This window comes from Bos indicus, chromosome 7 (genome assembly GCF_029378745.1).
Source record: "Bos indicus isolate NIAB-ARS_2022 breed Sahiwal x Tharparkar chromosome 7, NIAB-ARS_B.indTharparkar_mat_pri_1.0, whole genome shotgun sequence".
Classification (NCBI taxonomy): Eukaryota; Metazoa; Chordata; class Mammalia; order Artiodactyla; family Bovidae; genus Bos; species Bos indicus.
In genome coordinates this window covers 9,297,507-9,369,595 of record NC_091766.1, presented here as the reverse complement: position 1 = coordinate 9,369,595, position 72,089 = coordinate 9,297,507, and the positions used below count along the sequence as shown (strand labels likewise).

The 72,089-nt window shown below is 38.7% G+C and overlaps 4 protein-coding genes and 1 pseudogene across 4 annotated transcripts; all 5 read right to left on the bottom strand.

Moving 5' to 3' along the window:
* Nucleotides 1-5,940: 5,940 nt before the first annotated feature.
* Nucleotides 5,941-6,825, bottom strand: LOC139183890 (olfactory receptor 7A17-like). The gene has a single exon (XM_070792192.1). It carries the CDS (start codon nt 6,823-6,825, stop codon nt 5,941-5,943), a length of 885 nt encoding a protein of 294 aa, XP_070648293.1.
* Nucleotides 6,826-13,942: 7,117 nt separating this feature from the next.
* LOC139183963 (olfactory receptor 7A10-like) lies at nt 13,943-14,911 on the bottom strand. Its single transcript, XM_070792259.1, has one exon. The coding sequence runs from the start codon at nt 14,909-14,911 to the stop codon at nt 13,943-13,945; it is 969 nt and encodes a 322-aa protein (XP_070648360.1).
* A 15,585-nt stretch (nt 14,912-30,496) lies between these two features.
* Nucleotides 30,497-46,747, bottom strand: LOC139183962 (olfactory receptor 7A17-like; annotated as a pseudogene).
* A 918-nt stretch (nt 46,748-47,665) lies between these two features.
* On the bottom strand, nt 47,666-48,637 carry LOC139183961 (olfactory receptor 7A17-like). The gene has a single exon (XM_070792258.1). It carries the CDS (start codon nt 48,635-48,637, stop codon nt 47,666-47,668), a length of 972 nt encoding a protein of 323 aa, XP_070648359.1.
* A 16,451-nt stretch (nt 48,638-65,088) lies between these two features.
* Nucleotides 65,089-66,087, bottom strand: LOC139183960 (olfactory receptor 7A10-like). The gene has a single exon (XM_070792257.1). The coding sequence runs from the start codon at nt 66,085-66,087 to the stop codon at nt 65,089-65,091; it is 999 nt and encodes a 332-aa protein (XP_070648358.1).
* Nucleotides 66,088-72,089: the final 6,002 nt, after the last annotated feature.

Sequence of the window (72,089 nt, the reverse complement as noted above, 5' to 3'; positions counted from 1 at the left end):
TTATAAATGTTTTATATATGTTTAATATTTATAAATGTTTTATCTATGAGGAAGTACATTAAGAATTCCATTATCAACTGCAGAAAGGAGGCTTGGAGGGGTTTAGTGATCTGGCCAAAGTTAATATCTGAGTATGTGATATGCCTTGACTATAAACATGTCAGGATGCTTCTATCTTTCAAACTCTAGGCTAGTGGTTCTTAACCAGAAAGGACTGTCCCCCTAGGATATACGATGATGTCTGAAATGATGCTGCTAAATATCTAAAATCCATGGGAAAGAACCCCTAGAATAGCATCATCCTGCCCCAAATATCAACAGTAAAAGGTTGAAACATTTACTCCAGAAAGCTCTTCTTTAACTTCAATTTATCTGGGAGTCAACAACAATCCTACTATAAATGCAGAATCTGACTCAGCAGGTCCTGGTGTGCCCAGAGACTCTGAATATCTAGCAAGCTCCTGGATGAGTTTGATGCTGGTGGTCCTGGTCTGTGGATCACCCTTTGAGTAGAAAGACTGTAAGCCTGTGATACAGTCAGTTGTAGACAGTTTTAGTTCTTCTGCACCAAAAACTGACTTCGCATGTAATTTTGAAGGAATAACTTATTCACTCATTCCAGAGGCTGTGGTAAATTCTGTTGGTTTCTTTTATATAAGGGTTCTTTTTTTTAATTTTATTTTATTTTTAAACTTTACATAATTGTATTAGTTTTGCCAAATATCAAAATGAATCCGCCACAGGTTCTTGAATGACACAAAATGATATGCCTTTGAAAAAGATTTTGTAGTAGGCAGAATAAGGACCTCCAAAATATTTCCACATCTCAATCCCAGTTAACTTTAAATATGATATTTTTGTCACAAGGGAAGATTCATATTTCAGATTTACCAGGGATGCTCAACAGTTAATTTAAGATAAAAGTTAGTTGTGATTGAGCTTCTCTGGTGGCTCAGAAGGTAAAGAATCTTTCTGCCGATGCAGGAGACCTGGATTTGATCCCTGGGTCAGGAGGATCCCCTGGAGACGGGAATGGCTACCCACTCCAGTATTCTTGCCTGGAGAATCCCATGGACAGAGCAGCTTGGCAGGCTACGGTCCATGGGGTGGCAAAGAGTAGGACACGATTGAGTGAGGATTTAGGACCCCTAAACACAGGCCACCTGTGGATAATGTCAGGTGTTCAAATGGCATCTCCTGTGTATAGTGTGTGTGCCAGCAGTGTGCAGTTGGACTGTAGGGGTGACTAGGTCTGGCAGAAACTCACCAGCTGTAGGTGGAGGGGCAGGAGTATACGGCAAGTTCAACTGAGGCAGGGTCATGGATGACCACGTGAGTGGGGCAAACTCTCTGGTTTCAGTGAGGCTCTCAAAGGAGCCTGGACCAAGGGAAGCCTTACCTATATCAGGGCCTAGGAAGATCATGGTGCAGGGCAAGACTTCTGGCTTTAGCAGGGCTGCAGGAGTGCCTGAAGCCAGGTTTAGCCCACTGGTTGCAGCAGGTATGTGGGTATCCATGGGCGAATGAGCCCTCCAAAGGCAGTGTGGCTGTGGGAGACACATGGGTGGGGCAAACCTGCTGACCATAGAATGGGTATGGGAGAGTGTTGGGACAAGCTCTCTGGTTTTAGTGTGGCAAAGAAAGTGCAAATTCCAGGAAAACCTGCTGGCTTCACAAGGTGAAGGAAAAACATGAAGATAGGGCATTCCATGGACACTAGCTAGTAAGGTAGAGGGAGTGCAATAGCGGCACCTGCCAGTGATGAGCTAGCATGGTGGATTGAGAGCGCACACATGATGTGTGCCAGTGCCTTTGTTCCCGGAGAACATTTCAAGCCCCTGCACCTCCAGCAGATGCTTTAATTAACTAATGAATCTCCTTTATACACCTTCTGGGTGCTTTTCAGGTGGTGCTAGTAAAGAATCCACCCGCCAGTGCAGGAGGCATAAGAGATTCAATCCCCAGTTCAGGAAGATCCCTTGGAGGAGGGCATGGCAACCCATTCCAGTATCGTTGCCTGGAGAATTCCAAGGACAAAGGAGTCTGGCGGGCTACAGTCCATAGGGTAGCAAAGAGTTGGACGCGACTGAAGCCACTTATCATGCATGCAGCAGGTGCTTTTCAAACTGCTGCTTTTGTGCTGGATCCTGGGATCAGTGAACGTGCAGAAGCTCTTTCAGAGGAGACTTTCCCTTCCCTACCGACTTTAGGGTCACCTGCACAGCAGCCCCATTGGTGTTTAGATCCTTGCACTTTGGCAACTTATCTCTCTGGTGTAGATCCCAAGGGCTCGTGTACATGATGGAAGGTACAAACCCATTTTCCTTAGTGAAAATGCGAGATCCTGCCCACTGGTGGATTACCAACACCAGAAGTTGGGTATTTGAAGAGACCGCATCTCTGCTTCTCCTGCCATTTTTATGTGATCTTATAAGTCTTTGCTATGGAGGAAATATTCACCTAGGTTTTGGGTCTTTTTCAGAAGAAATTGATCCACATACAGCTGTTGATTTGGTGTGTTCGTGGGTTGTGGTGAGTTTAGAATCTACCTATGCTACCATCTTGAACCATCTCCCCAAACATTTAATATTAGCCCAATAAGACTCATTTCAAGCTTCTGATATCTAGAATTGTAAGATTATGTATTTGTTTACTTTAAGCAACTAAAGTTGGAGTATTTTATAATAGCAGTAGGAACATAATATAGACTTTTTTAATATTGTAATGTAAGTTTCCATGTTACTTTTTCTATACATCTCACCCTCTGCTCCCCTTGCCCCATTTCCATAAGTCTATTCTCTATGTCTGTTTCTCCACTGCTGCCTTGTAAATAAATTCTTCAGTGCCATTTTCCTAGATTCTGTATATATGTGTTAGAATATAGTATTTATCTTTCTCTTTCTGACTCACTTCACTCTGCATAATAGGTTCTAGGTTCATCCAACTCATTAGAACTGACTCAAATATGTTCCTTTTTATGGCTGAGTAGTATTCTATTGTGTATATATACCAGAACTTCTTTATCCATTCATCTGTCGATGGACATCTAGATTGCTTCCATGTTCTGGCTATTGTAAATAGTGCTGCAGTGAGCAATGGGAAACATGTGTCTCTTTCAATTTTGGTTTCCTCAGGGTATATGTCAAGGAGTGGAATTGCTGGGTCATATGGTAGTTTTATTCCTGGATTTTTAAGGAATCTCCATACCATCTTCCATAGTGACTGTATCAATTTACATTCCCACCAACAGTGCAAGAGCGTTCCCTTTTCTCTACACCCTCTCCAGTATTTATTGTTTGTAGACTTTTTGATGAGGGCCATTCTGACCAGTGTGAGGTGATATCTCATTGTAGTTTTGATTTGCATTTTTTAAATAATGAGTGATGTTGAGCATCTTTTCATATGTTTGTTAGCCATCTGAATGTCTTCTTTGGAGAAATGTTTGTATGTATTTGTCCCACTTTTTGATTGGGTTGTTTGTTTTTCTGATATTGAGTTGTATGAGCTGCTTGTATACTTTTGAAATTAATCTTTCGTAAGTTGTTTCATTTGCTGTTATTTTCTCCCATTCTGAGGGTTTCCTTTTCACTTTGCTTATAGTTTCCTTTGCTGTGCAAAAGCTTTTAAGTTTAATTCCACTTGTTTACTTTTGTTTTTATTTCTGTTATTCTAAGAGGGGGGTCATAGAAGATCTTGCTTTGATTTATGTCATTGAGTGTTATGCCTATGTTTTCCTCTAAGGGTTTTATAGTTTCTTGTCTTAAATTTAGGTATGTAATCCATTTTGAGTTTATTTTTGTGTATGGTGTTAGGAGTTGTTCTAATTTCATTCTTTTACATGTAGCTGTCCAGTTTTTCCAGCACGATTTATTGAAGAGGCTGTCTTTGCCCCATTGTGTATTCTTGCCTCCTTTGTCAAAAATAAGGTACCCATAGATGCCTGGGTTTATTTCTGGGCTTTCTATCTTGTTACATTGGTCTATATTTCTTTTTTAAGCCAATACCACAGTGTCTTGATGACTGTAGCTTTGTAGAATAACCTGAAGTCAGGAAGCTTGATTCCTCCAGCTTCAATCTTCTTTCTCATAATATAGACATTTTTTTCAATAAAATTTGCTTGCTAGAATTAACTTTAAGCCTCTTCATTGGCTTACCTTGGGTAAGGGCATTTTATGTTGAAAATCCACATTAAGTAGAAAAAAAATTGAAATCAAATTAAATGTATTGGTGCTATTAGTGAATTCTTCATTGCATAAATATTAAATTTGCCTGACTATGATGTCTTCATAACTTTAAGATAGGATAAGCAATCTACTGTGAAAATGAAGTTACCCATTTGACTTTAAATTTTTGTGCTTATATTTCTACATCTTTATGCTTCTTGGTAATTCAGATATTCATTATTTTCATATCTATCCTTTCCAACATTCTGTCAAGTTTCCTATTACCATAAAAGATTGAATCCTAATTGTGTTTGTATGTGTACATATGTGTTTATGATTATGCCAGTTTCAAGGGAAACTGTGTGAAACACACTCATATAAACACAAAAATATTTTATTTGCACAAAATATGAACTTCCACACATTTTATTTATTTCTTACAGCATCCGTATGAAGTTGTATTTAGTATTCCACATTAACTTGAGAAATAAAGAAATTGAGCCCCAGGGAGTTTAAAGTTTTCACAATTACATGCAAAGCACTTAAATATATATGCACTGTATAATTATGTACAAATGGAAATACGCAGTACATTCTCTTAGTTTTTTTTTATAACTCTTATAATTCATCAAATTGTGTACTTTAAATCTGCAGTTATTTTGTCCCATCTCTCTGCAGTCTCCTTCCCTCACCCCATCCTACTCCTCTAGGTCATCACAGAGTGCCAGGCTGGACTCCCTATGTTATATAGCAACTTCTCATTAACTATCTATTTTACACACAATAGTGTGTATATGTTGATGCTGCTTTCTTGATTCGTCCCATACCTTCCCTCTTGCACTGTGTCCACAAGTCCACCGAAACAAGTCTTTGAGAAGAAATTATTTTTAAGAAATCAAAGTTGTCCCGTGTAAGATAATGGGAAATTTTCAAACATTTCTGATTTAAACTTGGGAAAAACTTTGGGCATGTGTGAATATGAACAAAGGGGAAAATGTCTATATAACATACAGAGTAGAAGCTTAATAAAGTGAATGACAAATTGTGTAGAGGAGTTGAATTCAAAGAAATGGGCATTCAAGTAAATAAATAGAAGGAGAAAGTTCTACTTCAACAATCAAAACAGTGAGCTACCACTTTACACTGACAAAATGGGCATCATTAAACAGTCTACCAATAAAAAGTACTGGAAAAAAATACTGGAGAGGGTGTGGACAAAAGGGGACCCTCCTGCACTGTTGATGGGCATGTAAATTATTGGAGTCACTATGGAAAACAGTATGGAGGGTCCTCAAAACAGTAAAAATAGAATTGACATATGATCCAGCAATTCTACTTCTATGCATATATTCAAGGAATAATGTAATTTGAAAAGATATATGCAACGCAACAGTCATTGCAGCACTGTTTACAATAGCCAAAACATGGAATATACGTACATACATATATATATATATATATATATATTTGATAACCTATGACAAAACCATGATGCAAAAGAATATGAAAAATAATGTGTGTGTGTATGTATATATGTGTGTGTATTTATATATATATATGTAAAACAATCATTTTGCTGTACAGTAGAAAAAATGATATTACATTGTAAATCAACTATACTTCACTCAAATAGATTAAAAAAAAAAAAAAAAAGAATAGCACTTTCTGCTTCTGAAGTTTTGAGCCCTACAATCACGAGTATTTCTTCAGCTCCAGGACAATTGGACTTTATATAACTGACATTCCAGTGATTCTTTTCAAAGCCCTCTTTATGTCTTTATTTCTGAGACTGTAGATGAAGGGGATTCAGCATGGGTGTGACCACTGTGTACATCACTGAGGCGATTGCACTTGAGTGTGAGCTGTAGGTACCTGTGGAGCTAAGGTACACTCCTAAGATAGTACAATAAAATAAGGAAACAATTGAGAGATGAGATGCACAGGTAGAAAATGCTTTATACTTCCCATGGGCTGATGACATTCCTCGTACGGAGGAAACTATCTTAGAGTATGAGTAAAGAATACCAGTGAGGGAAGCACCACCCAACATCCCAGCTGCAAAATACATCACCATGTCATTCAGAAATGTGTCAGAACAGGCAAGTCGAACCACTTGATTAATTTCACAGAAAAAATGGGGGATTTCCACGTCTGTACAGAAGGACAGCCACAACATCATTAAGCTTTGGCTTAAGGAATTCAGGGCACTCATCACCCAGGACACCAGCACCAGCAGTCCACAAAGCCGGGAATTCATGATGACCATGTAGTGGAGAGGCTGACAGATGGCCATGAAGCGGTCATAGGCCATCACAGTCAGGAGGAAGTTTTCCAGTGCAGCAAAGAATAGGAAGAAGTATATCTGGGTGATGCAGACTTCATAAGTTATAACTTTGCTCTGTGTCTGTATATTATTCAGCATCTTTGGGATGGTGGTGGAGATGAAACAGATGTCTACAAAGGACAGGTTGGAGAGGAAGAAGTACATGGGAGTGTGGAGATGGGGATCTAAGCTGACAGCCAGGATGATGAGCAGGTTTCCGAACACAGTGGTCAGGTACGTGGAAAGGAAAAGCCCATATATGAGAGGCTGCAGTTCTGGTTCATTTGATAATCCCAGAAGAAGAAATTCTGAAATTTGTGTATCATTTACTGGTTCCATGTGGTGGAGATGGCTACCAGGAAAAAAAAAAATTAACATGACTAAGTTTCTCAAAAATTGCGATTGGAAACCTAATTGAATTCTACAATATATACTTTGCATTAGAAGTCAGTATCCATAATTTGGTATGGAACTTTCCCCTTCAAGGCATGCTCTTGTGCCTTCTTATTGTGCATCCAGCCTTTTGTCCAGGTGGTCAGGTATTCTACACTTTTAATAAGAAGTTACTGTGACACATTTGAGGAATGTCAGTTGAGGTCTGACCAATATCTACGCAAAAAGTACAACTAGTCTCTACAGTTCTTCAATAATGGAGAAAAGAAATATAATGAAAAAAATCCTAGAAATTTTCAGATGGTGACAGATGAAATAAACAAAAAGAAATCAGGTATAACAGAATAGTTAAAGGTATATTATTTTTTACTCAGTCATTGAGTTAGACTGGAAAGTATTTGATTGGAGACCTCATGGAACAGAGGGTGGGAGACATGAGGTTATCTGGTTGAAGCGTGTACTGGTCAGAGTGAAAAGCCAGGGCAAAGGACCTGAAAAGCAGTTGTTTCAGAAAATCAAGGTTAAAAAGTAAGCCACTGTGTCCAGGGGGATGTGCAAGATGGAGAGTGATGCTAGTGTCAGAGAATTTGGAACGAGGTGTCCTTCTGCTACAGCTGAGACTTTAAGTCACAGGGAACTTAGTTCACCATATTTTTACCTGCATTTTATTAATTTTGTTTCCAAGAGATCCAGTGATTAGAAATGAATCCCTTCCTCATCATTGTATTTTCTTTTTTTATAATTTATTTTTATATATTGGTTTATATTATAAGGACCTCATACCAAAGATCCTTATACAGGGACTCGGGCTTCCCAAGTGGCGCCAGTGGTAAAGAATCCATCTGTCAATGGAGGAGACATAAGAGGCACGGGTTCAATCCCTGGATCAGGAAGATCCCCTGGAGAAGGGAATGGCAACCCACGCCAATACTCTTACCTGGAGAATGGACAGAGGAGCTTGGCAGGCTACAGCTCATAGGGTCGCAAAGAGTAGGACACGACTGAAGCAGCTTAGTACACACATATGCATACATGGGCTCAGGTATCCCTTTTCTGCCTTGGGAACTGTTCATGTTCCACAACATGCACGCTTGGACACTCACTCACACGCACACACACACACACACACACCTACTGGAGTGATGCTACTACTACTACTCTCAGCTGCAATAATTAGGAAAACAATGACACAGTGCAAACTGTCAATGTTTTGTCAATGTCAATGATTATCTTTCCTGCAAAACTGCAGCAACAGTACCTAAATTCCAGTTGCTAAGTCTCCCATGGACCTGTGAACATGGGTGGGCCTCCTTTTTAACGTGACCATTTTATGTCCAGTATTCAAAGAAAAAAATAAAATATCACTTTAAAAAAACTGAGAGGGGGAGAAAAGGACATGCAAGGGGAAAAAGTTCTAATAAACTTAGGTAATCTGTAGAGTTTGTGGTGAGTATAAAGCTTCCTTAGTTTTGGTGACATTCCAGCCCCTGTTCTATCCCCATGTTACCCAGAATAGCAAAGCAGCAAAAAGCATTTTATCTAAAAAAGAAAGAAGAGATGTATTTATGTTATCAAATATCTGACAGATTTCCCATCAGGAAAATGAGCAAAGCAAATAAACCCACAATTCACAAAGTGAAATAAAGTTCAACAAAAGTGGAGGATTTAAAGAATGATTTGGTAAAAGAATTCCTAAATGATATCAGCTGTAAAACTTTTGTAGTTTGAAAATCTAGATTTACATTTTGGATCTGCACATATTTGCTGTTTGAACATGGAGAGCCACTGGACCCTTCTAAATGTTAATATTATTACTCAAATTATTGGGATAGCTGTACTCACAATAAGATATTTGACAGACTTAGTCCATATATGCAAAACATCTAGAATAGTTCCTTCCTGGTAGTAAATGAGTGACTTACATCACCTCTGGTGATGAGATTCAGCTAATTTTTCTCTTTTTCCTCTCAAATGTTTCCATTGCTTTCCTACATCTTAGTCCCCAATCTCCAGCCTTATTTCAGTTTCCAGTCATCTTTCCTATCTATCACAGGCTGGTACAGGACCCTCTATCCAATATTCACATTAAGCTAAAGAAGTCTTTCTATATTACAAAGCTGACTGTCCAACTCCCTGACTTAACTCTCCCCAGTTACTCACTAATAAGGAAAGGACCCCAAATTCCATAACTTCAAACCCCAGCCTTGACTCTCCCTGAATGAACCACCAGCTTTTCACTCATGCTGCCCTTACTCACCTTCATCTCATAAATATTGAACTTGAGCCACAGATTCACCAGATGCCACAGGCTTGAGTCTCAGAGCATATATGCACCTGTTCTCTCTGCTTGGCCTATATGGAATTTTTTCACTTATATCCGTATTGAAAACTCCATCTCCTGTTTTAGAGATGGAGTTTTGGACATCTCCTACATGAACTTTAAAATTATTCCCACAGAAAAAGGACAGTTTATCTAGTGATAATTTAGATAAAAGGCTTATCATTGTGTGATTTTTATTAATTCAATATTTTCATCTAGACTGTGAGTGCCTTGAGGCATGTATCAATATCATAAATACTTGTCAACTCCCCAAACTTAGTTTAGTTGGGAAAATAGCTGAATAAATAAATTATATATTGCATAAAGCACTGGGATGACCCAGAGGGATGGTATGGGGAAGGAAGAGGGAGGGGGGTTCAGGATGGGGAACATGTGTATACCTGTGGCAGATTCATGTTGATACATGGCAAAAGCAGTACAATATTGTAAAGTAATTAACCTCCAATTAAAATAAATAAATTTATAAAAAAAGAATATGTTCTCTCAGAAACTGCAGATGATTAGGGAAGAAAAAGAAGCAGGTAAATGCTAATGTACGTATGGGAGGCATGCTGGAGGAATGTTTTCCATATTCTTAGATTCAGATTTATTAGAGTATCAGACTATAGTTTGTAAAAATAAAATAGGATATAACAAATTAAACACAGAAGAATAGAGTGCATTGTATTAATACATGTAAGGAGTTTATTCTTTTTGTCCAGCTGTTCTTGTGTGTGCATGTGCATACACATGGGTGCATGTGTGCTAAATCACTTCAGTTGTGTTTGACTCTTTGGGACCCTATGGACTGTAGCCCCCCAGGCTCCTCTGTGCATGGAATTCTCCAGGCAAGAATACTGGAGTGAGTTGCCATGCCCTCCTCCAGGGGATCTTTCTGACTCAGGGATCAAACATGTATCTCTTCTGTCTCCCGCACTGGCAGGCAGGTTCTTTACCACTAGTGCCACCTGGGAAGCCCCATGCACAGGTGTATTCCTTGGTTGCCTGTACACACAAGCTGGATCACATGTAAAAGGTGTGTTTTACTCCGGGACACATTCTGAAAAGCTTCTCATCCACTGCAGGTAATGCGAGAATACTTACAAGAGAGGCTAGTCCTTAAAAGTGTGAAAAGCAATATGAATAGAGCTCAAGGGAAGAGTTTGGTTGCAGAGAGAACAGGCAGCACCGTGGGTGCGGAAGTCAGACTCCAGGGACCACAGGCTGACTGCACTTTTATTCCTCCACTCGCCTCATTATGGCATTCACATTAGAACCTTGACTGAATTTTTATTTTGTACTTATTCCTGTGTATTTGGCTACACATATTTTCACACATTTCAAAGAATGAGGTAATAAGATAGTGGATGAGGATATCTCGTCTCTCAGTTTTCTTATGTGGTATCATTGTCATTCTTGGACTTTGAGTTTAGATCTCTTTTTGCTAAAACCATTGGTCACATTTCACTTCTGTTTCTGATTCTTGTCCCAAACACAAAGAGCTCCCCACAATATACTCTATAAAATCCTACCCATGCCACAAAACTTACTTACTCCTTTCTCATTTGATTTATACCTAAGGACATTTTTGTCGTACATGCATTTTTTACTATACTCTTCTGTCTCCATGTAAATATGAAATCCAAAGCAGAGATGTCACCTGCTTTGTTCACCCTAATGGTTTAATAATGGTGTGCATTTATACAGAAACAAATATTTTAGAAAATTAAATTTTCAAAATAAAAAGAACACCAAGGGAAACAAAACCAGATTAAATATATTGGATTCAAAACAAAGATATTAAGCAAAATAGAATGATATAATAAAATGAACTTCTGAAAGAAAAATATAAAGTAGTAATAGTCACATTAACACAAGTTTTAAATATAATAATATGGGTAAAAAATTAAAAGAGAATAGAAAATGCAATTCAAAAAATAGTGCAGGAAGTTGTATCTAAAATTTTAATTTCAACCTACACAAACATAAATGGATTAAAATATGCTTTTGAAAAACATAAGCAATCTTTAATTGTATGCAAAAGCACATATTCCACAAGAAGGCAGCAAATAATTGCTCTTTTTAAAATAGACTACTCACAAAAGGCAAAAGGTGGCAGAAACGAAAAACATGTGAGATTATATGGTAATGCGTATAACAGGTGGTTTATTACTTCTATGGACGCATAGAAGGACTGCAAGAAAATCAAACCAGTCAATCATAAATGAAATCAGTCCTGAATATTCATTGGAAGGACTGATGCTGAAGCTGAAGCTCCAATACTTTGGCCACCTGATGCAAAGAGCTGACTCATTGGAAAAGAACCTGATGCTGGGAAAGATTGAAGGCAAGAGGAGAAGGGGACAACAGAGGGTGAGATGGTTAGATAGCATCATTGATTCGATGGACATGAGTTTGAGCAAGCTCTGGGAGTTGGTGATGGACAGGGAAGCCTCACATGCTGCAGTCCATGGGATCACAAAGAGTTGGAGATGACTGAGTGACTAAACTGAACTGAACTGATGGATGCATAAGAACTTTTGATGTTTAAAAAATCAATACTGTAAAGTTAAAAAATAAAATAAAAAAATTAAAAAAAAATCAATGGGAGAGAGTATAAAATATGACCAATTGATAGATTTTAACATCCCAAACTTATAAGCTCTCATGCAACCCAACAACAGATATATTACATTTACATACATGATTTAAATTACAAAGAGTAAAAGTTTTTTTGAAAGAATTTGTAAATCTTTGTTTAAAGAAATGCAGTTAAAAGACCAAGAATAAACAGAGAATGGGGAAGTGGCTGGAGCTTAGAGCAGTTTGGGGTGAAATGGTACCTGAGACACCTACATGTGAGGGAAAGAGTGGGGAGAGAGAAGTTGCAGGTATCTATTTCAGCATAGAAGGCTTGTCAAGGTATTTAAAATACATCTCATTCTCCCCCTCATCCACATGTTGAAGTGTAATTCCAGGCCTTTTTTTTCAGAGCTGGAGGCGAAATATACTATAAAAGAAATGATACAGAAAAAAACCTGGAAAGAATGAAACAATCTGAATCCAGTGCATAAGGCAAAAAATATGCATAAACAGTTTGTGATAAAGCAAGTGGCTAATAAACCCCCAAATATATCCAGTATCCCAGGTAATAAACAGTTGCAAAGATAAGCTCTTTACCATCTGTCTGTTTGCATATTAAATTTAATTTTTTTTCAAGTGCATGCTCAATGTAAGAGAAAATTTTGTGAAATGTTTATCAAAAATTGTAGTTTCCAGGTAATAGCTATGCTGTTGATTTGAATCTTTGTGACTTCACGGACTGCAGCACACCAGCCTTCCCTGACTTTCACTATCACCCAGAATTTGCTCAAATTCATATGCCACCTTAAAAATTTTTTAAATTAAAACAATATCATTATTTCACTGCGAATTCCTCTTTATATAATAGTTTATTTTCCTACTCTAAATCTCCCTAGAAATGTTCAAATTTTACTGAGACCATTGTGCTTCCAACTTCTTCTTGAATTTCATCCAAGTATATTTTCATTCTTATCACTTAATTATAACTAATAATCTTGTACTGCTAAATCTGATAGGTGATTTTCTTTGAATATATTAAATAAATTGATTATAAGTCAGTTAATCAACCATGCATGTAAACAAGGAGATCTGTTGGCTCTGAGCCAGGTATTTGGGTTTCTAAGTGACTGCAGGTAAATGTTCTTGGATTTCATTCTCTGTGGCTTTCTCCTGAAGTGTCTACTAGGCTCTAAGACTCACTTGGATGGAAAGGTTGAGATGGAGGTCTCTGGGTAGAAGTCCAAAACTTCCCCAGGTGGTTGATGGTGGAGAATGAAGCTCTGTTCCCAGATAAGAAAGAAGTAAGAAGCGAAGTATGGGTCCCTGAGCCAGACTCAGGAATCCAAATGCACAAACCATGACTTCTCCAGCTCAAAGTGGAACATGCTTAGACCTAGCAGCAGTGGAGATATTTACAGCTCTGCATATCCACTGTATTTTCTCATTAGCACATTTTCCTCTGTAACTCCAACCCCAAGCACATTTTCCCCATGGGAACTTATCTGGACAGAATGGAAATTTTCTGGGCTGATTTGTTCCCAAGAGACCAGTTAGATGTCAAGGGTATCCAATGCTTATTACTACTCCATGAACTCTTCTGGATTCCAAAGTTATAACGCTGAACCTTTTTATAGTCTTGAGGCAAAGATTTCTCCAAAGCTAAGTCTGATTGTCCCATTTGTTCTTTAAAAAAGTCCATCCAATGAAGACCATACAATCAGAACCCTCATTCTAAATTTCAGAATTGTTGTTCAGAGGGGTTAGATAGATCATGTAGATACAGAAATCAATGAGGGGTAAGACTAAAATATCTTACACTAAAATCTGTACACTAAATACCTTACACTAAAACCTGGAATATATTGATGAGAAAAATTCAATAAGACAAATAGATGAAAAAATATTAGGTGTCCATGGCTTGGAAGACTTAATATTATTGAAATGCTGATGCTACCCAAAGCATTCTATAGATTCATGCACCCTCTATCAAAATTTCCAAAACTTTATTCATAATAAAGCTCAATAAATTGAGTTCCTTAAATTGTGTAGATGAGTTGAATTCAAATAAAAGGAAATTCCTAAAAATAAATGGACAAGTTCTCCTTACAAAATCTGGTTAAAACATAGCAATTTCTGGCTCCATTTATTTAAATCCTGCAATCATGGGTAGTTCTTCAGTCCCAGAACAGATAACAATTTTATAACTGCCTTCCTAATGATTCTTTCCAGAGCCCTCTTTATGTCTTTGTTCCGCAGACTATAGATGAAGGGGTTCAGCATGGGTGTGACCACAGTATACATCACTGAGGCGACTACACTTGAATGTGAGCTGTGGGTAGCAGCAGAGCTAAGATACACTCCTAAACATGTACAATAAAATAAAGAGACAACTGAGAGGTGAGATGCACAGGTGGAAAATGCCTTATACTCCCCCTGAGCTGATGAGATTCTTTGTATTGAAGAAACTATCTTGGAATATGAATAGAGAATCCCAGTGAAGGAACCACCACCCAATATTGCAGCTGCAAAATACATTACTATCTCATTAAGAAACATGTCAGAACAGGCAAGTTGAATCAACTGATTAATTTCACAGAAAAAGTGGGGGATTTCCATGTATGTACAGAAGGACAATCTCAACACCATTGCACTTTGTAACAAGGAATTCAGGGCACTCATCATCCAGGACACCAGAACCAGCAGACCACAGAGCTGGGGGTTCATGATGACCATGTAGTGCAGGGGGTGACAGATGGCTACAAATCGGTCATAGGCCATCACGGTCAGGAGAAACATGTCCAATACTGCAAAGAGTACGAAAAAATACATCTGGGTGATACAGCCTTCATAGGTTATAACTTTGCTCTGTGTCCTTATGTTCTGCAGCATCTTTGGGATGGTTGTGGAGGTGAAACAGATGTCTACAAAGGACAGGTTGGAGAGGAAGAAGTACATGGGGGTGTGGAGGTAGGAGTCTGAGCTGACAGCCAGGATAATGAGCAGATTTCCAAACACAGTGATCAGGTACATGAAGAGGAACAGACCAAATATGAGGGGCTGCAGTTCTGGTTCCTCTGAAAATCCCAGAAGAAGAAATTCCAAAATTTTTGTCTCATTCCCTGGTTCCATGTGGTGAATGTGACTATCAAGAAACAAAAATAACATGACTAGTTTTCTCAGAAATTAGTATTGTAAACATAGTTGAAATTCTACAATTCATATTTTACATTTAATATTAATATCTGTAATTTTCATATGAAAAATTTCCCTCAAGTGATCCCATGTGCAATCTCTGAATACTTCATCCCACATTCAGTCTTCTCCCCATAAAATCATTTATTCTAAACTTTGAAGAGAAATTATGTCATATATTTGGGAGTATAAATTGAAGACTGACTAACTTCTGGATAAAGAGTATACAGTGCTAATATACAATAGTTCATACAGTTCAATGATGGAGGAAGAATAGAAACAAATAAGAAATTATAAAAATTATCAGATAATGACAGTGCTGTAAAGCTAAAAAAATCAGGTATGAAAAAGAGACTTAAAGGGTGTGTTAATTTTTTGTGATAAAGATAAACTTTCTTGGTCCTGGAAACCATTCAATCCTGGATACCCAGAAGAGTAAAGAAGCAAAATGCATTTTACCAAAAAGAAAGGAATGGTATATTTATATGATCAATGTAGAACATCCTACTAGAAAAATTGACAAAAGGAATAAATTAAAAATTCACAAAGGAAAGTATTGAAACTACAACAAAAATGGAAGATTTTAAAAGTTATCTGTTAAAAATATTTTTCTAAATAAGATCAAGCACAAAACTTTTATAATTTGAAGCTCTTTCTAAGTGATATCAAATGGAAACCTTTTGTAATTTGAAACTCTGGTTTTGAGTTTTGGTTCTACACATATTTGCTGTTTGATTTTGGAAAGTCACTGGAAATATTCTAAATGTTAATATCCTCACCCAAACAATAGGAATAGCAGTATCTATCCTCTTGGAGTAGCTGACAGATTTAGTGGTGGTGGTTTAGTTGCTAAGTCACAGAAGCCTGGCAGATTTAATCAGTACACATAAAAAGCTTTGCATAGTTCCTTCCTGATGGTGGGCTTCTCTGGTGGCTCAGTGGTAAAGAATTAGCCTGCCAATGCAGGAGCCACAGGAGATGCAGATTTGATCTCTGGGTAGGGAAGATTCCCCTGGAGAAGAAAATGTCAACCCATTTTAGTATTCTTGCTGAAATAATCCCATGGATGGAGGAGACTGGTGAGCTATAGTCCATGGGGTCTCAAAGAGTCAGACACTACTGAGCAGGCACATGCACTAAACTACAACTACTTCCTGTTAGTAAGTGGTTACCTCTGGCAATGAGATTTGACTGGTTGTTGTTGTTGTTGTTGTTTTCCTTCTTCCTCTCAAATGTCTCCATTGCTTTCCTATTGAGGTTCCTAATACCACCTGTCTTTCACAGGCTGGTACCCCTGCAGCCAGTATTTACACTGACCCATAGAAACCTTTCTATATTACAATGCAGACTGCCCAACTTCCCGACTTAATCATCTCTCAGTGTCTCCCCACTGGAGGATGAACCCCAAATCCCATAATTTCAAACTCTAGGCTTGACTCTTATTATCTGAATCACCAAGTTCATCTCTTTGTGATACCCTCACCCACATCAATTTCATAAATATTGATCTTCAGTCACAGCATCACTGGATATCACAGGCTCAAGACTCAGAGTCTATGTGCATCTGTTTCCCTCTGCTTGGAGAGTCAACTGCTGGTCTATTTGGAACTTTTTATTCACCACTATCTTCAAAATGTCATCTTCTTTATTAGACTGCTGATGTAATCTCATTAATGAATCATTTAAAAATATTCCCACATATAAAGAAGTGTTTCTCTTGCAATAATTTGTAATTTTTGTTTAATTATATACCTACTATCCTCTCTAGACTCTGAGTGCCTTGAGGCATTTATTATTATCATGCATACTCCTCAACACCCCAGACTTAGTTTAGTTAGGAACAGTAGCTGAGTAAATATACATTACATAAAGGAATAAAAGAATATGTTCTCACAGAAGTTGCTGATGATGAAAGAAGAAAAAAAAGCCAAGAAATACTAACGTAGGTATGGAAACATGCTGGAGAATATTTTCCATATTCTGAGATCCAGGCCTATTAAAGGGTCAGACTATGTGATTCATAAGAATAAAATAGAATAGAATAAGTAAAACACAAAAGAAAATATCATAGTGCATTATACATAATAACGGTTTTTTGGTTCTCTTTGTTCAGATGTCCTGGAGAAGGAAATGGCAACCCACTCCAGTATTCTTGCCTGGAAAATTCTATGGACGGAGGAGCCTGGCAGGCTACAGTCCATGGAGCTGCAAAGAGTCAGACATGACTGAGCAACTAACACACTTGTTCAGATGTGTTTGTGTCTGTATGTGTGTGCATATATGCATATGTATCTATTTCTTGCTTGCCTGTGCACACATGCTAGATCACATGTTAAAAGCATGTAGACAGCTTGGACACTTCAAAGAAGTTTCTTATTCACTGAGATAAATGCAAAAATAGGGAAAGCAATCTTGTTGAGGGAAAGCAATACAAGTAAAGAGCTCAACAGAAGAGGCAGGTTACAGAGAGAACAGGCAGCAGCATGGGCACTGAAGTGATCTCAGACTCAAGGGATACCACACTGACCACACTTTTTTTCCTCTTTTTACAAAATCACAGAATCCACATGAAGCCCCTGATTGAATGTTTATTTCATATTTGTTCCTGTGTATTTGACTACATATATTTCTATATGGTTCAGTGGGCTTCTCTGGTAGCTCAGCTGGTAAAGAATCTGCCTGTAATGCGGGAGACCCTGGTCTGATTCCTGAGTCAGGAACAGCCCCTTGAGAAGGGATCAGCTACCCACTCCAGTATTCTTGGGCTTCCCTCATGGCTCAGATGGTAAAGAATCCACCTGCAATGTGGGAGACCTGGGTTCGATCCCTGGGTTGGGAAGATCCCATGGAGGAGGGCATGGCCACCCACTCCAGTATTCTTGCCTGGAGAGTCCCATGGACAGAGGAGGCTGGTAGGCTATAGTGCATGGGGTCGCAAAGAATCAAACATGACTAAGCAACTAAGCACATGTGGTTCAATAGTGGATGAAGCTGACTCTTCTGTTAATTTTCTTATGTGTCATTTTCTTTATTATTTTGGGGCTTTGTTTTTATTCTCTTTTTTTGGAAAAACCCATTGGTCACACTCTACTTCTTTTTTTTATACTTCACTTCTTTTACTTACTTAAATTTTTAAAAAATTATAAGGGAGTGTAGTTGATTTATAATGCTGTACTAGTTTCAGGCATACAACAAAATGATTAAGTCACACAGATATATATATATATATATATATATATATATATATATATATCCATTCTTTTTCAGGTTCTATTTCACTTTCTGATTCTTGTCCCAGAGGAGGAAGCCGCCTCACAGGGTGATTTATAAAATCCTATAATGCCACAAAATCTACCCTTTCTTTCATTTGGTTTATGCCTATGAGCATTCTGTAATACACACATTTATTTTATTGTAATCTTCTTTCTCCATGGGAAAAAAAAAAAAGGGAGATCCAAAAAGCATGGACCTCACCTGCTTTCCTTGCTCTTGTGGCTTCATAAAGGAGTGCATTTATATAAAATGGGTTTTTAGAAAATGGAATTTATGAAATAAATAGGATAGCATGCTAAGTATAGTGGATACAAAACAACTAAACAAAATTGAATAAGACAGTAAGATGAATTTTTGAAAGAAATAATATATAAAATAACAATAGTCAAATTTACACAAGTGAAATGAAATGAGCAAAAACCTAAAAAGAAAGAATAAGCATTATAATTTAAAAAATCATTACAGTAAGCAGTATGCAAAAATATAAATTCAATCTAAATACATATGTGAGTGAAAGTTGCTCAGTCGTGTCTGACTCTTGGCGACCCCATGTACTGTAGCCTGTCAGGCTTCTCTGTCCATGGAATTCTAGAGGCAAAAATACTGGCACTCTGGGCAGCCATCCCCTTCTCCAGGGTATCTTCCTGACCTAGAGATCAAACACAGGTCTTCCACATTGCAGGCACATTCTTAACCATCTGAGCCATCAGGGAAGCCCTAAATACATTTAAATGGATTCAAACATGTTTATGAAAAAGAAATAAGCAATAAATTAGTTGAGTGCAAAAGCATGTGTTCCACAAAAGGGCAACAAGTTATTGCCATTTTAAAAACAGATCTACTCATAAAATTCATAAGGTAGCCCTAAGTAAAAACATGTGGATAAGATGGCAATTCACATAAATGACAGTTTATTATTACTAAGAAGGCAGAAGAATTTCTATGCTTGAAAATCAGTGGAAGGGAGGCCAATATATGACCAACTGATAGTTTTGACCACTTCCAGTTTATGCACTCTCATACAACCCAACAAATGCAGTATACACACATACAAGAATTAAATGGTGCATAGCAAACTTCCTTTCAAAATGATAACCCTTTGTTTGAAAGAACGTAATAAAAACAAGAATAAAGAGAGACTCATATAGGGAATCTGGAGTAGGAGAAGCGGTTGCAGTTTAGAGCAACCATGAAATGGAGCCACGGAAATGGTGCCTGACACACTTGTGTTGGAAGGGGAAGAATAGGGACAGAGAAGCTGCCTGTATCTCTAGTTTTAGCAACAAGACTTGTCAAGGTATCTAAAATACATTTCATGCCCCCTTTCTTCCACCTGTTGCAGTGGGTTTCCTAGCCTTTTCTTAGCCAGAGGTGAAAGAAATTACAAAAGAAGGGGTGTAGAAAAAAAAAAAAAAAAAAGAATAGAACACTCAGAAGCCAGTATGTGAAACAATTTGCATGGACAGTTTACAGTAGAGAAAGTAAATAGCTAATAAGTCCCCAAATATATTCAGCCCATAGGTAGTGAACTAATTGCAAAGTTAACCCCTTTACCATATGCCTGTTTGTATGGTAAATGCAATTTTTAAACAAGTGAACACTCAAATCTGAGTGTTCAAAGACTCTGTGACATGTGTGTCTCAAGAACTGTATTTCCAGGTAGTTACTACAGCCATTGATTCGGATCTTCCTTATGAATGCTCCAATATATTACATCTTAAAAATTAAAAAGTAAATAAAATGTCACTTCACTACAAATCACTTCTAACCAAACAGTTTATTTCCTACTCCCATCAACTGCAAAAGTCCTTTGAAACATTCAAATTTTATTGATCACTATGCCTCCCATTTCTTCTTGAGTCTCTTCCAACTAGATTTGCATTCATATTACTTAATTATCAACTGTAATTCTTGTATTTCTCAATTCATAGGTACTTTCCTTTTAAGTTGTTAAATACATTTGTTATAAGTTAATCAAACAAACAAGCAAACATGGAGATCTCTTGGCTCTGGGTCAGTTGCTTAGGTTTTCAGGTGACCCTAGATAAATAGTGTTGAGTTTCATTCTCTGTGACTTTCTCCTTCAGTGGTTATTTCTTGCTTGGACTCACCTGAGTGGGAAGTCTGAGATGAAGGTCTCTGTGTGAAAGTCCAAATGCTCCCTGAATGGTTGATGATGTTGATTGAAGTTCTGTCTTTAAACAAGAGATGATTAGGAAGCATTGAAGCAAAACCAGACTTGGGAATCTAAATGAAAAACCATGCCTTCTCCAGCTCAAGATAGAATTGCTCAGACATTGCAGCAGAGGAGATATTTATAGTTCCTTATGTTTTCTGTATCTTCACATTATTTTCGGCACATTTTCCATTGTTACTCCAACCCTTGAATACATTATTTCCTCAGGGAAACTTGTCTGGACAGAATGGAAATTTTCCATGCTGATTTGCTATTCCCAGGTGAACAGGTTAGAAGTCAGGTGTATCTGATTCTTACTGTTACTCCATGAAGTCTCCTCTCTCCCAGAGGTCTGACATTGAAACTTTTTACAACACTCAAAGTTTTCTTTCATGTCTAAGTCTGAGGAACCTGTCTTGACTAGGTCACTTGGCCCTCTGAAGCACTGGCTTGTGATGGGAACACAACTCCTGATATCTCCAGAAAATTACTGCTTCTTCTTTGATAAGTGAGAGAAGTGTGTATCTTTGTTATAAAACCATCGGTAAAATAATCCTAGGCTTCATAATGCCTTGAACACATCAATAAGATTTACATGCTTTAAATGCATATGAAAAGTTGATATTTAGTCCTTTATTTATAAACCGTTTGATAATTATAAGATATCCACTTAGATCTTTTAATACACCATAGGCTGAGCTTAGAGTCTTACATATTATTTCATTTATGTTTTGCAATAATCCATCTTATGAGGATTGTACAATAATGAGCCTCCTAAATTTGCAGTGATTGCAATTTGGATAATTGGCCTAAAACTTACGAACTGAGTAAGGTGTGTGTTTTGATTAGAACATGAGATATTTCTAGTTCTCTCACTCCAGGCTAAGGCTTCTCAATCAGAGATAATTTCATCTTCTGAAGACACTTGGCAATATCTGGAGAAATTGTTGATTGTCATATCGGGGGAAGTGCTACTCACTGACAGTGGGTTCAGGCCAGGGATACAGTTTAACAGTCTGAAAAGTAAAAACTGACCACACCCTAGAGAATTATCCAGCATAATGTCTACAGTAGCGAAGTTCAGAAACACTATTCTGAGAAAGCACTTCTTCCAACATAGATGTGAACACGAATCACTAGGGTATTCTGTTTAAATGAAGATTCAAAATTGGCAGGACTTTTAAAGTGTTACACTCAATATGTCAGTAAATGGAAAACTCAGCAGTGGCCACAGGACTGGAAAATGTCAGTTTTCATTACAATCTCAAAGAAGGGCAATGCCAAGTTCTAACTACCATACTGCTGCTGCTGCTGCTGCTAAGTCACTTCAGTCATGTCTGACTCTGTGCGACCCCATAGACAGCAGCCCACCAGGCTCCACCATCCCTGGGATTCTCCAGGCAAGAACACAGGAATGGGTTGCCATTTCCTTCTCCAATGCATGAAAGTGAAAAGTGAAAGTGAAGTCGCTCAGTGACCCCATGGACTGCAGCCCACCAGGCTCCTCCGTCCATGGGATTTTCCAGGCAAGAGTACTGGAGTGGTGTGCCATTGCCTTCTACAGTTGTGTTCATTTCATATGCTAGTAAGATTATGCTCAAAATCATTCAAGCTAGGATTCAGCAGTTCATGACCTGAGAATTTCCAAATGTGCAAGCTGGGTTTCAAAGAAGTAGAGGAACCAGAGATCAAACTGTCAACATTCTTTGGATCATGGGGAAAGCAAGAGAGTTATAGAAAAAATCTAACCCTGCTTCATTGACTACAATTAAACCTTTGACTGTGTGTATAGCAAGAAACTGGAAAATTCTTAAAGGGATGGGATCACCTTACCTGTCTCCTGAGAAACCTGAATGTGGGTCAAGAAGCAACAGAACTGGATATGGAACAACTGACTGGTGCAAAATTGGAAAAAGAGTATGAAAAGGCTGTAGAATGTCACCTTGCTTATTTAACTTCTATGCAGAATATATCATGTGAAATGCAGGGCTGGATGGAGCACAATCTGCAATCAAGATTGTTGGAAGAAATATCAACAACCTCAGATATGCAGATGATATCACTTTAATGGAAGAAATTTAAGAGAAACTAAAAAGCCTCTTGAGGGTGAAAGAGGAGAGCGAAAAAGCTGGCTTGAAATTCAATATTTAAAAAACTAAGATCATGGCATCCAGTCCCATCACCTCATGGCAAATAAAAGGGAAAAAGTGGAAGCAGTGGTGGATTTTATTTTCTTGGGTTCCAAAATCATTGTGGATGGTGACTTGAGCCATAAAATTAAAAGATGGTTGCTCTTTGGAAGGAAAGCTATGTGAAACCTGGACAGCATATTAAAAAGCATAGACATCACTTTGCCAGCAAGGGTCCATGTAGTCAAAGCTATTGTCTTTCCAGTAGTCATGTATGGATACGAGAGTTGGACCATAAAGAAACCTGAGCACCAAAGAATTGATACTTTCAAGTTTTGGTGTTGGAGAAGACTCTTGAGAGTCCTTTGGACTACAAGGAGATCAAACCAGTTGATCCTAAAGAAAATCAACCCTGAATATTCATTGGAAGGACTGTTGCTGAAGCTCCACTACTTTAGCCCCTTAATGCGAAGGGCCAACTCATTGCAGAAGACCCTGATGATGGGAAAGGTTGAAGGCAACTGGAGAATGGGGCAGCAGAGGATGGGATGGCTAGATAGCATCATTAACTCAATGGACATGAATTTGAGCAAACTCCCATAGATAGTGGAGGACAGAGGAGCCTGGCATGCTACAGTCCATGAGGTTGCAAAGAGTAGTACATGACTTAGCAATTGAAAAACAACAACAGGGCTGCCCAGAGATCCTACATTTGTAATAAATTCCCAGATGTTGTTGATGTTGTAAGTCTTACCCTGTGGACCACACTCGGAATGTCAGCACTGTGGTCCAGAGTGAGGTGTAGGTCTTTTAGGTCTTCTCTATTAAGGATCTTCCTTTCCACCTTTGGTCTGATGTAAGGTGGTCAAATGTTGAACTCAGTCATTCTACTAGTGCATATACAATTTAACATGTGCCTCTTGTGTATTTCACTCTTGGTACGAAGTAATAATTTTGACCTGTGCATCCTTTTGTAAAAGTGGGTAGATTTCACCTAAGCAGTTATTGTCTAAGTTGATAATATTTTAGATATCACAGGAAATTACTTGGCACAGACAGATGCTCAATTAATTGCACCTATTATGACTATGTCTGAGTTCAGAATTGACTAAAATCATTGGGACTCCAGAGAATCTCTTAAAATAAGAAGGGAGTCCAGGAATACTCTGGTCGTGGGTTGAATTGTGATTATAAAGGCATATCTCCTCCCAGAATTTCACACAGGGAGGAGAGTGTTTGAGCGCCCACCATTCTGTGCCTTGTTCTACACAGGGACATAAACACTGACCCCCTCATGCTGGCTTCATATTATCTCAGGAAGAATTTTTAGACTCTCTCAAGCTATTTTACTGTTTCTATGGTCTACTCAGAATATGTGCAAAGCTTCCATTTATTGGTGAATCATCGTATTTCTCCCACTCTTTTTATTTTCCTTTGTTGCAAGTCTGTAGCATAAAATTCATAAGCAATTGATGTCAGTAGTAGTACGAAATACTTGTGTTTGCTTCTGCCTTGAGTAGCATTTTTATTTTTCAAAATTACTGCATTACTCCCTTATTCTCTTAAAAGGAATGTACCTCCCATCCATTACTTTGTGCCTTGAAGGTACAATTGGGAGGAGTACATGTCCCCACTTGTGAATTTTGACATGACATGCTCAGAGCCTAAGGAGAAGCTGTAAGAGGCTTTGGAAGAGGCCACCCTTTCTATTACTATTACTGTTCCCCTCTATCATGAGAATGGGCATTTTCCACCTAGGAGCTGGTCCACTGGTATGGCTCCCAGACATACAGGTAGCCTAGCACAATATGGCCAGAGCCATAGACACTTTGCAACATGCATTTAATATAATAATAGGTAAACAATTGTTATTCTAAGCCACCATGTTTAGGGATTGCTTGTTGCTGCAGCAAAATTGACTACTATACTACTTTGCATACATACTAAGTTGCTTCAGTCATGTCTGACTTTTTGCAACCCTAAGAATCATAGCCCACCAAGTTCCTCTGTCCATGGGATCCTACACACAAGAATACTAGAGTGAGTTGCCAAGCTCTCCTCTAAGGGATCTTCCTGTTCCAGGATTGAACCCGCATCTCTTGTGTCTGCTGAATTTGTAGGTGGGTTCTTTACCTCTAGTGCCACCTGGGAAGCCCCATGCCCCTTTCAGTTAAGTTCAGTTCAGTCGCTCAGTCGTGTCCGACTCTTTGCAACCCCATGAATCACAGCACGTCAGGCCTCCTTGTCCATCACCAACTCCCGGAGTTCACTCAGACTCACATCCATTGAGTCAGTGATGCGATCCAGCCATCTCATCCTCTGTCGTCCCCTTCTCCCCCTGCCCCCAATCCCTCCAAGCATCAGAGTCTTTTCCAATGAATCAACTCTTCACCTGAGGTGGCCAAAGTATTGGAGTTTCAGCTTTAGCATCATTCCTTCCAAAGAAATCCCAGGGCTGATCTCCTTGGAATGGACTGGTTGGATCTCCTTGCAATCCAAGGGACTCTCAAGAGTCTTCTCCAACACCACAGTTCAAAAGCATCAATTCTTCGGCACTCAGCTTTCTTCACAGTCCAACTCTCACATCCATACATGACCACTGGAAAAACCATAGCCTTGACTAGATGGATCTTTTTTGGCAAAGTAATGTCTCTGGTTTTCAATATGCTATCTAGGTTAGTCATAAATTTTCTTCTACAGAGTAAGCATCTTTTAATTTCCTGGCTGCAGTCACCATCTGCAGTGATTTTGGAGCCCCCCAAAATAAAGTCTGACACTGTTTCCACTGTTTCCCCATCTATTTCCCATGAAGTTATGGGGCATGATGTTTAATGATAATTAATATTTATCTACCAACTAAATGGATGCTACAGGATACAGTAGTTCAAGTACGTATTCTCATGTGATGTGCACATGGGAATAAAATCTCTAAAAGAAAAACCAGAACCTGAAACATTTCAAATATTTAAAAATTTAATCCTAAGTACTTTCATCCAGTCCCCACTAGTTTAATTACTGATTTATGGAATGATAATAAAATAATTACATAAATACCTTATTTTCTGAACTCAAATTATCCTCAGTTTCCTTCCCAAACTCAGGAATCAAATAGAGTTAGATACCAAAGTGCTACTTTTACTATTTGGGGAGGGAACTGGCAATTCACTCCAGTATTCTTGCCTTGAGAATCCTATGGACAGAGGAGCTGTGGGGTCGCAAAGAGTTGGACACAACTGAGTGACTAATCCATGCATGCTTGCACTATTACACCTTTTATTAAATATTAAAGAAATATTCATTCTTTCCCCTCTCTCCCTCTCTCTGTGTCTCTCCAAACAACATTAGAGAGAGTTGTAAAATTCAGTTCCTGTCTAGATTGTGGAAATCTGGAAAGCACTTCACTTTAACAGGAAAGGGGCAGATAAACTACTAAATTGTATCTTTTCTTGAACCTATTTAAGAGTGGCAATCTCAAAGCAACCATTTATTCTGAAATCTAAGGTGAATCAGGTGCATCCAATAAGAGGGACTTAAGGAAGTGTTTTCTTGGGGGACTATCATGGGAGAAAGGTCATGTCAACATTCATCAGGCAAGGTTTCAGGTAAAATCTTGCTGTTGCTCAGGTGATAAGTCATGTCTGACTCTTTGTGACCCCATGAACTGCAGCATGCCAAGCTTCCCTGTCCTTCACTATCTCTGAGTTTGCTCAAAAACTCATGTCCCTGGAGTCAGTGATGCCATTTAACCATCTCATCCTCTGTCACCCCCTTCTCCTCCTGCCCTCACTCTTTCAGCATCAGGGTCTTGTCCAGGAAGTCAGCTTTTCTCACTAGGTGGCCAAAGGATTGGTGCTTCAGCTTCAGCATCAGTTCTTTCAATGAATATTGAGGGTTGATTTCCTTCAGGATTGACTGGTTTGATCTTCTTGCTCCCCAAGGGACTCTCAAAAGTCTCCAGCACCACGAGTCAAAAACTTCAATTCTTTAGTGCTCAGCCTCCTTTATGGTCCTAATCTCACATCTGTACATTACTACTGTAAATACTATAGTTTTGTTGGCAAAGTGATGTTTCTGCTTTTTAATATGCTATCTAAGCTTTCCTTCCAAGAAGCAAGTGTCTTTTAATTTCATGGCTGCAGTGACCATCCAGGGTGATTTTTGAGCCCAAGAAAATAAGTAAAAATCTTAGAGACTATTTAAAGATCAAGTGTGGATTGACTACCATGAGAATATAAAATTCCAGGAAAGGTTATAGTATTTCATTGCAATTATCAGGTAACTATGCAGATGGTGAGAGAATGTTTCATTTTCCACTTAAAGCCCTTGGATACAGATATCAAGATATGGTAGTTGAAAACTGAGCTTTGAAATGTCAGAAATGATAGGAATTGACAAAAAAAATAAATAAAAGCAAACTAGAAAATGTAAAAAAAAAAAAGGATTATATGGGTGGGACATACACAACATTTAATATAGTTACTAATATCAATGCATAGATATTTATGTATTTTTCTCTACAGATATCCACTTCCTGCACCATTTTGTCAAAACATTATTTTCTTCATTGTTTTAGTGCTTTTGTCAAAAATCAATCGAGCAAATATGTCTATCCATGACTCTGTTCCACTCCTCCATAAGTTTCTGTGTGCATGTGTGCTAAATCCCTTCAGTCATCTCTGACTCTTTCCGACCCCATGAACTGTAGCCTGCCAGGCTCCTTGTCCATGGAGATTCTCCAGGCAAGAATACTGAAGTGGGTTGCCATGGCCTCTTCCAGAGGATCTTCCAGACTCAGGTTTTGAACCCTCGTCTCATGTGATCTGCATAGGCAGGTGGGTTCTTTACCACTAGTGCCACCTGGGAAGCCCCAAATCACAGTGTCTTCATTATTATATTTTTACAGCACCTGCTAGTGTGAAACCTTCAAAATAATTTTTTTTTGCCTTTGGCAGTTCTTTGCACTTTCCATACAAATATCAGAAATAATTGGCAATTACTACATGAAAAAAAAATTTGTAAAAATATTAGTTGAATTTCCATCTGTAGCACAGATTAGGTAGAACTGACATCATAACAAAACTGAATCTTCCAATTCTTTAACACAGTGTAGCAAGGAGAATTGTGAGACAGCTTCAAGATCCCTGTTTCTGCTTTATGCACTCTAGATACATCTCCCCTTGAATGTGGATAAGTGAATTTAACACTCAATATTAAAATATACTTTATGGAAAAAAATGAAAGTATTTTCCAGATTTAATAAAGTCTCAATTCAGTTTTCTTTGTGTTAATCAAGAGTGAGGTTACCCTGGTTTGGCCTGATGCAATCAAGGTAGCCCTTAAAAGAGACTGGGCCCTTCCTAAAATAAAACTTTGGGAGCGGAGGAATGATTCTGCAGCTGGCTTTTAAGTAGTGAGCTGCTGTCTTGTGAAATGGCTAAAAGTCAGGGCAGGTGTACTCAGTTGTTCAGTCATGGCTGACTCTTTGTGATGAATTGTAGCCTACCAGGCTCCTTTTTCCATGGAATTCTCCTGGCTACCCACTGGAGTAGGTTGCCATCAGTTCAGGGGTCTGTACAAAATTCCATAAACTGGTAGTCTACCAACAACACATATTTATTTTTTTATAGTTCTGGAAATGTAAGATCAGGTGCAGGCATGATCAAAGTCCAAAGAAGGCTGTCTTCTGGATTGTAAATTAAAAATTTTCCTGTATCCTCATATGATGGAAAAGGACTAAACTTGCCTTCTAAACACCAAGGACTTTGCCAGGTAGCATTAGTGGTAAAGAACCCGCCTCCAATGCAGGAGATGTAAGAGACCCATTTGGATCCCTGGGTCAGGAAGATCCTCTGGAAGAGGGCATGGCAACCCATTCCAGTATTCTTATCTGGTGAATCCCATGGACAGAGAAGCCTGGCAAGCTACATGGTCTGTAGGGTCACAAAGAGTCAGACACAACTGAAGGGACTTAACATGCACGCTAAATGCCAAATTAAGATAAAAGAAAGATACCAAATAGACAACCTAAATTTCTACATCAATGAACTACAAAAAGAACAGCAAACTAAGCCCAAAGTCAACAGAAGGAAGGAAATAAGTATTGGAGTAGAGAGAAATAAGACACAGGCTATAAAGACAATTTAAAATTTAATGAAACTAAGAGGTGGTTTTTGAGAAGACAAACAATGTTGGTGATCTTTTGGCTACACTAAGAAAAAAGAGGAATGACTAAGAAGATTTTACATGAAAGAGGAGACATAACTGCTGATACCACACAAAGACAAAGAATCATGAGACCATCATAAACAATTACATATTGACAAGTTAAGTAACTGAGAAGTAGTGAATAAATACCTAGAAACACTCAAGTTACTAAGACTGATTCATGAAGAAACAGAATATCTGAACAGACCAATGACTAGAAAGGTGCTTGAATCAGTATTAAAGAAAAGCCCCATGTAAGATGGCTTCACTGTTGAATTATACCAATCCTTCTCAAAATCTAAAGTGTTGATAAGGAGGTAGCACTTTCTAAATCATTTGGCAAAGTCAACATTACTCTGACATCTAAACCAAATAAAAACACTACAAGGAAAGAAAATTACAGAAAAATATTCCTGAGAAACATAGATGCAAAGTATTCCCTCCCCAGAAAATGCCTGTTTAAAAAAAAATTCCATAGCACATGATAAATATTATACACTGAATTCAAATGAGATTTTCCCTTGAGATTCAAGGATGTCTCAACATATATAAATCCACAAATGTAATACTCCAATTAACAGAATGAAGAATAAAAAATATAATCACTAAAGACTGAGAAAAATTTTTTGACAAAATTAAACATCCTTTATGATGATGTGTGCATGCTCAGTAGCTTCAGTTATGCCCGAATCTTTGCGACCCTAGGCACTGTAACCTTCCAGGCATCTCAGTCTGTGGGATTTTCCAGACAAGAATACTGAATGGCTTGCCATACCCTCCTAGGGGATCTTCCCAACCCAGGGATCAAAGATGCATATCCTGTGTCTCCTGCATTGCAGGCAGATTCTTAATGCTGAGCTACCAAGGAAGCCCTATTATGGTAATAGCCTTCAACAAAATGGGTTTAGAATAAATGTACCTCTAAGGTTTTTAATAATAAAGGCATTATATGACAACCTCACAGGTAATAGCAAACTCAAATATGAAAAGTGAAAGCTTTCCTCCTAAGTTGAAAGATAAAAATGCCCATTCTTGCTAGTTCTATACAACCTACAACATTTCTGCAGAGGAATTAGGCAATAAATGAACAAAAAGCATCCAGTTCAATATAGAAATAGCAATGTAAGCTGTAGTAGTAGATGACATTATCACATACATAGAAAATACTAAAGAATCCACTAAAAAAAACATAACTAATACTTTAATAAAGTTGTAGGGTAAAAAATGACCATATAGCATAAGCTGTATTTCTATACAGTAATGCCAAACTATCAGAGAAAAAATAAGAAGAAGAAGAAAAAGAAAAGCAATTTTATTTATAATAGCATCCAAAAGTATAAAATATTTATAAATAAATTTTACCAAGGAAGTGAAAGACATCTATGCTACAAACTGTAAGATGCTGCTGAGAAATTAAAGAAGATCAATAAATGAAGAAGTATAAAGTGTCCATGGTTTGTGAAACTTTATATTATTAAAATGCTCATACTACCCAAAGCATTCTACAGACTCAATGCAGCCCGTATCAAAATTTTAAATGCATTATTCATAATAAAGCTCAGTAAGCTGAGCTACTTAATTTGTACAGAGGAGTTGAATTCAGATAAATGGAAATTCTAGGAAATAAATAGAAGGAGCAAGTTCTGCATCCATAGTCAGATCAAACAGTATCAATTTCTGGCTCTCTTTGTTTGAGCCCTATAACCACAGGCACTTCTTCAGCTCCAGGACAATTGGCCCTTAGCTAACTGCCACTCCAGTGATTCTTTTTAGAGCCCTCTTTATGTCTGTGTTCCTCAGACTGTAGATGAAGGGGTTTAGCATGGGTGTGACCACTGTGTATATCACATAGATAACTGTACTTGAGTGTGAGCTGTGGGAAGCAGCAGAGCTAAGATATACTCCTAAGGCTGTACAATAAAATAAGGAGACAACTGAGACGTGAGGTGCATAGGTGGAAAATGCTTTATATTTCCCCCAAGGTGATGACATTCCTCGTATGGAGGAAATTACCTTAGAATAAGAGTAAAGAATTTCACTGAGGGAACCACCACACATCACAGCTGCAAAATACATCACCATGTCATTAAGGAATGTGTCATAACAGGCAAGGTGGACCACCTGATTAATTTATCAGAAAAAGTGGGGATTTCCAAGTCTGTACATAAGGATAGCCACAACACCATTAGGCTTTGAGTCAAAGAATTCAAGACACTGATTATCCAGGACATCAACACCATCAATCCACAGAGCCAGGGCTTCATGTTGACTGTGTAGTGCAGGGGGTGACAGATGGCCACAAAGTGGTCATAGGCCATCATGGTCAGGAGAAACATGTCCAATACTGCAAAGAGTGTGAAAAAATTCATCTGGGTGATGCAGCCTTCATAGGTTATACCTTGGCTCTGTATCTAGGTGGTCCACAGCATCTTTGGGATGGTGGTGGAGGTGAAGCAGATGTCTACGGAGGAGGTTGGAGAGGAATAAGTACTTGGGAGTGTGGAGGTGGGGATCTGAGCTGACTGCCAGGATGATGAGCAGGTTTCCAAATACAGTGATCAGGTGCATGGAAAGGAAAGGTCCAAAAATGAGGGGCTGCAGTTCTGGTTCCTTTGATAATCCCAGAAGAAGAAATTCAGAAATTCGAGTATCATTTCCTGGTTCAATGTTGTGGAGTTGACTGTCAAGAAACAACAAATGATATGAGTAATTATCTCAAATTTTGCATCACAAATACTGTTGAAATTCTACTATTTATGTTTTGCATTCAAAATCTTATATCCATAATTTTGGTATGGAAGTTTCCCCTTCAAGTGATTTACTATGCCATCCCTAACTAACAATTCCCATCCCACATTCAGACTAACCATTTACATTTTTAATGAATAATTTTGTCAAGCATTCCTAAGTACAAGCTGAGAATTGACCGACTTCTGAACAAAGAGTATACAGTGCTGAGACACAATAGTCCCTATAGTTCAGTGATGGAGAAAGAATACAAGCAAAAAAAAATTCATGATTTTTTTTTTTTTTTAATGAGATGAAGTCAGGTACTGTGAGGAAAAATAAATCAGATATAAAGAAGAGCATTTACTTTTACATGGTGTTGAGATTTCAGGGGCAGCAGCCGAGAGTGCCAGGCTGCGACAGCCGAGGAATGGCCAAGAGGAGCTACCCCACCTCCGAGGTAGGGGCGGCGGCCAGGAGGACCAACCCCACATACAAGGAGCCGTGGCTGCAGGGGCGCAGGAGGGCCTAGAGGAGCTATCCCATGTTGAAGGTCAGGATGGGTGGCTGTGAGGAGATATCCCTCGTCCAAGGTAAGGAGCAGCAGCTGCACTTTGCTGGAGCAGCTGTGAGGAGATACCCCACGGCCAAGGTAAGAGAAACCCAAGTAAGATGGTAGGTGTTGCAAGAGGGCATCAGAGGACAGACACACTGAAACCATACTCACAGAAAACTAGTCAATCTAATCACACTAGGACCACAGCCTTGTCTAACTCAATGAAACTAAGCCATGCCCATGGGGCAACCCAAGATGGGCGGGTCATGGTGGAGAGATCTGACAGAATGTGGTCCACTGGAGAAGGGAATGGCAAACCACTTCAATATTCTTGTCTCGAGAACCCCATTAACAGTATGAAAAGGTAAAATGATAGGATACTGAAAGAGGAACTCCCCAGGTCAGTAAGTGCCCAATATGCTACTGGAGATCAGTAGAGAAATAACTCCAGGAAGAATGAAGGGATGGAGCCAAATCAAAAAAATACCCAGCTGTGGATGTGACTGGTGATAGAAGCAAGGTCCGATGCTGTAAAGAGCAATATTGCATAGGAACCTGGAATGTCAGGTCCATGAATCAAGGCAAATTGGAAGTGGTCAAACAAGAGATGGCAAGAATGAATGTTGACATTCTAGGAATCAGCTATCTGAAATGGACTGGAATGGGTGAATTTAACTCAGATGACCATTATATCTACTACTCTGGGCAGGAATCCCTCAGAAGAAATGGAGTAGCCATCATGGTCAACAAAAGAGTCTGAAATGCAGTACTTGGATGCAATCTCAAAAACGACAGAATGATCTCTGTTCATGTCCAAGGCAAACCAACCATTCAATATCACAGTAATCCAAGTCTATGCCCCAACCAGTAACGCTGAAGAAGCTGAAGTTGAATGGTTCTATGAAGACCTACAAGACCTTTTAGACCTAACACCTCAAAAAAGATGTCCTTTTCACTATAGGGGTCTGGAATGCAAAAGTAGGAAGTCAAGAAACACTTGGGGTACCAGGCAAATTTGGCCTTGGAATACAGAATGAAGCAGGGCAAAGACTAATAGAGTTTTTCCAAGAAAATGCACTGGTCATAACAAACACCCTCTTCCAACAACACAAGAGAAGACTCTATATATGGACAACACCAGATGATCAACACCAAAATCAGATTGATTATATTGTTTGTAGCCAAAGATGGAGAAGCTCTATATAGTCAGCAAAAAAAAAAAAAAAAAAGACTGGGAGATGACTGTGTCTCAGATCATGAATTCCTTATTGCCAAATTCAGACTTAAATTGAATAAAGTAGGGAAAACCACTAGACCATTCAGGTATGACCTAAATAAAATCCCTTTTGATTATACAGTGGAAGTGAGAAGTAGATTTAAGGGCCTAGATTTGATAGACAGAATGCCTGAAGAACTATGGAATGAGGTTCATGACATTGTACAGGAGACAGGGATCAAGACCATCCCCATGGAAAAGAAATGCAAAAAAGCAAAATGGCTGTCTGGGGAGGCCTTACAAATAGCTGTGAAAAGAAGAGAAGCAGAAATCAAAGGAGAAAAGGAAAGATATAAGCATCTGAATGCAGAGTTCCAAAGCATAGCAAGAAGACATAAGAAAGCCTTCTTCAGTGATCAATGCAAAGAAATAGAAGAAAACAACAGAATGGGAAAGACTAGAGATCTCTTCAAGAAAATTAGAGATAGCAAGGGAACATTTCATGCAAAGATGGGCTTGATAAAGGACAGAAATGGTATGGACCTAACAGAAGCAGAAGATATTAAGAAGAGATGACAAGGATACACAGAAGAACTGTATAAAAAAGATCTTCACGACCCTGATAATCACGATGGTGTGATCACTGACCTAGAGCCAGACATCCTGGAATGTGAAGTCAAGTGGGCCTTAGAAAGCATCACTACAAACAAAGCTAGTGGAGGTGATGGAATTCCAGTGGAGCTATTCCAAATCCTGAAAGATGATGCTGTAAAAGTGCTGCACTCAATATGCCAGCAAATTTGGGAAACTCAGCAGTGGCCACAGGACTGGAAAAGGTCAGTTTTTATTCCAATCCCAAAGAAAGGCAATGCCAAAGAATGCTCAAACTACTGCACAATTGCACTCATCTCACACGCTAGGAAAGTAATGCTCAAAATTCTCCAAGCCAGGCTTCAGCAATATGTGAACCATGAACTTCCTGATGTTCAAGCTGGTTTTAGAAAAGGCAGAGGAACCAGAGATCAAATTGCTAACATCCACTGGATCATGGAAAAAGCAAGAGAGTTCCAGAAAAACATCTATTTCTGTTTTATTGACTATGCCAAAGCCTTTGACTGTGTGGATCACAATAAACTGTGGGAAATTCTGAAAGAGATGGGAATACCGGACCACCTGATCTGCCTCTTGAGAAACCTGTATGCAGGTCAGGAAGCAACAGTTAGAACTGGACATGGAACAACAGACTGGTTCCAAATAGGAAAAGGAGTACATCAAGGCTGTATATTGTCACCCTGCTTATTTAACTTCTATGCAGACTACATCAAGAGAAATGCTTGGCTGGAAGAAGAACAAGCTGGAATCAAGATTGCTGGGAGAATTATCAATAACCTCAGATATGCAGATGAACTAACCTTATGGCAGAAAGTGAAGAGGAACTCAAAAGCCTCTTGATGAAAGTGAAAGTGGAGAGTGAAACAGTTGGCTTGAAGGTCAACATTCAGAAAACAAAGACCATGGCATCCGGTCCCATCACTTCATGGGAAATAGATGGGGAAACAGTGGAAACACTGTCTGACTTTATTTTTGGGGGCTCCAAAATCAGTTAAGATGTCGACTACAGCCATGAAATTAAAAGACACTTACTCCTTGGAAGGAAAGTTATGAGCAACCTAGATAGCATATTCAAAAGCAGAGACATTACTTTGCCAACAAAGGTCCGTCTTGTCAAGGCTATGGTTTTTCCTGTGGTCATGTATGGATGTGAGAGTTGGACTGTGAAGAAGGCTGAGCGCCGAAGAATTGATGCTTTTGAACTGTGGTGTTGGAGAAGACTCTTGAGAGTTCCTTGGACTGCAAGGAGATCCAACCAGTCCATTCTGAAGGAGATCAGCCCTGGGATGACTTTGGAAGGAATGATGCTAAAGCTGAAACTCCAGTACTTTGGCCACCTCATGCGAAGAGTTGACTCATTGGAAAAGACTCTGATGCTTGGAGGGATTGGGGGCAGGAGGAGAAGGGGATGACAGAGGATGAGATGGCTGGATGGCATCACTGACTCGATGGACGTGAGTCTGGGTGAACTCCGGGAGTTGGTGATGGACAGGGAGGCCTGGCGAGCTGCGATTCATGGGGTTGCAAAGAGTCGGACACGACTGAGTGACTGAACTGAACTGAGATAGATTTGCAACTATTTGAACATAGATCTCAGGGAAGAGAGGGCTAGAGATATGATATCTTCTAGGGAACTGTGGGCTGGACAGAGACAATGCCCAGAAGAAAGGTCTTGAAAAGGCACTTGTTTCAGAATACTCAGGCTCAAAATGAAGCAGTTGCACATGCAGGGGAATGTAGAAGAAGGCAAGTGTTGAGAGATGGTGTCCGAGCTTGGAGTGAAGGGCTTGGCTCCTTGTTACAGCTGAAACTTCAAGTCCCGAGGAATGCCTACTCACATGTTGTATTATTGTTCAGTCATTAAGTCATGTCTGACTCTGCAATTCCATAGACTGCAGCATGCCAGGCTTCCCTGTCCTTCACTGTCTCTTGGAGTTTGCTGACACTCATGTCCATTGAGTTGGTGATGCTATCTAACCATCTCATCCTCTGCTGCCACCTTCTCCTTTTGCCTTCAACATTTCTCAGCATCAGGGTGTTTCTTAATACATGTTGTATACTTTCACTTTATCAATTTTGTTTCTAAGAAATCCTATGAATAAAAATGAGTCCCTTCCTTATTTTTAATGTTGATTAATATTCTGGCACCTGTGTTATAAGAGTCCCATACTGGAAGCTCTGTGCTCAGGTACTCTTCCCTGTCTTGAGAACTGCTCATTCCCCACAACACACACACACACACACACAGAGGCCTCCAAGGGCAATGCTACTACCAGCTATTCTTACCCTCAGCCACAGTAATTAGGAACAGTGATACAAGACAGGCTGCCAATATTAGATTATCTTTCCCCTAAAACTGTAGAAACAATACCTAAATTTCTGTTGTTAAGTCACCCATGGACATTTAAATATGGGGCTCCATTTTAATATGACCATTTTGTGTGCAGCATTTAAAGAACAATAAAAACTCATGTTAAAAAAAGTAAAACAGAAAAAAAAAATATGTGAGGGAAAAGGATCAAATAAGCTCAGGTGGTCCCTATAGTTTATGATAAAGTTTCCTTGATTCTGGCAACATTTAATCACCAGTTACAACCCCATGATGCCCAGAATAGTAAAACAACATCCCTTGGAGAGTAAGGAGTCAATGTTAAGGAAAATCAACCCTGAATACTCATTTGAAGGACTGATGCTGAAGCTGAAACTCCAGTATTTTGGTCATCTGGTGTGAACAGCTGACTCACTGGAAATTCCCTGATGCTGGGAAAGATTGAGGGCAGAGGAAAAGAGGGTATCAGAAGATGAAATTTCTGGATGCCATCACCGATGCAATGGACAAGAACTGGGGCAAACTTTGGGAGATGGTGAGGGACAGAGAGGCCTGGCATGACAGTACATGGGTCTCAAAGAGTTGGATTTGACTAGATGACTGAATGACAGCAACAAGAATAAAATAAACTAAATTAAAACTGGGAAGAAAATCTAAATAGACATTTCTCCAAAGAAGACATGTAGATAGCCAAACATCACATGAAAAGATGCTCAACATCACTAATTATATAGAAATGAAAATCAGAACTATAATGAGGTATCACCTCACTCCAGTCAGAATCAGTTCAGTTCAGTTCAGTCATTCAGTCATGTCTGACTCTTTGCAACCCCATGAATCGCAGCACGCCAGGCCTCCCTGTCCATCACCAACTCCCGGAGTTCACCCAGACTCACGTCCATTGAGTCCGTGATGCCATCCAGCCATCTCATCCTCTGGTGTCCCCTTCTCCTCCTGCCCCCAATCCCTCCAAGCATCAGAGTCTTTTCCAATGAGTCAACTCTTCGCATGAGGTGGCCAAAGTACTGGAGTTTCAGCTTTAGCATCATTCTTTCCAAAGAACACCCAGGACTGATCTCCTTCAGAATGGACTGGTTGGATCTCCTTGCAGTCCAAGGGACTCTCAAGAGTCTTCTCCAACACCACATTTCAAAAGCATCAATTCTTCAGCGCTCAGCTTTCTTCACAATCAGAATGGCCATCATCAAAAAGCCCCAAAATAATACATATTGGATAGAGTATAGAAAAAGGAATCCCTCTACAGTGTTAGTGGGGATGTAAATTGGTTCAGTCACTGTGGAGAACAGTATGCAGGTAAAAAAAACAACAACAACAACAAAAACATAACAACAACAACTAAATTAGAGCTAACATATAACCCCACAACTCCACTCCTGGGGATATGTATGGAGAAAACTATAATCAGAAAAGATACACGGATTTTAATGTTCATTGCAGCGCTATTTACAAAAACGAAGACGTGGAAGCAACCTAGATATACATCGATAGTTGAATAGATAAAGATGTGGACCATATATACAATGCACTATTACTCAGCCATAAATAATACCATTTGCAGCAATATGGATGAACCTGGAGATTATCATTACAAAGGAAGTAAATCAGGTAGAGAAGGAAACATATCATATGATATTATTCATACATGTAATCTTATAAAAAATACAAATGAATGCATTTACAAAACGGATATAGAATCAAAGATACAGAAAACAATCTTATGATTACCAAACTGGAAAGAGGAAAGGGTAAATTAGATGGTTGGGATTAATATATACACACTACTGTATATAAAATAGATAACAAAAAAAACCTACACTATAGCACAGAATCACACTCAATATTTTGTAATAACCTATTAGGAAAGAATCTGAAAAAGAATGTGTGTGTGTGTATATACATATGTGTGTGTGTGTGTGTGTGTGTGTAAAATTGAACGACTGTGCTCTACACCTGCAACTACATGATATTGTAAATCAACTATACTTCAATAAAAAAGAATAAAGTAGAATTGAATAAATAAAACACAAAATATCAGAGTGCATCATACATGCATGCATGCTAAGTCGCTTCAGTCATGTCTGACTCTTTGTGACTCTATGGACTGTAGCCTGCCAGGCTCCTCTATCCATGAGGTTTTTCAAGCAAGAATACTGGAGGGGGTTGCCATTTCCTTCTCCAGGGGATCTTCTCAACCCAGGGATTGAACCCATGTCTCCTGTATTGGCAGGCAGATTCTTTTCCACTGAACCACGTGGGAAGCCCACATGCAATCTTTGATTGAATTCAAAAGAATGGGTTCCACAAGATGGCTGCAAATGATTGATATTTTAAAAATAGATCTATTTCCAATATTCTGGGAGGTGGGTCATAGAGGATCCTGCTGTGATGTATGTCGGAGAGTGTTTTGCCTATATTCTCCTCTAGGAGTTTTATAGTTTCTGGTCTTACGTTTAGATCTTTAATCCATTTTGAGTTTATTTTTGTGTATGGTGTTAGAAAGTGGTCCAGTTTCATTCTTTTACAAGTGGTTGACCAGATTTCCCAGCACCACTTGTTAAAGAGATCGTCTTTAATCCATTGTATATTCTTGCCTCCTTTGTGAAAGATAAGGTGTCCATATGTGCGTGGATTTATCTCTGGGCTTTCTATTTTATTCCATTGATCAATATTTCTGTCTTTGTGCCAGTACCATACTGTCTTGATAACTGTGGCTTTGTAGTAGAGCCTGAAGTCAGGTAGGTTGATTCCTCCAGTTCCATTTTTCTTTCTCAAGATCGCTTTGGCTATTCGAGGTTTTTTGTATTTCCATACAAATTGTGAAATTATTTGTTCTAGCTCTGTGAAGAATACTGTGGGTAGCTTGATAGGGATTGCGTTGAATCTATAAATTGCTTTGGGTAGTATACTCATTTTCACTATATTGATTCTTCGGTGGATGAAACTGGAGCCTATTATACAGAGTGAAGTAAGCCAGAAGGAAAAACATAAATACACTATACTAATGCATATATATGGAATTTAGAAAGATGGTAACAATAACCCGGTGTACGAGACAGCAAAAGAGACACTGATGTATAGAACAGTCTTATGGACTCTGTGGGAGAGGGAGAGGGTGGGAAGATTTGGGAGAATGGCAATGAAACATGTAAAATATCATGTAGGAAACGAGTTGCCAGTCCAGGTTCGATGCATGATGCTGGATGCTTGGGGCTGGTGCACTGGGACGGCCCAGAGGGATGGTATGGGGAGGGAGGAGGGAGGAGGGTTCGGGATGGGGAACACATGTATACCTGTGGCGGATTCATTTTGATATTTGGCAAAACTAATACAATTATGTAAAGTTTAAAAATAAAATAAAATTAGAGAAAAAAAAAGAAAAAAAATAGATCTAATCAGTAAAGGCAAAAGGTAACAGTAATAAAGGATATGTGATGTAAGATGGCAATGCATCTAAAAGGTGGTTTATTACATCTATGGATGTAGAACAACTTTTTATGCTTGAAAACCCATGGAAGGGAGGGCAAAATATAGATAGATTTTACTGCTCAAAATTCATAAAGTTTCACACAACCCAACACACACATTGTATACACAAATAAGATTTAAATGTCAAATAGCACACTTGTTTTAAAAATTGAAGGAATGAAATTTAAAAAAAGGAATAAAGGAGACTAGGGATTGATAATCCTGAGTAGTGGAAGTAGTTGCAGTTTACAGCAGTTTTGGGTGAAATGGAGTCACAGAAATGGTGCCTGACACACCTGCGTGGGGGAAGGGAAGAATGGAGAGAGGGTGAGATGTATGAAAGAGTAACATGGAAACTTACACTACCATATGTAAAATAGATGGCCAGTGGGAACTTGCTATATGGCTCAGGAAACTCAAACAGGGGCTCTGTATCAACCTAGAGGGGTGAGATGGGGAGGGAGATGGAGAGAGTTTCAAAAGACAGGGGATATATGTATACCTACAGCTGATTCATTTTGAGGCTTGACAGAAAACAGCAAAATTCTGTAAAGCAATTATCCTTCAATAAAAATAAAAAAAGGTTAATTTAAAAAAGAGAGAGAAGTAGCATGTATCTCTATTTCCAGCAAGAAGACTTGTCAAGGTATTTAAAATACATCTCACTCTTCCATTTTTCCTTATGTTGGAGCACAATTCCTGGCTTTTTATCTCAGAGATAGAAATTAAATAAGTTATGAAGGAAATTATATGGAAAAAAATAAAGCAGAAAAATAAAAGCACTCAGATACCAAAACATAAAGCAAAGAACATCCATAGACAATTTTCAGTACAGAAAGTAAATGGCTAATAAACCCTCAGATATATCTAGTCTTCAAGGTAATAAAATCATTGCAAAGTAAAACTCTTTATCATCTTCTTATTTGCATAGTAAATGCAATTTTTCCAAGCAAATACTCAGTGTGAGAGAAGACTCTATGAAATATGAATCTCAATAACTGGACTTGCAATTTCATAGTTACTTCTATTGATCTGGATCTTTCTAATAAAGACAGAACATCATCAAATATACCCTATGTTAAAATTAAAAAAAAAAAAAAATGAAATGTTCTCACCTAACAGCAAATTCTTCCTTAACTAAGTCTATTTTCCTACACCTATACGTTGCAAAATTCTGGAAAATTTCAGAGTTTCTGTTTTTTCTTGAGTCTCATCCAACAGATTTTCATCCCCAAAACTTAATAAGAAGCATTATTCTTTGTATTGCTGAGTCCGGTAGAGACTTATCACTAAATAAATAGGTTAATTTGCCAATCAAGCAAACAAACATGGAGATCTCAAGGCTCTGGGCCAGCTGTTTGGATTTTCCAGTGACCTCAGGTAAATAATATTGGGTTTAATCCTCTCTGGCTTTTTCCTGTAGTTTCTATCAGACCTGGATGGGAAGGCTGAGAAGGTCTCTATGTGGAAGTCCAAATTTCTCCCTGGATGCCTGATGAAGCATTTGGGGCTAAAACTCTGTCTCCAGGCAAGAAAGAAGGAAGGAGTACCTGAGCTTAATTTAGGAATCCAAATGCAAAAACTATGCTCCCTCCAGCTCAAGGTTGAACTTGCTCACTCATTGCAGCAGTGGAGAGATTTAAAGGTCTTTATATTCACTATATCTGCTCATTTTCATTATAACTCCAACCCTGAGCACATTTCCTCATGGGAGCATGTCTGGACAGAATGGAAATTTTCTGTGCTGATTTGCTGTTCCCAAGAGATTAGTTTAGATGTCAGGTCTATCCAATGCTTATTGCCATTCCATGAACTCTTCTGGCTTCCAAGGGTGAAACATGGATCGTTTTTAACAATCTTGAGTCAAAGATTTCTCCAAAGCTGAGCCAGAGAAGCCTGCCTTGATTAGGTCCTTTGAGTCTGAAATATTGACTTGTGGTAGGAACACAGCTCCTGATATCTCCAGAAATTTTTAATTTATTCTTCAATAAAAGAACTGTGTTCCTTTGCTATAAAATAATCATTAAAATAATCCTTGTTTTATAAGGATTTTAAAAACAAAAAAGAATGCTTTTGATACATCAATCAAGAGTTTCATGCTTTTAATATAAATGAAAAGTTGGCATTTGAATTGCATTTACTATGCAAACAGGCAGATGGCAAAGATTTTCCTTTGTAGTGATTTTACTGCCTGGGATACTGGATATATTTTGGTGTTTATTAGTCATTTATTTTCTGTATTGCAAAAAAGCCCTCTATTTATTAAAAAATTGATAATCATAAAAGACACGGTTAGATCATTTTTTGCAAAAGTCCAACCAATGGGTATGGGACAATTATGGGCTTCATTCTAAATTTGCAGATTTGTGGTTCAGAAGTGTTACGTGGTTGTTCCAAAGTTATGAACTGAGTAAGGGATGCACTTAGTTTAGAATACAAAATACTTCTCAGTTCTCTTACACCAGGCCAGTGGTCTCAATCAGAGATGATTTTGTCTCCAGAGGACCCTTGGGGATATGGGGAGAAATATTTGATTTTCCCACAAGAGGAAGAGTTCCTGGACATAGTGGGTTGAATCCAAGGATGCAGGTCAGCAAACTGCAAAGTACAGGACAGACCCCATCACAAGGAAGTATCCATCACAATGTCAACTGTGGTGAAGTTGAGAAACACGGTTCTTCACAAGACATTCTCCCAAAATCAGTGTGTATATGAGTCACTAGGGAATCTTATCATTAAATACAGATTCTAATTTGGCAGGACTAGAGTAGCCTAGAGATTCTGCATCTGTAACAATCTCCCAGATGTTGTTGATGTTGCAGGTCTTGTTGTTTGGAAGAGTCTTAGAGTATTAGGACTGTGGTCCAGTGTTAGAGTCAGATGGAGGTATTTTCCCAGGTGGTGCTAGTGGTAAACAACATGCCTGTACAGCAGTGCAGGAGACACAAGAGACATGGATTTGATCCCTGGCTCAGGAAGATCCCCTGGAGGAGGGCATGGAAACCCACTCCAGTATTCTTGCCTAAAGAATCCCACAGACAGAGGAGCCTAGTGTGCTACAGTCCAGAGGGTCCCAAAGAGTCAGACGTGATTGAAGCAACACAGCATGCACACGCATGCACATAGATGTTTTAGTTCTTCTCCATCAAGACTCTTCTTTCTCGCATCATGTCGAATGTAAGGTGATCAAATGCTGGACCAATATCAAATGTGGTGGTCAAATGCCATTCTGCTTCTGCCTTAACAAATTTACACACATCTCTTGAGTATTTCCCTCTGGACAGATGGTAAAACTTTTAGGCCTTGTTTCCTCTTGTGTTGTTGTTGTTTAGTCACTCAGTCGTGTCTGACTCTTTTGACCCCATGGACTGTGGCCCGTCAGGTTCCTCTATCCATGGGATTTTGTGCCATTTCTTTCTCCAGTTTCCTCTTATGTGACAAGGGAAAATCCTCCTAAGGAGTTGGTAGAGGAGTTTTTAATATTTCAGAGCTTATAGAAAATCACCTGGCAGAAAACATTTGCTCACTTCACTGCAGTTATTATGACTGTGGTGTAGGAGAAGACTATTGAGATTCCCTTGGACAGCAAGGTGATCAAAGCTGTCAATCCTAAAAGAAATCGGTCCTGAATATTCACTGGAAGGACTGATGCTGAAGCTGAAACTCCATGCTTTGACCACTTGATTTGAAGAACTGACTCACTGGAAAAGACCCTGATTTTGGGCAAGATTGAAAGTAAGAGGAGAAGGGGACAACAGAGGATGAGATGGTTGGATGGCATCACCAGCTTGATGGACATGAGTTCGAGTAAGCTCCGGGAATTGGTGATGGACAGGGAGGCCTGGCATGCTACACCAGGGAGGCCCCTGGTGTCCATGGGGTCACAAAGAGTCAGACTCAACTGAGCAACTGAACTGAATATGTTCTAATTTTATTGGAACCACTTTATGCCTCCAAACCAACTTTTACCCACTTAATTCCATTCTCATCACTTAATTGTCAAGAATGATCTCTGTATTGCTAAGTCTAAAGGACATTTATCTTTTTAACATATTATAATGTATTTACAAATTAGTTGACCAACACACACGTCCAAATCTTGGCTCTGAGCTATGCTCATTACAATCTCTTATGACTTTCAGGTAAAATTTCTCAGCTTGCAGTCTCTCTGAATCTTTCCTGAAGGAGCCGTGTGTTTCCAGGATCACATGGAGACACAGTCTGATTGGAAGGTCTCTGGAAGTCTGAAATCCTCCCTGCATAGTTGAAGATGAAGTCTGTAGCTATGTTCTCAGAGAAGACTGCAGTAAGGAGTGAAGTGCCAGTTCCTTTACAGACACAGGACTTCAACACAACAAGTATGTCTCCTTCGACTCAAGGATGTAGAAGCTGAGGGACTGCAGGAAATATTTATAGATGCCTAGATCTGGTCATTAGGGACATTTCCCTCTTGTTACTCCAGCCTCAAGCATGTGATTTCCCCCAGTGCACTGGTCTAAACTAAAGTTCCTCTTAATGATTCTCTGTTCCCAAGAGACTAGGTCACAAATCAAGTGAATACTATTAATATCAATCCTTCTCCATGAACTCTTGTACCATCTAGAGGTATAACCTCCTAGTGCCTTATTCTACTATGAGTCCACATTTTCTCAAAAATAAGACTGAGGAACCTGTCTTAATTAGGTCCTTTGGATCTTCAAAGCATTAATTTGTGGTGGTGACAGAGTCCTATATCTGCAGAAAATTGCTGTTACCCTTTTAACAAAGCAAAGAATTGGATTATTTAATATGAAATTTTGAACACTATACCTTTTGGCTTCATGAAACTTTTGCTTAAACAAGTAGGATTTTTATACTTGTATCACAAATTAAGTAAGTAAAATTAGGGGTTGTCATTTAGTGCCTCATTAAAAAAAAAAAAAAGTTGATGTTTGGCAAAACCAACACAATATTGTAAAGTAATTAGCCTCTAATTAAAATAAATAAATTTAAATTAAAAGGAAAAAATCTAAAAAATAATAAAGATAAAAAATCAAAAAGAGCAGATACATTTAGATCTCTTCTTAAGCCATATAACCTGTGTTTGCAGATTATAATTAATCTTTATGAAAGTTCATTCTATGATGTTGTACTGTATGTACTCCAGTGAAGAAATTGGACTTGGAGGAATTTAGTGACTTGCCCAAGATATAAATTGAGTGAAGGATGGGAACCTTGACTGGAATTCTGTCAGGATATTCCCAGTTCTCTGTGGGCCACTGGTTTCCAACCAGAGATCATTTTACCCCTGGGGATATTTGGTGATATCTGAAAAAGTGCTGCTAACACCCACAATGTGTGGGATAGAACAGAAAACAAATAATTATTATGTCCCAAGGTTAACAGGGAGAAGATGAGAATACCTATTCTAGTCCAATGCTTCTCCAAACTCACTGTACATAAGAATCCCCTATGATTGTAGTTATAATGCAGATTCTGACTCAGTAGGTCCTGATTGGCCCTGAGATGCTGAATTTCTAACAAACTTCTGGGTGATGATAATACATTCAGGGTTTGGTCTGTGGACCATTCTTTGGGTAGTAAGTCTGTGATCCTTTGTTAGAGTCTAGAGTAGATAGTTTTAAGCCTTTTTCACCCAAAAAAGGCCTTTGTATGTAATTTTCAAAGAATGATATTTACTCATTCCAGAGGCCATGATAAATTTTGGCTTTGTTTCTTTCATATAAGGGCACTTAAGTGACTCTGAATACTATACTTCTGAAAGATACTTTTTAATCATCAGAATAAGAGCCACCAAAGAATGGCCACATCCTAATCCACAGAACCTTAGAATATATTATTTTATATAAGGAGAGGGATTGAGTTGGTAGATAGAGGGAAGTTGTTAACCAGCTGACGTCAATATATTAAGACTGACCATGATTGTCTTTTTAAACAAAATTTTAATTGGAATATAATTACTTTACAGTGTAGTTTCTGTATTGTATTGTTGTATCAAAACTAAATTGTATTAGCTTCTGCCATGCGACAGCCGTAAGTATATATACATCCCTTCCTCTTGAGTCTCCTTCTTATCCTCTCCCCTATAAGTCTTCATAGAGCACCCAGCTGAGCTCCCTGTGCTCAACAGCAACTTGCCACTGTTGTTGTTCAGTCAGTGCGTTGTGTCCAACTCTTTGCCACCTCATGGACTGAAGCATGCATGTCAGACTTCCCTGTCCTCCATTATCTCCTGGAGTTTGCTCAAACTCATGTCCATTGAGTCAGTGATGCCATCCAACCATCTCATCCTCTGTCGCTCCCTTCTCTTCCTGCCCTCAATCTTTCCCATCATTGGGGTCTTTTCCAGGTGTTCCTATATTATGTTACATGTGTGTGGGTTGTGCTAGGTCACTTCAGTAGTGTCCAACACTGTGTGACCCTATGGACTGTAGCCTGCCAGGCTTCTCTGTCCATGGGGTTCTCCAGGCAAGAATACTGGAATGGGTAGCCGTGCATTCCTCCAGGGAATTTCCCCAACCCAGGGATCAGATCTATGATTCTTACATCTCTTGCACTGGCAGTCAGGTTCTTTACCACTAGCACCACATGGGAATCCCGTACTAAACACCTATATGTTAGCAACTATTATGCACTCTTCTTGTATTGATGACTTTAATATTATATAATGTATTTATATTTAGTTTTGGCTTTTTTTTCTTTTATCTTTTTAAATTTCTACTTTTCTCCCCCTTACAAACCCTTGTGTCAAAAGTAGATCGCAGGGAGGGAGCTGCTCAGCTACAAAGGAAACCTCCACCCAGAAGCAGGTTGACTAGGAATGGTTTAGCACCAGGTTCCGCATCAATGTGTGGTGCGTGACAGGCAGGAGCAGCTCCCCATGTCCCAGGACAAAGGATTATCTGCACTAGACCCCAGTCCGTTCGCGGGGTAGGGCATGCCATGCCACGCCCCAAGGGTCGTGGGCCGTGGCCCGTTGGTGGAGATGGCAGGGTACTGGCTATCTAAGGCTCCTGTGGTGCTGCCGAATCCTTCAGCCTGGGCGGGATTCTGACTTCGAGGCATTCAGTCATAATCCCACAGATACTAGCTTGGCCTCATTGGCTCCTCAGCCAAGCACAAACACCAAGTTTTAGCCTCTGTTTTAAAGTCTATTTTTTTCCCCCTAAGATAATGTTCTCCATATCTTCTATTTCTTTTAATTTCCATATGCATGAAATATCTTTTCCATCCTTTTATTATCATTCTTTGTGGTTCTTTAGCTCTGAAGTGAGTTTCTTATAAAAAGCATAGAGAAGATAGAAGAGTCTTGCTTTTTTTTTTTTTTTTTAACTCAATCAGCCACCCTATGTCTTTAATTGAAACATTTAGCTCATTGGCATTTAAAATATTTATGATAATATATGCTTATTGACACTTTGTTATCCATTTTCCAGTATTTGTAGTTCTTTTGAAAATATTTGAGATAATACATATGTCATGGGGCTTCCCTAATGTCTCAGTGGTAAAGAAGCTGCCTGCAATGCAGGAGACGTGGGTTCAATGCCTGGGTTGGGAAGATCCCCTGGTGGAGGGCAGGGCAACCCACTCCAGTATATTCACCTGGAGAATCCATGGTTGTGGTCCATGGGGTCACAAAGAGTGGGACACAGCTGAAGCAACTGAGCACGCATGCATGTGCATATATCATCTGAGATGAAATTATTCATAAGTAATCCATGTAGCACCATGAAATTAACCAGACTTTCAAAGTCTTTCTGCTCTTAGGCTAGGAAAAACTTTTTGAAAATAGGAAAGTGGATAATGGGGATAACTGTCTTTTCATCAGAGAGAGGAAAAAGCTTCAGAAAGTGAGTGCACAATTTATTTAAAGTGTAAAAGTCAAAGAAACAGAAATTCCAGGAAATAAATAGAAAAAGCAAGCTCAACATCCACAGTAAAATCAAAGAATAGGAGTTTTTGTTCCAAAGCTTGAGGTCTTCTTCAAGAATGCTGCTTCAAACCCAGAACAATTTCCCTGTTTATAACTACCATGTGAATGACTCTTTTCAGAGCTCTTTTTATGTCTTTGTTTCTGAGACTGTAGATGAAGGGGTTCAGCATGGGTGTGACCACGGTGTACATCACAGAGGCTGTTGCACTTGAATGAGAGTTGTGGGGAGCAGTAGCAGAGCTAAGGTACACTCCCAAGCCTGAAAAATAATATAAGGAGACAACTGAGAGGTGAGATGCACAGATGGAGACTGCTTTATATTTCCCCTGAGGTGATGAGATTCCATGTATGGAGAACATTATCTTAGAGTAAGAGTAAAGGATACCAGCCAGGGGACCACCACCAAACAGCACTGCTGTAAAATACATAATGGTATCATTAAGAAGCGTATCATCACAGGCAAGTTGGGCAATCTGCTTGATTTCACAGAAAAAGTGAGGGATTTCCAAATCTGTACAGAAAGACAGCCGTAACACAAGTAAGGTTTCTAACAAGGAAAGCAGAGTACTAATGATCCAGGATAGCAGAACCGAAAGTCCACAGAGTCGAGGGTTCATGATGACTGTGTAGTGCAGGGGGTGGCAGATGGCCACATACCTGTCATAGGCCATCATGGTCAGAAGAAAATCATCCAGCACTGCAAAGAGCATGTAAAAATACATCTGACTGATGCAGCCTTCATAGGATATAGCTTTTCTCTGGCTCTGTATATTAATTAACATCTTTAGGATTGTTGTGGTGGTAAAACAGATGTCTACAAAGGACAGGTTGGAGAGGAAGAAGTACATGGGGGTGTGGAAGTAGGAGTCTGAACTGACAGCCAGAATGATGAGCAGGTTTCCAAGCCCAGTGATCAGGTACATTAAGAGGAAAAGCCCAAATATGAGGGGCTGTAGCTCTGGTTTCATTGATAATCCCTGAAGAAGAAATTCTGAATCTTGTGTATCATTTCCTGGTATCATGTTGTGGTGTTGATGACTAGGAATGAAAAAAAAAAAAATTGCATGAATCATTTTTACCCAAATGGGCATTATTCATTTGAAAATGCTACAATTACATCTATATCTATCTCTACCTACCTATCTATTCATCCATATTTTCATCTGTATTTTTAATGAATCCTCACATTTAAAGGATGTTTTGTAATATCTCTGACTAGGAATTCTGTTAGAGAGAGAGGCATAATACTGACCTAAGTGGAAAAAACAGATCTAAATTGCTAAGGTAGTCCCAGTTAGATTATGATGTGGAGAAAGCTTTCAGATTTTCTCTCAAGGGATCATGCATTACACAGTTTTAATGAGAAATATTTTTATCTATTTGAGAAATATATGCTGAATACTAGCCATTTTCTAGGTTTAAAATTCTGAGAAAGAAAAGCTAAAAAATAATGATAAAGAATATAAGCACATAAATATCTTATATCATGCCACATGGTGACAGATTCTATGAACAGTATAAAAAAGTGTAAAGACAGTGGATGAGGGTGCTTTTTTTTCAAACTGAGAGTTCAGAAAGACCTTAAAAATGAAGAAGATAAAGTTATACTAAATGTTGTTAAGATACATCCATCTAAAATAGAGGAACTGACATATATAAAGCAAGTATTAAGAGACCTAAATGGAGAAATTGGCAGTAGCACAATAACAGAGGAGGACTTTGACACTCCTTTTACATCATTGCATAGCTCATTGAGACAGAAAATCAACAAGAAACAACAGCCTTATGTTTTCATTAGGCCAGATGGACATGATAGATTTGTACAGAACATTCCATCCAAATGCAGCAGAATATACATTCTTCTCAAGTGCACATGGAACTTTCTCAAGAGTACTGTTTCCCATATGTTGGTAAACAATAGTCTTAATAAATTCAGAAGACTGAAATTTCATGATTCATTTTCTGATCACAATGGTATGAAACTACAAATCAACTATAGAAGAGAACTGAAAAAAATCAAGAATATATGCAGGCTAAACAACATGCTACTGAACAACTATTGGTCAATTGAGAAATCAAAGGAGTCATTAAAAAAATATCTGAAGACAAAAATGAAAACGTGGCATATCTAAATCTCTGAGATGAGCAAAAGAATGAGAGGGAAATTTATAAGAACACAGACCTACCTCAAGATACAAGAATGCTCTCAACAAACAATCTAATTTTATATCTAAAGGAAGTAGAAAAAGAAGAAGACACAGCTCAAATTCAGTAGAAAGAATGAAATAATAAAAATCAGAGAAGAAATTAATGAAATAAAGACTATAAAAATAGGAATGATTAGTCATACTAACAGCTGGTTCTTTGAAAAGACAAACAAAATTGGCAAACCTTTATTAAATACACTAAAAAAAATAGAGAGGCAGAAGTTTTTGATTAATAAAATCATAAATGAAAAGGGAGAAATAGCAGTGAATACCTGAGAAATACAAAAGATTATGAATAGCTATAAGTCAACAAATTGGACAACCTAGAAAACATGAACAGAATCTTAGAATTATATGACATTTCATGACTGAATCATGAAAGGATAGAACATTTGAATAGACCTATCATTTAGTACAGATATTCAAGTCAATGTATGGCAAAACCAATACAATATTGTAAAGTGAAATAAATAAATTAATTAAATTTTAAAAAGTACAGATATTAAAACAGTAACAAAAAATCTCCCCCAAATCAAAAGTTCTGGACCAGACAGCTTCAGTGGTGAATTCTTTGAAACACTACCTATCTTCACCAAACTCTTTGAAAAATTAAAAGAGAGAAAACCATCCTTAATAATTTCATGAGACCAAATTTACCCCGATTCTCAAACCAAACTAGAACAACAATGAGAGCAAAAAAATATAGTGCAATAGATCTGAAGGGCATAGAGCAAAAAGCCTCAACAAAATATTAACAAAAAAATACAATGGTTCTTAAAAGGACCACACACCATAAAAAAGTGTAGTCAAGTGGTTTATGTTTCTGGAATGCAAGGATGTTTTAACATCTGTAAATTAACATGGAAAATAGCAATAACATAGTGAAAAATAAATATCATATGATTAGTTCAGTAGATCCAGAAAAAGATGCTGATGTTGAAAGAGAGTTCAAAAGATTAATAAAAACTTTAACCATATAAATTCTCAATAAAGTGGGTATTGAGGGAATTTATCTCAACATAATAAAAACCATATATGACAAACTCACTGCTAACATCATAATCAATGTTGAAAAACTAGATGCTATCTCTCTAAGATTAGAAACATGACAAAGGTACCCACTCTTCCTATTCTTATTCAGTATAGTATTGGAATCCTAGTCAGTGTAATGAGGCAAGAAAATAAATAAAAGACATTTACTTTTTGGAATTGGAAAGGAAGTAAGTCTATTATAAATTGCAGATGAGATGACATTAATTTTTGTGTAGGAAACTGTAAAGATCCCACTAACTACTATTAGAAATAACAAATGAATACTATGAAGTTACAGGTATAAAATCAATATAAAAAACTACAATGTTTATAAGCAATAATGATGAACTAGCAGGAAAAAAAAAAAACCTCAAATACAAACACACTTACAATTGCAAAAAGAGAATAAAAATTTAACTCCTAACAACAAAAAAAATCAACTCAAAATGGGTTAAACTAATGAATGCAAAACCTGAGAAATCATAAAACTTCTAGAAGAAGACAAAGGCAATACACTCTTTTGAAATATATTGTTAGATACTTATGCTAAGGCAGAAAAAATAATAATCTAATGGGATTACATTAATTAAAGATCTGCTCAGCAAGGCAAACCATTAATAAAATGAAAGGGCAACCTACTAAATGGGAGATGATCTTCACCAATAATGTATCAGATAAGGGGTTCATATTCAATATTTATAAATAACTCATATAAGTCAGCAATCAAACTACAAACAACCTAATTCAAAAGTTGGAAGAAGAGCTGAATGGACTTCTCCAAAGAAGACATACACACAGGAAAAGATGCACAGGAAAAGATGTGCAGGCACAGGAAAAGATGTCCAACCTCACTAATTTTTAGTGAAATGCAAAGAAAAACCAAAATTAGATATCACCTCTGGCACATTAGGAGGACTATTATCACAGATGTATAGAACAGCCTTTTGGACTCTGGGAGAGGGAGAGAGGGGGATGATTTGGGAGAATGGCATTGAAACATGTACAATATCATATAAGAAATGAATCGCCAGTCCAGGTTCGATGCAGGATACAGGATGCTTGGGGCTAACACGTGTACACCTGTGGCGGATTCATGTTGATGTATGGTAAAACCAATACAATATTGTAAAGTAATTAGCCTCCAATTAAAATAAATAAATTTTTAAAAAGTCTAGAAATAATGTGTTAAAGAGGATGAAGATCATAGGTAACCCTTATGCACTGTTGGTAGGAATATAAATTGGTGGTGCCAGTGTTGAAAAACAGTGTGGAAATTCCTCAAAATTTAAAAATAAAACTGACATATCATCGAAAAATTCCACTTCTGAATATTTTACCCACACCACCCAAAATTCCCACTAATTTGAAAAGAGATATGCACACCAATGTTCATTGCAGTATTATTGAAAACAATTAAAATATGGAAGCAGCCATTTATAGATGAATGGATAAAGAAGATGTGGTAGGTGTCTACCATGGAATACTATTCAGGCAAAATAAGTCTTACCATTTTTGACAAATGTTCATCTAAACTAGGAGGTGTGATGGAAGGAAATAGCTCTAACAAACACTTAGATACAGAGAACACAGTAGTTGTCGCAGGGAGCATTGGGGGCAGACAAAATGGGTAAATAGTGACAATTGTGTAGTGAAGGATGGAAACTGAACTTTTGGTGGTGAGCACACTGTAGTAGAAATCAAAATATAATATTCACATGAAACTTATGCAAAGTTTTAAACCAATGTTACCTCAGTAAATAAAAGAATGTAGAAATAATACCCAAATTCCAGTTGGTAAGCCTCCCATGGATATGTAAACATGAAGATCCATATTTATATGACCATTTTGTGTCCTGTATTTAAGAAAATATAAAAATCAATTTAAAAACAGAGGAGAGACCTACACATCAGTAGATGAAAAGATCTAGAATACTCACGTGGTTCCTGAGAAATTGTGATAAGAAAAAAAATTTTATTGGTTCTGGCAATATTCGAACCCCACTTATATCTCATCAATGCCCAGAATACCTAATAAATCAGGAAGAACATACACACAATTTAATCTCCAGAGAAACAAACATTTCACAATGTTATGAGCCTTTACTGATTAAACATTCCATTAGAGTAATGGTCATAGGAAATAAATTCTCAATTTAAAATAGAAAATATGCAAGGTACAATAACCATTGTACATTAAAATATTGAAATGGTGAAATATTTTTTTAAATGATACCATATGAAAAGACTCTGGTCTTTTGAAAACTGAGTTTTGAATCTTGTATGTACCATATATTAGTTTTTTTGTCACGGGTGGTCAATGGAACCATTATAAGTGCTAATGTTCTCTTTTATGTAGTAAAAGAGTAGTATACACTGTCTGGGGGGTGCTCAACAGATTTATTCAATAAGCAAATAGAATAGTTCCTTCCTGTTAACAAATGAATGGTTATCACTGCCAATGAGATGAATTTGATTTTTTCCCCTACGTTTCAAGTGTCACTGTTGCTTCCCCACCTCTCAGTAATGAAATAGTTGTAACGTAGAGCTTGTTAGCATAACTCTTTTTCATATTAGGTACAATTTGTAATCCATATGGATATCCAACATGAGGGACATCAATTCAAACAAATATTCACCTCCCTTAGTCTGTTTCTAATCAACACACAAACATACTCAAACATAAACATGATACATGGACAAACATGAAAATAAAAGATGCAAAACACGAAAATATTTACAAAATATGCAACCGACAAAGGATTAGTCTCTAAAATGTGATAACAGTTCGTGTGGCTCAATATCATAAAAACAAACTATCCAATAAAAAAAAAGAGTCTTTCTAGTAAATAAATGCTCAAATACATCCCATCTTAAGCATTTAAAAACTGCCTTTAGTTCACTGCACAAGACTCTGAACCTAATATTCTATAATACAACTCCCCTTAACTGTAAATATCCTCATCCATGTTCTAATTTTACGGGAACTACACTATGCCTCGAATTCCTTCTTCATTCTCATTAAGCTGAACTTTCTATTCCATGAGTTAGCTGCAACAATACTCCTTGTATTTCTAAGTTCAGAAGACACTTCTCTTTTTACCACATGAAGTGAATTAATTATAGGTTAATTAGTCTTTCTAGCATAGACACATGGCAATCTCTTGTCTTAGCGCTAGAGTGGTCTGGTTCTTATGTAAGCTTAGGTAAAAGTGTTCAGGTTCATTTCTTTCTGAAACTTTTTCCCTCACCTACTTATTGAGTTCTCAGATGTACCTGGATAATGTCTCTATGAGAAAAATCTCTGTATGGATGTCTGAATTGCTGTCTGGATGATTAGCAATGGAGATAGAAACTCTGTTTCCAGACAAGCCAACAGGAAGGAGCAAAGCCTTGGTTCCTGAGCTATGATAAAACTCCAGAAGCAACTCTCCAGTACCAGGAATGAACACACTAAGGAATTACAGCAGAGGAGATAGTTATAGCTCCCTAGGCTGCTCCCTTAGGCACCGTTTCCATTGTTGTCCCAACTTCTGAGTTCATAATTTCCCCATGGGACGCTGACCTGAACACAAAGAAAATAATTGCTATTGAGTCTCTGTTCCCAAGAGACCAGATTAGTAGAAATCAGGTGAATCCAGTCTATTCTTAGTTCTCCATGAACTCTCTTGCCTTCCAGAAGTCTCACCTCATTACACCTAATCTCAACCTTGATCTAACGTTTTCTCCAAATCTGAGAATGATAACCTGTGTTTACTAGGTCCCATGGAGTTTCAAAGCATTGACTTATGAGGGGATGTTTCCCAATAACTCTAGAAAATTAGTATTCCCCTCTTCAACAAAAAATCTGTACATACATAAATGAACCAAATGTAAAATAGCTAGTTGGTTAAAACAAAAAACAACGAAAAAAACAGAAAGCCCTTTTTGATTTTTTTTAATGAATGTGAAGAAAAATGGCAGTAGAAAAACTATGACATCATTATACAAAAGGAAAGGACTCCCATAGACAATTTACAACGGAGAAAGTACATATCTAACAAACTCACAAATATATTCACCTTCACAGATAATGAAATAATTGAAAGTAAAGGTCATTACCATGTCTGGTTTGATATATTATATAATTTTCTTTCATGTGAATACCCACACTGAGAGGATACCATGAGAAACATATCTAATGAAATGCTATTGCAAGAGAATCCTTTCAAGAATTCTTTGGTCTGTGTTTCTCATTAATATACAATCAAGTATGCACCATCTCTTAAAATAAAAAGAATGCCACCACTTCACTGTGTATTCCCTCCTCTGCTAATAAGGATATTTCTCTACTCCAGTTAATTATGAAGATCCTTTGTCAGGAGCCACGTTAGGCATTACTGACAAAATAGAGGCATGGCCCTAAACCCCCTCCCTTTGTTCTATAGGCATGGACCTGATATGAAGGAGTTAGGCTTTGTGATTCTGACTTGTTTTTCCCTTTCCTCAGCTGAGTTGACTGAAGAGAATATTAAGGTGCTTATTGTTTTTGAGAGGAGCATAAGAAGGCATAAAGCCTTCTGCAGCTGCTCTAAAGAATAATTGATAAAGTTAATCATCAACATTTGTTCAAGGACTTCTACAGAAGACTGTTCCAGGGTGAGCACGCAGGCCACAGCTTGAGGCCATGGGAGGGATTGCTATCTGAAGCCCATTTGTGAGAAAAGTGTTTTATGACAAAGGAGTTTGCTGAATTTAGGGCTTAGGAATAATTAAAATAGTTAGAAGCTAAAGATTTAAGGATTGGTGTAATGTTAGCATATTCTACTATAGCTTATAGAAATTAGGGACTTTAGAGATATTATTAGCTAGAAGCCCTTTCTAAGAAAGAATGAGCTTAGGATACTAGGGGCAAACAGGACTTAGAAAGATAAATAAACTGAGGAATGTGGTATGCAGCCCAGACATTAGCACGAGTTACAATGTATTCACAAGGACACATGAGAAAAAGTAGATAAGAGAATCGCTGAAGAAGGAACTCCTTTTGAGGGGCAACAATGATTTTTGGAGAAAAATAAGTCTGGGTCAATGGGAACTAAACATATCAAACCTCTGACCTAATGCTTTTGTAAAAGTATACAAGAGAATCATAAGCTTGAAATAAACAGGCAGTCCAAGAAAACAGAAGAGAGGCTGCCTCAGTTTCTCGCTGACACCACACACCCCTTCAGGTTGAATCCCTGGCTGCTGGAGCTGGACTTTGGCAATCCTTAGACTTATTTTCCACTTTTACCAGAAGCACTTTACATCTCCCATTCTATCTTCTAATTGGGCTTCCAAGGTGGCGCTAATGGTAAAAAAAAAAAAAAAAAAAAACCCTTCTACCAATGCAGGAGTTGTAAGAGATGTAGGTTCGATACTTGGGTCAGGAAGATCCCCTGGGGAGGGCATGTCAACCCACTCCAGCATTCTCTTGGACAGAGGAGTCTGGTGGGCTACTTTTTGCAGGATCAAAAGAGTCAGACACGACTGAAGCAACTTAACACACACTTCAGTTTAATTTTCAATATTGACCTTGCTTTGCTGAGTACAGTATTCACTTCTTTGTTATCCATCATAAATAAATTAATTAATGAGGCAAACAAGCAACCAATCACAGTGAATTGCGGGCCATAATTTAGGGAGGATTGGCTCAGGTAAACGTTCTTGGTTTTCCTTCTCTCTGATTCACTCCTACAATGTCTACAGGGCTTTCAGACTCAAGGATTGTGATCTCTGAGAGGACAGTCTCCAGGAGGAATCACAAATTCCCCCTGGATGGTTGATGGTAGAGATTGAAATCTTCCCCCTGGAAAGATGGCAAGAAGGCGTGAAATACCGGTCTCTGAGTCAGGCTTTGAACACCCAAAAGAAACAATGGTGTCTCATTAAGCATTGAATTTGCAACTATGAAGAATTTTGCTCCCTATATCTGTTCGTTGGGCACATATTCTTCTTGTTACTCCAAATTATAAGTACAGATGTTCACTTCACTATTCTTTCCCCACTTTGAAGTGTCTCTCTTCTCACTGGGATGTCCAGACTTGGGGTAGAGGAGATGGGAGTCATATGAAATTTTATTTCCTTACCCTGTTCAATGGGATTCTCAGGTGGCACCGGTTTCCTTGGTGGTTAAAAAGGTAAAGAATCCGCCTGCAACGCGGGAGACCTGTATTCATTCCCTGGTTGGGAAGATCCCCTGGAGAGGGGAATGATTACAAAGCCCAGTATTCTGACCTGCAGAATTCCCATGGATAGGGGAGCCTGGTTGGCTATAGTCCACGGGGTCTCAAAGAGTCAGACAGAGGCGGTCCTAAGATGGCGGAGGAATAGGATGAGGAGACCACTTTCTCCCCCACAAATTCATCAAAAGAACATTTAAACACTGAGTAAATTCCACAAAACAACTTCTGAATGCTGGCAGAGGACATCAGGCACCCCTAAAGGAGGTAGGAAAAATATAAAAGACAAAAAAAAAAAAAGAGAGAGAGAGAGACAAAAGAGGTAGGGACCGAGCTCCATCCTGGAAAGGGAGTCTTAAAAAGAGAGAAGTTTCCAAACACCAGGAAACACTCTCACTGCTGAGTCTGTGGCGAGCCTTGGAAGCACAGAGGGCAACATAATAGGGAGGAAAAGTAAGTAAATAATTAAAACTCACAGATTACGAGCCCAATGGTAACTCCTCCAGCAGAGAAGCAGTACAGATGCCTCCACCTGCCACTAGCAAGCAGGGGCTGGGCAGGGAGGCACAGGCTGCATTGCTTAGAGTAAGGGTCAGGCCTGAACGCCCCGAGGGTAATCAGAGCAAACTAATTTGGGCTAGCAAACCAGACTGTGTGATAGCTACCATGCGAAAAGCCCTAAGACACCGCCAGGTCCGCGCATAGAACAAAGGGCTGAACAGAACCAGCTGGCTGCAGACCATCCCTTTCCAGTGACAGGCAGCCAGAGCTGGAAGGGGGCAATCGCAGCCCCAGAGAGACATTATCTACCAAATTGCAAGCAGGCTTCTTTGCTAACTAAGACTTCTTGGGGTTCTGGTCTGAGAAGGTGTGCCAGTTGTACACCCAGAAAACCGAGCGGTGGAGATGGGAAAGGCAATAAGTCGCAGTGACAGTGCTCGCCAAAGACCTCATCACCTGAGCTGCTCGGAGCTAGGAAGGGCACAAAACGCAGGCCCAACAGAGTCTGCGCCTCTGAGGACTACCCCAGTGCCTGAACCTGAGAGGCTTAGACCTTGGAGGTGCATGCAGCCCAGGGCCGGCCTCGGACAGTTCCCGGTAGAGCAACCTAGAGCCTGTGCTGTGTGGGCAGGGAGGGTGCAAGCACCGTGAGCAGGGGCAGGCCCAGTGTGGCTGAAACACTGGGAGCACACACCAGTGTTATTTGTTTGCAGTGTCCCTCCCTCCCACAGCCCGACTGAATAAGTGAGCCTAAAAAAAAGTGTCCACCACTGCCCACCTTGTGTCAGGGTGGAAATCAGACACTGAAGAGACCAGCAAACAGAAGAAGCTAAAACAGAGGGAACCATCTTGGAAGTGACCGGGGCAATAGATTAAAACCCTGTAGTTAGTACCGACTACATAGGAAGGGGCCTATAGATCTTGAGAAATATAAGCCAGACCAAGGAACTATCTGAAAATGAGCTGACCCCACACTGCCCACAACAACACCAGAGAAAGTCCTAGATATATTTTTACTACTTTTACGATCATTTTTTTTTTCATTTTTTTTAAACTTTTTAAAAAATTTAAGTCCTCTATTACTCCTTTAATTTTCATTTTTATAACCACTATTACTTTTAAAAAAAAAAGACTATTTTTTAGAGTAAACTTCATATATATATATATAAATAATTTTTCTGACTTTTTTTTTTTCTTCTTTTCTTTAATATTGTATTTTTGAAAATCCAACCTCTACTCTAGAATTTTAATCTTTGCTTTTAGGTATTTGTTATCAATTTTGTATCTTTAAGAACCCAATCTTCAGTACCCATTTTTACTTGGGAGCGAGATTACTGGCTTTACTGCTCTCTCCCTCTTTGGACTCTCTTTTTTCTCCACCAGGTCGCCTCTGTCTCCGCCCTCCTCCTTCTCTTCTCTACCCAACTCTGTGAATCTCTGTGTGTTCCAGACAGTGGAAAACACTTAGGGAACTGATTACTGGATGGATCTTTCTCTCTCCTTTTCATTTCCCCCTTTTATCCTCCTGGCCACCTCTGTCTCCTTCCTCCCTCTTTTCTTCTCTGTATAACTCCATGAACATCTCTGAGCAGTCCAGACTGTGGAGTGCACATAAGGAAGTGATTACTGGCTAGTTTTCTCTCTCTTCTTTTGATTCCACCTCATCTCATTCGGGTCACTTCTAACTTTCTCCTCCCTCTTCTCTTCTCCATGTAACTCTGTGAACCTCTCTGGGTGTCCCTCACTGTGGAGAAACTTTTCATCTTTAAATTAGATGTTTTAACAATGGTGCTGTATAGAAGGAGAAGTCTTGAGACTACTGTAAAAATAAGACTGAAAACTAGAAGCAGGAGGCTTAAGTCCAAAACCTGAGAATATCAGAGAACTCCTGACTCCAGGCAACATTAACTGACAGGAGCTCATCAAACACCTCCATACCTACACTGAAACCAAGCACCACCCAAGGGCCAACAAGTTCCACAGCAAGACATACCAAGCAAATTCTCCAGAAACACAGGAACACAGCCCTGAGCTTCAATATACGGGCTGCCTAAGTTACTCCAAAACCATTGACATCTCATAACTCATTACTAGACACTCCATTGCACTCCAGAGAGAAGAAATACAGCTCCACCCACCAGAACACCGACACAAGCTTCCCTAACCAAGAAACCTTGACAACCCACCGATACAACCCCACTCACAGCGAGGAAACTCCATAATAAAGAACTCCACAAAATGCCAGAATACAGAAAGGCCACCCCAAACTCAGCAATATAAACAAGATGAAGAGACAGAGGAATACACAGCAGGTAAAGGAACAAGATAAATGCCCACCAAACCAAACAAAAGAGGATGAGATAGGGAATCTATCTGTTAAAGAATTCCGAATAATGACAGTGAACATGATCCAAAATCCTGAAAACAAAATGGAATCACAGATAAATAGCCTGGAGACAAGGATTGAGAAAACGCAAGAAAGGTTTAACAAGGACCTAGAAGAAATAAAAAAGAGTCAATATATAATGAATAATGCAATAAATAAGGAGAAGGCAATGGCAACCCACTCCAGTACTCTTGCCTGGAGAATCCCATGGGTGGAGGAGCCTGGTAGGCTGCAGTCTATGGGGTTGCTAAGAGTCAGGCATGACTGTGTGACTTCATTTTCACTTCACTTCAATGCAATAAATGAGATCAAAAACACTCTGGAGACAACAAATAGTAGAATAACGGAGGCAGAAGATAGGATTAGTGAAGTAGAAGATAGAATGGTAGAAATAAATGAATCAGAGAGGAAAAAATAAAAAAAAGAATTAAAAGAAATGAGGACAATCTCAGAAACTTCCAGGACAATATTAAACGCTCCAACACTCGAATCATAGGAGTCCCAGAAGAAGAAGACAAAAAGAAAGACCATAAGAAAATACTTGAGATAATAGTTGAAAACTTCCCTAAAATGGGGAAGGAAATAGTCACCCAAGTCCAAGAAACCCAGAAAGTCCCAAACGGGATAAATCCAAATCGAAACACCCCAAGACACATATTAATCAAATTAACAAAGATCAAACACAAAGAACAAATATTAAAAGCAGCAAGGGAAAAACAACAAATAACACACAAGGGGATCCCCATAAGGATAACAGCTGATCTTTCAATAGAAACTCTTCAGGCCAGGAGGTAATGGCAAGACATATTTAAAGTGATGAAAGAAAATAACCTACAGCCCAGATTATTGTACCCAGCAAGGATCACATTCAAATATAAAGGAGAAATCAAAAGCTTTACAGACAAGCAAAAGCTAAGAGAATTCAGTACCACCAAACCAGCTCTCCAGAAGTGCTAAAGGATATTCTCTAAACAGGAGACACAAAAAGGGTGTGTAAACTTGAACCCAAAACAATAAAGTAAATGGCAATGGGATCATACTTATCAATAATTACCTTAAACGTAAATGAGTTGAATGCCCCAACCAAAAGACAAAGACTGGCTGAATGAATAAAAAATCAAGACCCCTATGTATGTTGTCTACAAGAGACCCACCTCAAAACAGAGGACACATACAGACTGAATGTGAAGGGCTGGAAAAACATATTCCATGCAAATAGAGATGAAAAGAAAACAGAAGTAGCAATACTCATATCAGATAAAATAGATTTTAAAACAAAGGCTGTGAAAAGAGACAAAGAAGGACACTACATAATGATCAAAGGATCAATCCAAGAAGAAGATATAACAATTATAAATATATATGCACCCAACATAGGAGCACCACAATATGTAAGACAAATGCTAACAAGTATGAAAGGGGAAATTAACAATAACACAATAATAGTGGGAGACTTTAATACCCCACTCACACCTATGGATAGATCAACTAAACAGAAAATTAACAATGAAACACAAACTTTAAATGATGCAGTAGACCAGTTAGACCTAATTGATATCTATAGGACATTTCACCCCAAAACAATGAATTTCACATTTTTCTCAAGTGCAGATGGAACCTTCTCCAGGATAGACCACATCCTGGGCCATAAACCTAACCTTGGTAAATTCAAAAAAAATGAAATCGTTCCAAGCATCTTTTCTGACCACAATGCAGTAAGATTAGATCTCAATTACAGGAGGAAAATCTATTAAAAATTCCAACATATGGAGGCTGAACAACACGCTGCTGAATAACCAACAAATCACAGAAGAAATCAAAAAAGAAATCAAAGAGTCGGACACACTGAGGATCTTTCACTTTCACTCCCACATGTTGCTAGTGGTAAAGAACCCACTGTCAATGCAGGAGACATAAGAGACGCCGGGTTCAATCCCTGGGTCAGGAAGATCCCCTGGAAGAGGGCATGGTAACATACTCCAGTATTCTTGCCTGGAGAATCCCATGGACAGAGGAGCCTAGCAGGCTATAGTCTGTGGGTGTCACAAAGAGTCGGACTCCCATCACTGAGTCAGTGATGCCATCCAACCACTTCATCATCTATTGACCTCTTCTCTTCCTGCCCTCAATTTTTCCCAGCATCAGGGGCTTTTCCAATGAGTCAGCTCTTCACATCAGGTGACCAAAGTATTGGACCTCCAGCATCAGTCCTCCCATGAATATTCAAGGCCGATTTTCTTTAGGATGGACTGGTTTGATCTCCTTGCATTCCAAGGGACTCTCAAGAGTCTTCTCCAGCACCACAGTTCAAAAGCATCAATTCTTTGGCCCTCAATCTCCTTTAAGAAAACTTATTTATGACAAACTCATTTTTCCCCCCTGTAAACTATGTTAACCTAGATATAGAAATGGATGAACTGTCCATAGTTTGGTTTTAGAGAGACGAGCACTACACCCAGGCACAGGATCATGGGTGAGCCTTAGAAGTACTGTATAGAGCTGTTGCCACTGCTGCTACTAAGTTCCTTCAGTCATGTCCGACTCTGCAACTCCACTGATGGCAGCCCACCAGGCTCCTCTGTCCCTGGGATTCTGCAGGTAAGAATACTGGAGTGGGTTGCCATTTCCTTCTCCAACTGTATAGAGACTGAAAGCTAATTACAGAGACTGGCAGCTAATTACAGACTCACAAGAAATCTAGTGTAACTTGGAACAACTCCAAACCATACCATCTCATTTGATAATAAATACATTATGTTTTAATATTTTATTTTATGATGGATGGTTACTCAGCCTGCTAACAAATATTATCATCAGTGGATTGATATTAAGAACAAAGATAATAATATATTGGTTGTTATATTTCACTGTGTTCTAACATTTGCAAATGGAATTTCCGATTACTCTCATCCAACGTTTTCCCCCCACACAACTCTATTAAAAAGTGACTTCATTGATGTTCTTTTCCTGATAGCCAGGAGAGCTTGCAAGAACATGCATGCTTGTGTACAAAACAGGCTGACCCTAGGTCTTATGTCTATAGAGGAAAGCACATTCTTATGATTCAGTTTTGATCGTGATAGTTGAAGGAATTGCTTTGTGTATGTGAGATAAATAGTGGATGATACTGCCCATTCACTGCTTATTTTGTTTCTGACAAAATTTAGAATGGATGTGAAGTTTTATTTAGAACAATGGAAAAAGTGATAGCTGTAGGCATCACCTGAAATTTTTAAGTAGGATGAGTGAGATAATTCAATGAGAAAAAATATGTGCATGGATTTATCTCTGGGCTTTCTATTTTGTTCCATTGATCTATATTTTTGTCTTTGTGCCAGTACCATACTGTCTTGATAACTGTGGCTTTGTAATAGAGCCTGAAGTCAGGTAGGTTGATTCTTCCAGTTCCATTCTTCTTTCTCAAGATTGCTTTGGCTATTCGAGGTTTTTTGTATTTCCATACAAATTGTGAAATTATTTGTTCCAGCTCTGTGAAGAATACCGTTGGTAGCTTGATAGGGATTGCATTGAATTTATAGATTGCTTTGGGTAGTATACTCATTTTCACTATATTGATTCTTCCAATCCATGAACATGGTATATTTCTCCATCTATTAGTGTCCTCTTTGATTTCTTTCGCCAGTGTTTTATAGTTTTCTATATATAGGTCTTTAGTTTCTTTAGGTAGATATATTCCTAAGTATTTTATTCTTTCCGTTGCAATGGTGAATGGAATTGTTTCCTTAATTTCTCTTTCTGTTTTCTCATTATTAGTGTATAGGAATGCAAGGGATTTCTGTGTGTTGATTTTATATCCTGCAACTTTACTATAGTCATTGATTAGTTCTAGTAATTTTCTGGTGGAGTCTTTAGGGTTTTCTATGTAGAGGATTCATTTTGATATTTGGCAAAACTAATACAATATTGTAAAGTTTAAAAATAAAATAAAATTTAAAATAAATAAATAAATAAAAGAAAAAATAAAAACAGGTTCATCAGTCACCTCATACATTTACACTGATATTCCATACTTTAATGAATATACATACAGCTTAAAAATAAATGGCATGTGTAATAATACAAAGCATCATTTAAAATTTGTTTAATTATATACAATGCCATCTCTGATTCATATTAAATCATATGACTCTGACTAAGTTATAATATGGCCGAAGATCACATTAAGTCAATTGATTTATTTCAGTTTCTGTGTAGACTACACTGGCAGATCTGTATTTGATAACCAGCTTTGCTAATGACTATGGTAGGGAATGTGTACATAGAGTCTGATAAAAGAATAGAATCCTATTCAGGAGAATAAAACCTAATGATCTTTTATAAAATAGACTGTTGTGTTAAGGTCTACATTATCAGGAACACCAGTTCAGGCCATAAAAAGGAATGATGGACCCAGAAGTGAAAAATTGTAGTCTCAGGTTTTTCCTCTCCCACAATGTTATAAAAATGAACTCTGTGGTTTATTTATTTATTTATTTATTTATTTTTCTGATGAAGTGGTAACTCATGACTATTCTTCTAGCAAAACTAAGATGCATCACCTGGGATGGTATTTGTCATTTTAAAAGAAATTGTTCTTAATAAACACAAGCAGTTGCATGAGATAAATGAGAATTTCCAACTTTTTGATATCAAAGCTTGGGGATGAAATAGGAAAAATAGGAATAAAGAACAGAAGGAAATAAAAATGGTTGAATATTGGACAGAGTAGAGTAATTAAGTGGGCAATTAAATTGTGTAAAGTAGTTGGTAAAAAATGAGAATTTTAGGAAATAAATAACAGGGCAACTTGTACTTCCAAAGTCTGATTAAAAAAATCACAAAGACAAGGAAGGTCCGAGGACCAGAGTGAAGACTTCAGGCAGAACAAACAGAACAAACAGCACTCCTGGCTAAGCCCAATTTGCATAGGGCAGGCCCAGGTGGAGGAAAAAAAACATATAAAAGAGGAGCCAAAGCGGTTTCTCACGGACTCTCTCTCCCGCGTGCATGCGTGCGTGCTCTCTCTCTTTCTTTCTCTCTCTCTTTCTCCCTCCCCACGCACTCCTCCACTCTCTTCTCTTCGAGTCTTGGATTCTCCTGCTATCTTATAAATAAAAATGGAGCTGTAACACTGGAAAAAAAAATCACAACTACTGACTCTGAGACTTTGAAATCTGCAATCTTGGGCACTTCTCCAAACCCAGAATAATTGACCTTTTTAGACTTGCCATCACAGAGAATCTTTTCAGAGCCCCCTTTATGTCTTTGTTTCTCAGACTGTAGATAAAGGGGTTCAGCATGGGTGTGACCACAGTGTACATCACCGAGGCTGTTGCACGTGAGTGTGAGCTGTGGGTAACAGCAGAGCTAAGATACACTCCCAGGCTTGTACAAAAGAATAAGGAGACGACTGAGAGGTGAGATGCACAGGTGGAAAATGCTTTATACTTCCCCTGAACTGTTGAGATTCTGCATATACAGGAAACTATCTTTGAGTAAGAATAAAGGATACCAGCCAGGGGACCACCACCCAGAAGCACAACTGTAAGATATATTACCATATTATTAAGAAAGGTGTCAGAACAGGCAAGTTGGGTTATCTGACTGAGGTCACAAAAAAAGTCATGGATTTCCAAAATAGTGCAAAAAGAAAGCTGTAACAAAATTAAAATTTGTAACAAGGAATTCAGGACACTGATGGTCCAGGACACCAGAACCAGCAGAAAGCAGAGCCGAGGGTTCATAATGACCATGTAGTGCAGGGGGTGACAGATGGCCACAAAGCGGTCATAGGCCATCACTGTGAGAAGGAAGATGTCCAATAATGCAGAGAGTAGGAAAAAATACATTTGTGTGATGCAGCCTTCATAGGTTATAACTTTGCTCTGGGTCTGGATGTTCCACAACATCTTTGGGATAGTGGTAGAGGTGAAACAGATGTCTACAAAGGATAGGTTGGAGAGGAAGAAGTACATGGGGGTATGTAGGTGGGCGTCTGAGCTGACTGCCAGGATGATGAGCAGGTTTCCAAACACGGTGATCAGGTACATGGAGAGGAACAGTCCAAATATGAGAGCCTGCAGTTCTGGTTCCTGTGAGAATCCCAGAAAAAGAAACTCTGAAATTTCTGTATCATTCCCCAATTGCATGCAGTAGGAGTGACTGCCTGGAAACAAAACAAAACAAACAAACAAAAAATGACATGACTAGTTTTATCTGAAATTGGAATTGTAACAACGTTGAAGTTCTACAATTTTGCATTCAAAAATTAAAATCCATAATTTTTTGTATGAAAATTTCTCCTTCAAGAGATCCCCTGTGCCATCTCTGAGTACCAACTTATGGCCCATATCCAGCCTCCTCCCCAAATGGTCATGTATGGAGGAGTTTAGATGAGAAATGCTGCCATGTTTTGGGGAATATAAATTGAGGACTGACCTACTTCTAGATAAAGAGCATACTGTACTGAAAGATAGTTGCTATGAAGAAAGCGATCTAGTATGAAGAAGAAAGTTAATGGTGGGGGGTATTATGCTTTATTTTCTTGGGCTCCAAAATCACTATGGATGGTGACTGCGCTATGGAATTAAAGGATGCATGCTCCTTGGAAGAAAAGCTATGACAAACTTAGATAGCATATTAAAAAGCAGAGACATCACTTTGCTGACAAAAGTCCTTATAGTCAAAACTATTGTTTCTCCAGTAGTCATGTACAGATGTGAGAGTTGGACTATAAAGAAGGCTGAAGGCCAAGGAATTGATGCTTTTGAACTGTGATGTTGGAGAAGACTCCTGAGAGTCCCTTGGACTGCAAGATCAAACCAGTCAATCCTAAAGGAAGTCAGCCCTGAATATTCATTGGAAGGACTGATGCTGAGGCTGAAGCCCCAATCCTTTGTCTATCTGAGGCAAAGAGCTGACTCTGCAAAAAACCCTGATTCTGGAAAAGACTGAAGGCAGGAGGAGGAGAGGGCCACAGAGGATGAGACGGTTGGATGGCATCACCTGACTCAATGAACATGAGTTCGAGCAAACTTCAGGAAATGGTGAAATATGGGGAAGCTTGATGTGCTTCAGTCCACGGTGTTGCAAAGAGTTGGACATGTCTGAGTGAACAACAACAACAAAAATATTTTATGGAGTGTTCAGATAGTCTGCCAAACATCTGAACAGAGACCTCATGGAAGTGAAGTCCGGAGATGTGAGGTTATCTGAAGGAAATGTGTGTGGTGGACAGAGATAGTCCCAAGCGGAAAGGACCTGAAAAGGTATTTGTTTTAGAAAATCAAGTTTGAAAGGAAGCTTTTGTATCCACAGGAAAGTCCATTAGGTAGAGTGATTAGAAATAGTATCAGAAAATTTGGAGATAGCAAGAGGCCTCCTTGCAATGATCAGGCTATTCTCAATCTCAGGCACACAATTAGGAAAACAATGTCACAAGCCAAGCTGTCAACATTAGATTATCTTTCCTCCCTAAGTGTAGTTCAGTTCAGTTCAGTCACTCAGTCGTGTCCGACTCTTTGCGACCCCATGAATTGCAGCACGCCAGGCCTCCCTGTCCATCACCAACTCCCGGAGTTCACCCAAACTTATTCCATAAAGTCGGTGATGCCATCCAGCCATCTCATTCTTTGTCGTCCCCTTCTCCTCCTGCCCCTAATCCCTCCTCGCATCAGGGTCTTTTCCAGTTAGTCAACTCTTCATATCAGGTGGCCAAAGTATTGGAGTTTCAGCTTTAGCATCAGTCTTTCCAAAGAACACCCAGGTCTGATCTCCTTTAGAATGGACTGGTTGGATCTCCTTGCAGTCCAAGGGACTCTCAAGAGCCTTCTCCAACACCACAGTTCAAAAGCAACAATTCTTCAGCGCTCAGCTTTCTTCACAGTCCAACTTTCACATCCATACATGACCACTGGAAAAATCATAGCCTTGACTAGACGGACCTTTGTTGGCAAAGTAATGTCTCTGCTTTTGAATATACTATCTAGGTTGGTCATAACTTTCCTTCCAAGGAGTAAGCGTCTTTTAATTTCATGGCTGCAATCACCATCTGCAGTGATTTTGGAGCCCCCAAAATAATGTCTGACACTGTTTCCACTGTTTCTCCATCTATTTCCCATGAAGTGATGGGGCTAGATGCCATAATCTTCATTTTCTGAATTTTGAGCTTTAAGTCAACTTTTTCACTCTCCTCTTTCACTTTCATCAAGGGGCTTTTTAGTTCCTCCTCACTTTCTGCCATAAGGGTGGTGTCATCTGCATATCTGAGGTTATTGATATTTCTCCTGGCAATCTTATTAAGTGTAGTAATAGTACCTAAAGTCCAGTACTGTTTTTGCAGAGTCAGCTCTTTGCATCAGATAGCCAAAGGATTGGAGCTTCAGCTTCAATAGTAGCTAAATACCCTGGACACATAAAACAAGACTCTATTTAAATATGACAATTTTGTCTTCAGCCTGGCTTTCTGTAGGAGTGGGATAGGGGTAGGGGAGGGTGGTTCAAGAGGGAGGTGATGCACACACACACACACACACACGTATATAAAAGTGAAAAGTGAAAGTGAAAGTCGCTCACTTGTGTCTGACCCTTTGCAACCCCATGGGCTATAGAGTCCATGGAACTCTCCATACCAGAATATGGGAGTGGGTAGCCTTTCCCTTCTCCAGAAGATCTTTCCAACCCAGGGATCAAAGCCAGGTCTTCTGCATTGCAGGCAGATTCTTTACCAGCTGAGCCACAAGGGAAGCCCAAGAATACTGGAGTGGGCTGAAGCCTATCCCTTCTCCAGTGGATATTCTCGAGCCAAGAATTGAACTGGGGTCTCCTGCATTGCAGGCAGATTCTCTATCAACTACCATCAGGGAAGTCCATCTTATATAATTATGGCTGATTTGCAATATTGTCTAGCAGAAACCAAAACAACATTGTAAACAAATTTTCCTCTGATTAATAAAAAGACTCCATCTTCTTTTTTAGACTGCATATGAAATGAGTGAATTTAACTCAGATGACCATTATATATACTACTGTGGTAAAAAATTCCTTAGAAGAAATGGAGTAGCCATCATAGTCAACAAAAGAGTCCAAAATGTAGTACTTGGGTGCAATCTCAAAACCAACAGAATGATCTCTGCTCATTTCCAAGCCAAACCATTCAATTTCACAGTAATCCAAGTCTATGTCCCAACCTGTAATGCTGTAGAAGCTGAAGCTGAATCATTCTATTAAGAGTCCGAAATGTAGTACTTAGGTGCAATCTCAAAAACAACAGAATGATCTCTGCTCATTTCCAAGCCAAATCATTCAATTTCACAGTAATCCAAGTCTATGTTCCAACCTGTAATGCTGTAGAAGCTGAAGCTGAATCGTTCTATTAAGACCTACAAGACCGTCTAGAACTAACACCCGAAAAAGATGTCTTTTTAAAACATACGGGACTGGAATGCAAAAGCAGGAAGTCAAGAAACACCTGGAGTAACAGGCAAATTTGGCCTTGGAGTACAGAATGAAGCTAGTAGAATTTTGCCAAGAGAACACACTGGTCATAACAAACACCCTCTTCCAACAACATAAGAGAAGACTCTACACATGGACATCACCAGATGGTCAATACCGAAATCAGATTGATTATATTCTTTGCAGCCAAAGATGGAGAAGCTCTATATAGTCAGCAAAAACAAGACTGGGGACTGACTGTGGCTCAGATCATGAACTCCTTATTGCCAAATACAGACAAATTGAATAAAGTAGGGAAAACCACTAGACCATTCATGTATGACTTAAACCCCTTATGATTATACAGTGGAAGTGACAAATAGATTCAAGAGATTAGATCTGATAGATAGAGTGCCTGAAGAACTATGGATGAAGGTTCATGACATTGTACAAGAGGCAGTGATCAAGACCATCCCCAAGAAAAAGAAATGACAAAAGGCAAAATGGTTGTCTGAGGAGGCCTTACAAATAGCTATGAAAAGAAGAGAAGTAAAAGACAAAGGAGAAATGGAAAGATACACCCATTTGAATGCAGAGTTCCAAAGAATAGCAAGGAGAGATAAGAAAGCCTTCCTCAGTGACCAGTGCAAAGAAATAGAGGAAAACAATAGAAGGGGAAGACTAGGGATCTCTTCAAGAAAATTAGAGATGTCAAGGAAACTTTTCATGCAAAGATGGGCACAATAAAGGACAAAAATTGTATGGACCTAACAGAAGCAGAAGATGTTAAGAAGAGGTAGCAAGAATACACAGAAGAACTGTACAAAAAAGATCTTCATGACCCAGATAACTACAATAGTGTGGTCATTCACCTAGCCAGCCATCCTGGAATGTGAAGTCAAGTGGGCCTTAGGAAGCATCACTATGAACAAAGCTAGTGGAGGTGATGGAATTCCAGTTGAACTATTCTGCAGCCTAAAGGATGATGCTGTGTAAGTGCTGCACTCAATTTGCCAGCAAATTTGGAAAACTCAGCAGTGGCCATGGGACTAGAAAAGGTCAGTTTTCATTCCAATCCCAAAGAAAGGCAATGCCAAAGAATGCTCAAACTACCACAAAATTGCACTCATCTCATACGCTAGCAAAGTAATGCTCAAAATTCTCCAAGTCAGGCTTCAACAGTACATGAACATGAACTTCCAGATGTTCAAGCTGGATTTAGAAAAACCAGATGAGTCAGAGATCAAATTGCCAACATCTGATGCATCATCAAAAAAGCAAGAAAGGATGGTACAGGGAGGAAGGAGGGAGGGGGGTTCAGTATGGGGAACACCCGTATACCAGTGGGGGATTCATGTTGATGTATGGCAAAACCAATACAATATTGTAAAGTAATTAATCTCCAATTAAAATAAATAAATTTATATTTAAAAAATCAAGAGAGTTCCAGAAAAACATCTACATCTGTTTTATCGACTACACGAAGGCCTTTGACTGTGTGGATCACAATACACTGTGGAAAGTTCTTCAAGAGATGGGGATACCAGATGACCTTACCTGCTTCCTGAGAAATCTGTATGCAGGTTAGGAAGCAATAATTAGAACTGGACATGGAACAACAGACTGGTTTCAAGTCGGGAAAGGAGTACGTCAAGGCTGCCTATTGTCACCCTGCTAATTTAACTTATATGCAAAGTACATCATGAGAAATGCTGGTTGGGATGAAGCACAAGCTGGAATTAAGATTGCTGGGAGAAATATCAATAACCTCAGATATGCAGATCACATCACACTTATGGCAGAAAGCAAAGAACTAAAGAGCCTTTTGATGAAAGTGAAAGAGGAAAGTGAAAAAGTTGGCTTAAAACTAAGATCATAAATAGGTGTTGAATTTTGTCAAAGGCTTTCTCTGCATCTATTGAGATAATCATATGGTTTTTATTTTTCAATTTGTTAATGTGGTGTATTACATTGATTGATTTGCGGATATTGAAAAATCCTTGCATCCCTGGGATAAAGCCCACTTGGTCATGGTGTATGATCTTTTTAATGTGTTGTTGGATTCTGATTGCTAGAATTTTGTTAAGGATTTTTGCATCTATGTTCATCAGTGATATTGGCCTGTAGTTTTCTTTTTTTTTTTTTTTTTGTGGGATCTTTGTCAGGTTTTGGTATTAGGGTGATGGTGGCCTCATAGAATGAGTTTGGAAGTTTACCTTCCTCTGCAATTTTCTGGAAGAGTTTGAGAAGGATAGGTGTTAGCTCTTCTCTAAATTTTTGGTAGAATTCAGCTGTGAAGCCGTCTGGACCTGGGCTTTTGTTTGCTGGAAGATTTTTGATTACAGTTTTAATTTCCGTGCTTGTGATGGGCCTGTTAAGATTTTGTATTTCTTCCTGGTCCAGTTTTGGAAAGTTGTACTTTCTCTCCAGAAAGCAGGAATAGAAGGAACATACCTCAACATAATAAAAGCTATATATGACAAACCCACAGCAAACATTATCCTCAATGGTGAAAAATTGAAAGCATTTCCTCTAAAGTCAGGAACAAGACAAGGGTGCCCACTTTCACCATTACTATTCAACACAGTTTTGGAAGTTTTGGCCACAGCAATCAGAGCAGAAAAAGAAATAAAAGGAATCCAAATTGGAAAAGAAGAAGTAAAACCATGATTCTCTACATAGAAAACCCTAAAGACTCCACTAGAAAATTACTAGA

Excerpts from the sequence above, each read along its gene's own strand:
- LOC139183890 (XM_070792192.1), bottom strand. The coding sequence starts at position 6,825 with ATGGAACCAGTAAATGATACACAAATTTCAGAATTTCTTCTTCTGGGA.
- LOC139183963 (XM_070792259.1), bottom strand. The coding sequence starts at position 14,911 with ATGGAACCAGGGAATGAGACAAAAATTTTGGAATTTCTTCTTCTGGGA.
- LOC139183961 (XM_070792258.1), bottom strand. The coding sequence starts at position 48,637 with ATGATACCAGGAAATGATACACAAGATTCAGAATTTCTTCTTCAGGGA.
- LOC139183960 (XM_070792257.1), bottom strand. The coding sequence starts at position 66,087 with ATGCAATTGGGGAATGATACAGAAATTTCAGAGTTTCTTTTTCTGGGA.